Raw genomic sequence first — 72,089 nt, forward strand, 5'->3', positions numbered from 1 at the left:
GATTGTTAGAAATAAAGATAAAAATGTAGAAGGAGAACAATGCCAAACTCAGGTTCTCATGGAGCTATGCTGTCCACAAACATGGCAACTGTTCTCTCTCAGACTGAAGAAGACAGGCGGGTTTAAGCTCTGTGGATGCTGCTTAGCTCTCTGGGAGAAGCAAATCTCTTTGGTGATTTAAGTCCACAGAGCACACCTTAGTTTTACATCTTCATATAAACACTTAAGCTTGTTCTTATATACGAAATTGAGCAAATGCCCACATAAAGTGAGGGCAGAACAGCTACGTCTAGTATCAGCCAATAGAGGGGATGGAATCTCTATTCACTGCTCCATTGGTTCAGCTGCTACTAGCTCTTCCATTGTTATATTTTAATGCATATGCATCTGTTTGTGTATGTGTAAACAGATGTTTACAGATGAACTAGACACCAGACGTACTGAGCTGCAACAATAGGAACTTATGTTTTTGTTTGAAACATGCCGAGAAAGAACCCTCCAACTGCCTGGTCTGCAGATGAATCCAAGATCCTAAGGCTAATCCTACCGTTTATTTTTCTGCTGATATTCTACCACCCGCTAGTACTTGTTTGCCTGGTAACATTATTTTCTCTTTATTGTGTTTTGAGTACAGATCCCATTAAACTAAGAGGTGCACTGGTTGCCTTGTGCTGCCTCTGTTTTCATGGCCATGGTCATTACTTTTGATTCTGAAGTGTGATTTGTGCAAAATGTCTCGTAGCAACATAACCCATCTGCTTAGCAACAAGGACAGGATGGAGAGGACAGACGATGAGAAGAAACTTTTATTGTGTTTGGGGCTTTCAAAGTAAAAATCAAAACAGTGATAAAATATACTGAATTTTCCCTATGCACAGAATAAAAAACAAATTTGCATCCAATATCCTACTTTGTCATATACTCTCTCTCTCTCTCTTCCTATCTATAGGTTCTAAATATTGCGGCTTTTAGAAACAGCAAGAGAGATTTGAAAAGGTATTTTGCATGACTGCATCCATAGTTGTAACAAATTTAATAATGTTGGGAATTACAGGTGCAATCTAGTATTATTATGCTGGGTAACAGCTCCATGTGTGTTATTCTGCTTTCTAAAAGCCTGTCCCGCTGTTAGTGCATTTTGTCCTTTAAAATAAGACATTCAGCCATGCACAGAATAAAGAAACTCATTTGGGATTATTATCGATAAGACGACATTTAGGCTGTGTTTTTCTTTGCCGGGTAAATATGACCTACATTCAATGCTTTCAATAAATAGGGCTATAATGGATTTTTAATTTGTGGTGAATTATTTTGTAGCATCAGAGAAACACACAGGGGACTGGCTTTGTTTGCTGTTTTAGTGTCGTTTATTTAGTTTTTTGCTTTTGAAAAAAAAACTTTGAACATAAAAAAAACACATTTATTTGAAAAGAGGGGAAAATAACAGGATTATTTTTTGGAAAGGTGGCACTTGGGCAATTAATCTTTATAACCAGGCCCTATTCACAGAACAAAAGCATATGTGGTAGGGTCTGCTCTAATGAATAAATGTTAGAGGAATTACAAAGCAGTCAAAGCCAACTAGTAAATGTAGTGTGACACATGCAAGCATAATACACAAAAATGATCAAAAATTACTATTGTACCTGGGGTGTCATTTGAAGCTAAGCCCCATGTCATAGTAATGCAGTGATTATTGAAGCATAGCTATTATTTTTCAGGTCGGATCATTGCTTTTAGATAGATCTCTGTGCTAAGTGCTTGGTTAATACTCCCATGGTAGTGCAGGCCTGCTGCCTAGAAGGGAGAAAGATGAATATCAGCTCAATGGATTAGTCAACTTGACTTTTCTCCAGAACTTCTGTCCACTGGGCTGGAGGTATGTGCTGGTTTAGCTAATTTATATTGGATGCATATTGTATTTTAGTTACATCTCAATAGTCACATGGACTGGCAGATACAAGTATGAAATAAATTTTCAGTAAGACTCCTAACCTTGAAAGTATGTATGTGCCACAGTATGCCTTTATTTGAAGTGCTGTAGAGAGAGCTCATTCAAAAGTAAAGGTTTTAGACTTTAAAAAAAACAACTTTGTTCAGATGGGGGATTATATCAAGGAATTGTTGTCTGGAGGGAAACATATGGAAGAAGTAGGACAGCAGTGTTCAAAACTGAAAGGAACTATTGTAAGGACAACAAACCATTTTATAAGGAAAGTAAATAAAATTTCAAGGAGACATTTTGATGTGTCTTCCTTTTGGACAACTTATGAACAAATCCAAGGTCCAGACTCTCCTAAAGAGTTTGAATCACATTGGGAAAGTACCAGTTTAACCATTTTAGATAAATTAGCTCCTAAACAAAAACAATGTCTTACTAAGAAACGTTCTTGTAAATCTAAACAATGGTTTGATGATGACCTCTTTGTCTTAAAACGCAAAGTAAGGAAATTGGAACAAGTTTGGTTAAAATAAGGAAATCAAAATGACCAAGTTATTTTTGGAGGAAAGAGATCTATTCCTATAAACAACAAATTAAAGCAAAGCATATGGCATTTTATTCTTCAAAAATCAGTATAACTAGCACTAATACTAAAGAACTCTTTAAAATTGTTACCAACATTTTTGAAATTAATTCCCTCTCACAATCAGCTCAAGTAAGTCCCCCCCAATTCTGCAGAGCTAGTAAGTTATTTTAGTAAAAAAATTGATAATCTACGATCATCTTGCTCATTAGTTATAAGCAAGAAACATAGTAACATAGTAGATGACAGCAGATAAAGACCCGAATGGTCCATCCAGTCTGCCCAACCTGATTCAATTTAAATTTTTTTCTTCTTAGCTATTTCTGGGCAAGAATCCAAAGCTCTTCCCGGTATTGTGCTTGGGTTCCAACTATTGAAGTCTCTGTCAAATCTCACTCCGGCCCATCTATACCCTCCCAGCCATTGAAGTCCTCCCCAGCCCATCCTCAACCAAAAAGCCATATACAGACAAATACCATGCAAGTCTGCCCAGTACTTGTCTTAGTTCAATATTTACTATTATTTTCTGATTCTAGATCTTCTGTGTTCATCCCGCGCTTCTTTGAACTCCATCACTGTTTTCCTAAGAGATCTGTATCCTTGGTGGCTAATTTTAGGCCCATTTCATCAATCCCATTCTTTATAAAAATTATGGAAGGTTTAGTAAATATTCAACTTTTGAATTATCTGAAACATTTCTCCATTTTGCATAGATCAGAGGATTTAGACCATCATATAGTACAGAGACAGTTCTGGCATCACTAGTGGATAATTTATGTAGTCTTTTCAGTAAGGGCATTAGTGCTCTGATTTTGCAACTTGTGAACCGTGATAAAATATTGGAATGTCTGGATGCTATAGGCATACATGACCAAGTTTTGAAATGGTTTGAAGATTTTCTTAAATTTAGAACTTATCAAGTAAAGCTCAACAATGAGCTTTAAAACAGCTGGAGTAATCTCTGTGGAGCACCCCAGGGGTCTCCTCTGTCTCCATTGCTTTTAAATATTTATTTGGCCTTTATCCCAGTTCAAAATTAAATTACTTAATAATAATAATTTATTCTTGTATACCGCCAGACCACGAATGGTTCTAGGTGGTTTACTATTTTAATTCCTGTACATACTTCTTTCTCTCAAATCAAACTATGGTTGAGATTCTAAAGATAATTGAATTTTGGATGTCAGAATTTAAGCATAAATGGGAAATTCTCGGACTGGGAGAAGGTGACTAGCGGCGTGCCCCAGGGCTCAGTTCTTGGGCCCATCTTGTTCAATAGTTTTATAAATGACCTGGAAGAAGAAATGACAAGTAATATAATCAAGTTTGCAGACGACACAAAACTATGTCGGGGAGTTGGCTCTCAAAGGGACTGCGAGGAACTTCAGAAGGATCTGAACCAGCTGGAGAAGTGGGCGGAAAAGTGGCAGATGAAATTTAACATAGACAAATGTAAGGTGATGTTTTTCTGGGTAGGAAAAACAAGGAACACGAATATAGAATATTGGATGTTACATTGGGCAAATGCGAACAAGAAAGGGACTTGGGGGTACTGATAGACAGGACCCTGAAGCCTTCGGCTCAATGTGCGGCAGCGGCAAAAAAAGCAAACAGGATGTTGGGCATGATAAAGAAGGGGATCACGAGTAGATCGGAGGACGTCATAATGCTGCTTTACAGAGCAATGGTCAGACCACACTTGGAGTATTGTGTCCAACACTGGTCTCCATATCTTAAGAAAGATATAACCCTGCTGGAGAAGGTGCAGAGGCGAGCCACGAAACTAATCAAAGGTATGGAGAATTTGAGCTACAAAGAACGCCTCGGAAAACTGGGACTGTTCACCCTTGAAAAGAGGAGACTGTGAGGAGATATGATAGAGACTTTTAAAATATTAAAAGGATTTGACAAAATAGACCAAGTAGCCTAACAAGTAGGACTCACACAACTTACTGGTACAGAAGGTTCACACATAAAGCACAGGCAGTTCGGAAGACAGAAGATGAGCTTTCCAGTTTTCTGCACCGGCTGCAGTATGTATGACTACCTCCCCTCGGGGACTAGGGCATACATTTGCAGTCGGTGTAAGGAGCTGGATAGCCTCAAACAGCAAGTCCGGTTGCTAGAGGGAACTGTGGTGGAACTAGAAGAACTCCTCGCCATGAAAGAAGAAAACCAAATGCAGGAGAAGTTGCTGGTGGAATCCAGCGCCAGCGAAGTGATTGAGGAATTGGAGAGATTCATCGAAGAAGCCCACCAGCAGCTTGTGGAGATCCCAGGGCTTGAGATCAGTACCCGAACAACCCAGGAGGATAGACTAGGCAATATGGAAGGAGGCGACAATCCAATTGACGGGAAGGTGGAAACAGAGGCCGAGGATGTCCACACACTCAGCAGAGATGATAGACCATCTGGGGATGTATCACAGAAGGAGGAAGATAGGACTTATGCCTTGGATACGGACTTAAGACCCCCAAGGAACCCCCAATTAAGGAGGATAGGGATCATAGTTGAAGATTTCATCATACGAAATGTGGACAGCCACACCGCAGGAGGAAGAGAGGATAGACTGGTTACCTGCCTGCCTGGTGCAAGAGTGAAGGACGTGGCCAGCAGGATCACCAGGATCATAGACGAAGCAGGAGGAGAGGACACTGCTGTGCTTATCCACGTGGGAACAAATGATGTCAGTGAACAGAAATACAACAGGGAGGAAATGAAGGACCAACTCCGCTCACTCGGAAAGAAACTAAAGGTCAGGGAGGTGAAAGTGGCTTTTTCTGAGATCCTCCCGGTACCGAGAGTGGACGAAATGAGACAGAATGAACTGAGAGCAGTCAACGCCTGGATGAGGCGATGGTGCATAGAAGAGGGTTTCGACTTCGTGCGCAACTGGACAACTTTCTGGGGAAGAAGCAGGTACTATAGAAAGGATGGACTTCACCTCACCAAACAAGGAACGAGAGTCTTGGCTGAGAACATGAAGAAGACCATTGAGAAGGCTTTAAACTAAAGATCAAGGGAGAGCTGACAGTCGACAACCAGTTGATGGCCCGGACATCAGGAGAACCTGAGGAAACTACAAGCAACTGTACAGGTAAAAAGGCAGAACACGTTGAAACCACAAGAGGCAATGAAAAAGAGCAAATGGATACAAAAAGGGATGTGAAGAATAAGAAGTCCAGGAAAGTAGCAGAAAGGAAACTCAAATGTATGTACACGAATGCCAGAAGCTTAAGAAACAAAATGGGAGAACTGGAAGAACTAGCAAGAAGCAAAAAAAACTGGATATCATAGGAATAACTGAAACATGGTGGAATGAAGAAAATGAATGGGACACAGCATTGCAAGGATATAAACTATACAGAAGAGATAGAATTGGGCAAAAAGGGGGAGGTATTGCCCTGTATGTCCAGGAAGAAATAGAGTCTATTAGAGAAGGGGAGAAGGAAGAAAAAGATAAACTAGAGTCCCTCTGGATAAAGATTCCTAGACAAAAAGAGGCAGACATAAAAATTGGCCTCTATTATCGATCCCCGGGACAAATAGAGGAAACAGACAAAGAAATGATGGAGGAGATTAACCGTGGATGTAAATCAGGAAACGTAACGATCATGGGGGACTTCAATTTTCCGGGGATAAACTGGAACCTGGGAACGTCAATCTGCGGCAAAGAGATAAAGTTCCTGGAGATGATAGGAGACTGCTTCCTTGAACAAATGGTGGGGGAACCGCGATCCTGGACTTGGTCATAAATGGCATAACTGGAAGGACAGCTGATGTAGAAGTTACGGCCCCGCTGGGGACAAGTGATCACAATATGATCAATTTTAACATTGGCATCGGAAAGGGGAAACCAATCAAGACTCAAGCCACAACCTTTAACTTCAAAAAAGGGAACTATGACAGCATGAGAACCATGGTTAGTAAACGGCTCAAGAAGGAAAAAGCCGAAATCAAACGGTTGATCAAGCATGGTCCCTACTGAAAAACACCATCACAGAAGCACAGAATCTTTACATACCGCAGATATCCAAAGGAAGGCGGAATAAGAACAAAGGAGAACCAGCTTGGCTATCTAAAGAAGTGAAGGATGCAGTTAGGGAAAAGAGGAACTCGTTTAAAAAATGGAAAAGGGAAAAAACAACGGAGGCTTGGAACTGTCACAAAATCGACCAGAAAAAGTGTCATAAAGCGGTAAGAGAAGCCAAAAAGATCTATGAGGAAAAGATAGCGCAAGAAGCCAAAAACTTCAAGCCCTTTTTTAGATATATAAAAGGGAAGAAACCAGCAAGAGAGGCAGTAGGCCCTCTTGACGACCAAGGCAGAAAAGGGTACATTAAAGAAGACAAACAGATTGCTGACAGGCTAAATTCATTCTTGCCTCTGTCTTCACCAATGAGGACACTACAACAATGCCAGAAATAGGGAGGGTATTCAACGGAGACATAGAGGAAAACCTCGCCACAGTAAATGTGGATTTGGACAAGATATACTATCAGATTGACAAACTAAAATGTGACAAATCCCCTGGACCGGATGGAATTCACCCGAGAGTATTAAAGGAGCTTAAGGTTGAAATTGGAGAACTATTAGAAACCTTAGCTAACATGTCAATTAGAACCGGGCAAATACCAGATGACTGGAAGATAGCGAATGTCATCCCAATCTTCAAAAAAAGGATCAAGAGGAGAACCGGGTAACTACAGACTTACGTCGGTTCCTGGGAAGATGGTTGAATCACTAATTAAAGATAGCATTGTGTAACACTTGGAAAATCAAGATCTAATGAGAGCTAGTCAACACGGCTTCAGGAAGGGGAAGTCATGTTTGACGAATTTACTTCAATTTTTTGAGAAGGTGAACAAACAAATTGATAGCGGAGAACCGGTGGATATAATTTACTTGGACTTCCAGAAAGCGTTTGACAAGGTCCCATACGCAAGGCTTATGAGGAAACTACTAAGTCATGGAATATAAGGAGACATACTCAGATGGATCGGCAAATGGCTAGAGAACAGAATGCAGAAGGTAAGCGTAAATGGGAAATTCTCGGATTGGGCGAAGGTGACTAGCGGCGTGCCCCAGGGCTCAGTTCTTGGGCCCATTTTGTTCAATATTTTTATAAATGACCTGGAAGAGGAAACAACAAGCAATATAATCAAGTTTGCAGATGACACAAAACTATGTCGGGCAGTTGGCTATCAAAGGGACTGCGAGGATCTTCAGAAGGATCTGAACCAGCTGGAGAAATGGGCGGAAAAGTGGCAGATGAATTTTAACATAGACAAATGCAAGGTGATGCATCTGGGTAGGAAAAACAAGGAACATGAATATAGAATGTTAGGTATAACATTAGGTAAATGCGAACAAGAAAGAGACTTAGGGTTACTGATAGACAAGACACTGAAGCCGTCGGCTCAATGCGCGGCAGCGGCAAAGAAAGCAAACAGGATGTTGGGAATGATAAAGAATGACATCACGAGTAGATCGGCGGACATCATAATGCCGCTTTATAGAGCAATGGTCAGACCACACTTGGAGTATTGTGTCCAACACTGGTCTCCATACCTTAAGAAAGATATAACCCTGCTGGAGAAGGTGCAGAGGCGAGCCACGAAACTAATCAAAGGTATGGAGAATTTGAGCTACAAAGAACGCCTCGGAAAACTGGGACTGTTCACCCTTGAAAAGAGGAGACTGTGAGGAGATATGATAGAGACTTTTAAAATATTAAAAGGATTTGACAAAATAGACCAAGAAACAGCATTATTCACTTTTTCAGATGTGACACAGACAAGAGGTCATAGACTGAAACTGAGGGGTAGCAGGTCCAGGACAAATGTCAGGAAGTTCTGTTTCGCACAGAGAGTGGTGGACGCTTGGAATGCTCTCCCGGAGGAGTTTGTGATGGAGGCTACCGTTCTGGGATTCAAACGCAAGTTGGATGCACACCTTCTTGCAAATCACATCGAGGGATACGGGAAATCAGGGTCTCCAACAGGGAGCACCTAGCTTGGCCTCCGCGTGTGCGGGTCACCGGACTAGATGGACCTAGGGTCTGATCCGGTGAAGGCGTTTCTTATGTTCTTACTTTCAGAGGATTGTGCTCATGAAGAGCTAGCTAAATTGAAGGTGGACAAAGCAATGGGGTCAAATGGTATACATCCAAGGGTACTGAAGAAACTTGGGGAAGTTCTGTCGGCTCCGCTGGCTGACCTTTCAATGCTTCTCTATAATCGGGAGAGGTACCAGAGGACTGGAGAAGAGCGGATGTGGTTCCTCTCCACAAAACTGGAAGGAAGAAGTAGGGAACTACAGGCTGGTAAGTCTGACTTCGGTGGTAAGTAAATTAATGGAAATACTTTTAAAACAGAGAATAATGAAGTTTCTGGAATCCAGTGGATTACTGGACCCAAGGCAGGTCTTGTCAGATAAATCTAATCAATTTTTTTGACTGGGTAACTAGAAAATTGGAAAGAGGGAGTATGCTAGATATGGTGTATTTAGAATTTAGCAAAGCATTTGACAGTGTTCCACACAGGCATCTAATAAATAAACTGGGTACCCTCAGGTTGGGCCCCAAAGTGACAGACTGGGTCAGGAACTAGTTGAGTGAAAGGTGACAGAGGGTAGTAGTCAATGGAGATTGCTATAAGGAAAGGGATGTTACTAGTAGTGTACCTCATGATTTTACCTTAGGCACTACTAGTCGCCTCTGTAGATGTGATGCCCATGACATTTTTTGTACACACTTGAGTGCCTACATTTTTAAAAATATGTTTTTAATTGTTGCAGTCTGCACCAACTGAACCAATTAAAACAAGTTAGGTGACAGTAGTGCACCCACCACTGTCTAACTTACAGTGCCAATTGCTCCAAGGAACATTCAGGTATGTGCTATAGTGTCTACAGATTCAGACTGTGTTCTATGTCATGGAATCCCTTATTTTTTAAGTTTCTTAGTAGAAAAGAATACTATTTTACATTAAGAATTTAGGCCCAGATTCTATAAACAGCACCTGAAGTTAGGCGCCTAGATTGGCGTCCCTAGCCAATCTAGGCACCTAACTTAAGTTTTTAATTAGGCTGAATAGGCTTACTTGTTCCGATCCTTCAACAGATTTGAGTTCCAGTATGCAAGGATCTGCTGACCTCTGGAAATTAATTTGGTTGACACCCTAGGTCTGTTCTACTCCCCGAGATCCACTGACTTCTTTGCCCCCTTTTATTCAACCATAAGGAATTGGTCAATTAATTTGTGTCCAAGATACCTATTGGATATAATCCAAGACTGGTTAGAATCTCTTTAGAAGCTCATTACCGATTAATAACTCTTCTTCCATATACCAAGTCACAATGATAGGGTGTTTTACTGTCATCTTACCCAGTCAGAGAGTAAGCCCACACATGATCCAAATTTTCAATGGTTTATTTCCCATAGAGCATCGAATCAACATCACAGGCCTTTAATTGGAGAACCCAAGGAGACTCCTAACCTCTTAAAGAGATCATACATCATTAATGTGACCTCAGATACTTTGTCTATTAATCCCTCACATCTAAATACTTCCTGGATTTATACTAGAGAATGACACGGTGGCGGTTACCCGCGGCTAGCCGCGTTTAGCCATGGGTAACCCGCCGAAACAGGGAAAGAAAAATAGCAGTTGCTGCAGGGACAGGGACAAGGCCATTCACCGCCCTGTGGAGCGGTGAATGGTCTTGTCTCCGCAGTGAGGCATCAAGGATCGCGTGGTCCCCGCAGCCCCTGCCTGCCCGATCAATCTTAACCAGCTCCCTCCCTTCACCTCACCTTAGTTTGCAGGCTTTCTTTTTCGGCGACCTACACGCTATCAAAGAGCCGCACATGTGCGGCTGCTCAGTGTTCAATCTTCTGCTCTGACGCAACCGGAAACAGGAAGTTGCAGCAGAGCAGAAGATTGAACATTGAGCAGCCACACAGTGGATGGAAGGAATTGAATGAGAAGATGTGGAAAGCAGAAACCAGACAACCAAGGTAGAAAAAAAAAAATTCTATTTATTTATTTTTTGCTTTAGGATAAAGTAGTATATTAGTTGTGTTGATAAAAATTTATAAACAAAGCCCTGCCAGCTGAACATCTCTTTCTCTAGTTCAGCAGCAGGAACTTTGATTTATAAGAAAGGAATAAGCTAAATATTACAGTACTAAGGCTTATATGGATGCTGCGGGGATGGTGACGGGGCGATGAATGGGATAGCGGTGGCGGTGACGGGGCGGTGAAAGGGATGGCGGTGGCGGTGACGGGGCGGTGACATGGACAGATTTTTTTCCCCGTGTCATTCTCTAATTTATACCTCACGTGTATATTTCTGGCCCTTTGTTTGTTTGTTTTTTAATAAATTTTTATTTTGAAATAAGAGCTGGCCGTTTGGTTTAAATTTGCCAAGCAAGTATTGGTGACTGCTCAAGGGATCTTTTCAAGTCTCTGAGTTCTTGTATGTCATACTACTGGAAATGGTGTGAGCTAAACTCATAGGTCCTGTCCTGGGGCACCAGAGAACACAGGCCTATGGACAGGGGCCTGTCACTGGCTAGGTTCAGAGACTGTGGGGGTATCTTGGGCTTCATGTCCATTGGAGATGGGCTTCCTAGGTTCTGTTTTGGTTCCCTTCTTAGGAGGAGGCCACCGTTTCCCCTTGAGCATCCCTCAGGTGGTATTTTTAGTAGTTGCTCAGCCAGGTATTTCCTGAGCAGTTGACATATTATCAGCTGGCACACCTTTAAGGCTGTTTTGAGGGCCTCTTCTAAGGAAATTTCATTCCCAATGTCCAAAAGCTTGTCTTTGTTGGGGTTTGCCTGTTGGGATGGTGCTGGATTCTTCCTCCTTTCTAAATCTCTCTGTGGCTTCGGTTGGCTCCTACCTGACTCCTTCCCTCCCCAAGCCTTATTCTGTAGGTGATCCCAGGTACTGATGTTTTTTTCTAGTATCATTGTATTCTGCTCTGAACTGACCTCCAGCACACACTTTTTAGGTGTCTCCTCGTTCTTTCTCAACTCCTTCTGGTATGTCAACCCTCCTTTCTGGGTTTCATATACATTTCTTGGCATATTTTAACAAAACAGAACATAAGAATAGCTTTATTGGGTCACACCAATGGTCCATCAAGCCCAGTAGCCTGTTTTCACGGTGGCCAATCCAGGTCACTAGTGCCTGGCCAAAACCCAAGGTGTAGCAATATTCCATACTACCAATACAGGGCAAGCAGTGGCTTCCCCATGTCTTTCTCAATAACAGACTATGGACTTTTCCTCCAGGAACGTGTCCAAACCTTTCTTAAAACCAGTTACGCTATCCGCTCTTACAACATCCTCTGGCAAAGCATTCCAGAACATAAGTATTCTCTGAGTGAAAAAAATTTACTCCAATTGGTTTTAAAAGTATTTCCCTGTAACTTCATCGAGTGTCCCCTAGTCTTTGTAAATTTTGACGGAGTGAAAAATCGATCCACTAGTACCCGTTCTACTCCACTAAGGATTTTGTAGACTTCAATCATATCTCCCTTCAGCTGTCTCTTTTCCAAGTTGAAGAGCCCTAACCTTTTTAGTCTTTCCTCATACGAGAGGAGTTTCATCCCCTTTACCATCTTGGTCACTCTTCTTTGAACCTTTTCTAGCGCCACTATATCTTTCTTGAGATAAGGAGAACAGAATTGAACATAATACGCCAGATGAGGTCACACCATGGAGCGATACAGGGACATTATAACATTCTTAGTTATGTTAACCATCCCTTTTTAAATAAGTCCTAGCATCCTATTTATTTTTTTGGTTGCCGCTACACATTGTCTACGATGACACACAGATCCTTTTCGTGTGCACTAATCCCCAAGGTGGTCCCTAGCATCCGGTAACTGTGATTCAGGTTATTCTTCCCAATGTGCATCACTTTACATTTGTCTACATTAAATTTCATGTGCCATTCAGTCTTCCAATTTCCTAAGGTCCATCTGCAATTTTTCACAACCCGCATGCGTTTTAACAACTTTGAACAGTTTAGTGTCATTTGCAAATTTTATCATCTCACTCGTCGTTCCAATTTCCAGAGCATTTATAAATAAGTTAAATAGCACCGGTCATAGTACAAACCCCTGCAGCACTCCACTGTTTACTCTTCTCCACTGAGAAAAATGATCGGTTTCTATCCTATAACCAATTCCTAATCCACAAATGAACTTTGCCACCTATCCCAAGACACTTTAATTTTATCAGGAGCCTCTCATGAGGAACTTTATCAAATGCTTTCTGAAAATCTAGATATACTATATCAACCAGCTCACCTTTATCCACATGTTTATTCACACCTTCAAAGAATCAAGCAAATTTGTGAGGACCTGGTTCTCCCTCTTTACCAATCAGGGCCATTTTTATTTGACTCAGCAAAGTTTTGAGGAAGATATTTCTGAATTTGGGGTTTTCTGTGTCCACAGGTTGAGATTATCAGTAAAAATAAACTTGTTTCAGCTCATGTGCATAAACTTTGGGACACTGCTATTCCATGCATTGCATATTGTATGCAGCCTGTAAAGCTTCATATTCGTTTTTATAGGGCCCCTAATGTTTAATCAGGACCTGTTTGAACTGTGTAAGATTGGTCTTTACATATTCTAGAATTTCCTACAGGAAGGACTGGCAGGCATCTGGAAAAATCCAGGGTAACAACTCAATTATATCTTGATCCCTTGTTACCCCTAAATATTTCAATGCATCGTGCATATAATGGATATTTTCTTCCCTTCCACAAAACATTCTACCATAGAGGGCAATGTTTTGATACACTTTGCTAAGTCTGACTGTCACGTGGCTCTAAAAGAAGTTCTGCCCTGAGGTCCTTGCTTGCTGGGATACCCAGAACTTTTGTCAGTTCTGAATGCTGTCCTCAGGACACATGCATTAACCAGTGACAACAGTAAGATGAGAGCTGGAATCAAATACCACTCTGTTGACTTGTCAATTATTATAGTACCAACCAGGACTAGGAAGTAGATTTATTTTTATGGACTAAGGAATTTTTTTTACAGCATATAGTAAATGCTGGCATTAGAAACTGTATGCAACAGTGTAATAATGAATTAATAGAGTCTTTCCCACTAAGTGCAGAAGTTTTAAAACAAAATATCTCAATGATAGAATGGTCTGTTATTAAAATCTGTTAAAATGTACAGCCCGGTAATAAAACTTTAACACTCTATGCCTTGCTTTAAAACTATATATATATATTACAAGTTTGTCAGTGGTTAATTAATTATATGTCTATGGAAACTCGCTACCTGTGATTAAGTTAGTATAGAACAGTCTTGTCATCAGTGCTTTAGTCTTTAAAAGCGCACTCTCAGCTTGAGGACAGTCCTTTCTGGCTTAATCTGCTCAGAAAAAGAAAGTTTGTCTCTAAGTCTTACTTTCTGGGAATACTGTCAAAGCAAATTGTTTATAAAATATGTTCCCTGTGTACTGTAAACAAAGATAATGTACTCTGGGAAGAGCTCCAATGTACTAGTAAAATTAACACAGCCTGAGCTCTAACAGAAAAGTTAAGTAATATAAAAAAAAACAAAGTATTAAACATAGGGTTTATCTTATTTGTTAATTGATCATTTATCTTCTCTAAAATCTTAGTGAAACCTCCATCTGTAAGTGATTTATAAGCTGATAAGCGGGTCACATGTTCAGAGATGCTTACAGTGCTCCTGATTTCCTAGGAACCCCAGTGCTAGGGGAATAAGCATATAACTACTGTCATGGTATGTATTGTGGCAGGGAGTAAAGGAAGTAGGTAGTCTTACCTTAGTCCTCAAACACTGCACCAGCCAAGCAGTTCTGGAGTGGCCAGGTATGATTGCATATCACAAAATAAAAATTCTTAAGTGCAAAAATAAGTGTGAACTTCCTTCTTTTATTCATGATAACACAATAAAGCAAAGGTTTCCTCAGCTGTCCTCATCTGCACCCATCATAGTTCAAAATCACAAACTTCATATAACAAAGTAATTAATCTCTTCAGTTTATCATTGCAAGCAGTTTCGTATATCTTTCCCTTTGAGTTTCACAACAGTTAATGGCATACAATCCCCAAATTCTGGATTCAAACACTGGGTTCCTTGTCAGTATCTGCTTAAATAGGTTGTGTGGATGGAACAGTTCATTAGGGCTCTCCTGCTCAGTCTCTTTAAGTTTCAGGTTTGGCTTTGGTTTGGACTGATTTGTGTGTGGCATATAGTTTCTTTCACTCTCTTAAATTAACTTGTCACTATGAGAAACTACAGGGCATTCCTATGCTCTGCCAAGCTTTCCTTCACAGCAGTGTGCACTGATCTTAATTACACTCATCTTATTCACTGAACCTTAATAATATCCTATGGACTCAGTGAGAAAGCGGCAATCCTCCCATAGATTGTATCCCTCTAATAAGGTTTGAATCATGCTTAGGTCTTAGCACTGCTATTACTAGCACAAGGAAAATAAAGGAAAGGTTAAGGATTCCCTCCCCCACTCTGTGGTTTTCACTCATATAACAAAAGTATCACTGGCAATGTGCTAGCCTTACTTCCTCATTGGCTTAACACTACCTAACACAGCATTTGTACCAAGATTCAATCACACCTCATGTATTTACTTCTGGCTCCCACTGCATTTCTCCATTATCTTCAGAGTTTATAGAAACACATTCATCATAACTCATACTTTCATCTAACCAAGGCTCTGTTTCACTTTCCTCAGATACTGATAACATGTCTACTTCTTGTCTATCTGATATTTGGTCCATACCCTGGTGAGACTCATCTACTTTGCTGGGTTTTAGAAGTTCCTTAGCCTTGTTTCCTCTGTCAGCCTTTCTCCCTTCAGTGGCTGCAAGTGCTAAGGGTGTTGCTGCTTAGGTGCAATGGAGCACTCAGGCTTCATTTCCTTGTGGGACTGAAGCTCCCTCTCCCTGGCTTCAAATTCTTCACCTGTTTAATTACATCCACAGGTGAACCTGAGGTTTTCATTGGCTGCTGCTTAGGCTGCCTACTTGTGTGCATTAGAGCTTTCTCCTATGTTTTCAGTAGTCCTGTTTTCTCTACCCTACCCCCTCTTTTGTCTCTGTCTAGACTAGGAAATGTGGAACATGGAAATGGATTTCCACTTACAGGATTCTCAAACAAGGGCAAATAAGCTTTTGGGCTAGGAATATTTTTAATTCCTGAAGCCTTTTGCTTTTCCTGAATCATATTCTGTCTGGGGTTCTTCTCTGTGACAGGGCAGACTGAAACCTGGGCAATTTAGGGGTTTCTGCCTTTCTCTTTCACAGTATGTAGGACTATGATCTATACTTCCTCCAAATCCAAGTTCTACCTTGCACAGCCCAATCCTAACAAACAATAACCTAAGCTGTGTATTAGAAAAACCGTGTCAAGCTTTGTGAATGTAGAGATGATGCAGTATACAAACCTAAGGTTTAGTTTAGTTTAGTTTAGAAAAATAGATTTTATTGACAGTACAATTTAGCATACACACATGAGCAGATGAGAATTATAAGAAAGTTATGTAGCAGGGAAGAAATGAAATTTCTTTTTGCTTATCTACAAAGTAGATCAGACATACACAACAATCCTCACTAAGCTTCAAATGTAGGCTATTGTTATTATCCCTAAGCAATAACAGAGATAGTTTACTGCTTAGCAGTGAGGTCTCCTAGAGAGGTATGTGTACAACAGGATGCAGACGATTCCAGATGAACATGAGAATGTCCTTCAGGTCTGATGTCACAGCAGCCAGCCAGTCTGTCTTGTCTGAAGTGCTGATGTAGTACTTAATACATGGTTCTGGAAGTTTGAGAATGTCTCAGAAGGGTGAGATCATCCTTTGTAGACCACCTGACTATTAATCAGCAGTTCCTGCCACGATGCCAGGCATGTGATGGTTGCACAAGACCTAATGCACATTACATCAACCCAATTCATTTCAGTTCCAGCCGGTCACATGGTGATCAGGAGTGAAGGCTACAATATGTCCTTGACAACACTGTAAGAGGCAGAAGCAGATACATGATGTGCCATAGCCATGCCTGTGTGATAGGCCAATGGAAGCTGGCACCAACTCTATTATAGTACACACAAAAAACTCTCACAGCATGGCCCAGAAAATGATTCCCATGAGCTCTTGTAGTACTCTCGCAAGACTACCACTAAGATTTATCTTTCCATATAAGATCATATTGCACAGAAAACTAAGCAAAATGAACATTTTTTTGCCTGCACTTACTCAATTAGCAGACTGAATATCTCTAACCAGCAAAATCCCAGTGGTGCCCTGACCCTGCCTCCACACCACCCTGGCACTAACCTGATAGTATCTCTGAGAATCCAGCATGACCAGTGAAGCACTATCTCTATTTATTTGACAGTGCTTGATATACCACAAATGGAAACAGTAAAGGCAACTATGCGGTTAACATGACAACAATTATATAAATACAAGAAAGGAAGAAAGAAAAAAAGGAAAAGTAGTAGAAAGTTCAAGATGGAGGGATAGTAAAGGGGAATCAAGTAAGGGAGGGGGGAAGGTCTCAGAGAATAGGAATGTTGAGTATAGCCTTGAATGTGCAAAGGGAGTTAGAAGACCTCAGAAAAGAAGGAAGAGAGTTCTACCATTTTGGACCAAGGTAACTGAACACTGATTCTCAAGAGATTGTAAGATATAAGAAGGAAGGGAGCTGGAGGCATAAGAGATTCTCATTAGAGGAGTGAAGGGTGTGAACCGCTGAGATTTTAACCTCAGTTTTATATTTGCAGTATATCAAATAAATTGAATTTGAACTTGAGTAAGGGATCAGTAACTTGCTAAATTAGGCTGGGGCAGACAGTAAGTGACCAGGTTGGAAGGTAAAAACAAAGATCTTATACTTGACATGAGAAGAGTCTGGTAGCCAGTGTTTGGAAGCAAAAAGAGTGACTCTATCAAACCAATATTCACAATGTAAAAGTTTAACTGTGGTAGATTGCTTAATAGAGTAGAGAGGGAGATCAGCATAAAGAGAGTTTCAGTAGTCAATGTGTGTGATTACCAGAGCCAGTAGAAGCAAATGGACGGATTGCAGAGAAAGGAAAGCGCAGACCAACCGGATTCAATAAAGAGTGAAAAAAGAGGATCTATAAACTTGTGTGCTCGAATTTTCAACTAATGCACAACTTTGCACATGCAAGCTATAGAATAAGGTTAGTTGCGTTTGTAACTTAGGCCCTCTTTTATCAAGCTGAATAACGCGGGTCAGAGTGGTAAATGCAACAAAGCACATCGGGACTGGGTTGGTTTTTTTTGCATTTGCCGCAAATCACTCACTCTTGCAGCTTGATTAAAGAGGGCCTTAATTCAATAACTGGCTGTTATTTAGCACCTGTCATTTATAAAATTTTCCCTTTATGGTCTTGTTACATTGTATGTGCTTGAAAATGTCTTTACAAAACTAATTTGTAGGTGGGCATTCATATGGGTGGAGTTTGAGCAGAACACAATTATACTATATTTATGTGTGTGCATCAACAATCTAGCATATGTATTTACACCAGCTTTTTAGGTGTAAGTGCTTGTGCCTAAAAACATGACAGCAAATAGAGACCTGAACAGTCCATACAGTCTGCCCAATAGTTATACACATTATAAATTCATGATTAAATTAAACTGCTTTTTCCTTTGATATTTCTAGGCCATAAACTAAAATGTCCGCCTAGTACTACTGTTCTTGGATCCAACTACAGGAGTTACTGTTGAAGCTCACTCCAGCCTATCCAAACCATCCTGCCATTTGCAGGATACAGCACCATTCATTTTCTAATTAGAGATCCTCTGAGTTCATCCCACGCTTTTTTAAAATTCCGTCACTGCTTTCCTTTCCCCACCACCCTCGGGAGGGCATTGTAGACATCAACCACCATCTTCATGAAAAATAATTTCCTAACATTACTTCTGAGTCTACCACCCCACAACCTTAATTTATGCCCTCTAGTTTTACCATTTTCCCTTCTCTGGAAAAGATTTGGTTCTATATTAATACCATTCAAATATTTAAACGTCTGTATCTTATCTCCCCCCCCTCCTGCCCCGCCCCTCCTCTACAGTAGACGCTTAGCTATGTTGATTATCTCAAGTTATGTTTAATCTGAGCAGTCAGCTAATCAAAAACTTGATTTTCATTAAGTTCAGCTTGATGCTTAAAATATCTTTTCTTCCATGCTCAGCAAATACAGGTATGTTCCTCTGGTTCCTTTTCACCTCCACGATTGTCATTGAACGTGATAAAGAAGGTTAGGAAACTATGCTTCAGTCAAACAGCAAGACACGGCTTTGTTTGACTTCAGTAGTTATTTAGTAGTCTGACCTTTAGAATAAAGCTTTGACTTGAGTATAATACAGCTCCCTATAGAACAATATCACTGGAGCAGCAGAGGATTTTCTTTTTCATTTAATCAAATTAAACCCTATTAAAACAATGTCATGCTACAACAGAGTAACAATAGAACATTGGGCACAGACTCAGAAAAGGTGAGAAAAAGTAACAGAAACAACATGTCTTTTGTAACTATAAGAAAACAGCATAAGGATTAATTGACGAAAGACTTTCCAGCTCTCATTTATAGCAAGCTTACACCAATTATAAAACTACAGGGCAGAGCAAGCAACAAAGTCAGTATGTGTATATTTATATAGCAGAAGCTTAAATAAGAACAGATCATAATATACAAATATTGTACTTACAAATCTGCTAAATTATGGATGAGTTCCTGTATTCAGTGTGTTGTACTGGACACCCAACCAGTTGGGTTTTCAGGCTATAGAGACATTGAAACATAGAAAAATGATGGCAAATAAAGACCAAATGGCCCATCCAGTCTGCCCATCCACACCATCCGCTATCTCCTCCTCTCCCTAAGAGATCTCACATGTCTGTCCCATGCTATCTTGAATTCAGATACAGTCTTCATTTCCACCACTTCCATTGGGAGACTATTCCATGCAACTACCAACCTTTCTGTAAAGAAGTATTTTCTTACATTACTCCTGAGCCTATCACCTCTTAACTTCATCCTATGCCCCCTCAATCCAGAGTTTTCCTTCATTTGAAAAAGGCTCACCTCCTGTACATTAATGCCACAAAGATTTTTAAATGTCTTTATCATATCCCCTCTCTCCCATCTTTCCTCCAAGGTATACATATTAAGGTTCTAAGTCTGTCCCCATATGATTTATGACAAAGACCACTAACTAATTTTGTAGCAGCCCTCTAGGCCGACTCCTTCCTCTTTATATCTTTTTGAAGGTGGGGGGTCTCCAAAATTGCACACAATATTCCAAATGGGGCCTCACCAGAGACTTATACAATGGCATTATCACTTCCCTTTTCTTATTCCTCTTCTTATGCAAACAAGCATCCTCCTGGCTTTTCTACCTGTTTTGCTACCCTGAGATCATCAGACAAAATCACCCCCAAGTCTTGCTCTTCTTCCGTTCACAGAAGTACATCGCCTCCTATACTATACTGTTCTGGATTTTTACAGCCCAAGTGCACGACACTGCATTTTTTAGAATTAAATTGTAACACCAATTACCACACCGTTCTTCAAGCTTCGCCAGATTCCTCCGAAGTGTCTACCCTAATACAGATCTTGGTATCATCCGCAGAGAGACAAACTTTGCCAGACAGTTCCTCCGCAATATCACTCACAAAGATGTTAAATAGAGCCGGCCTAAGAACAGAACCCTGTGGCACTACACTAACAACATCCTTATCCTCCAAGAAAACTCCATTTACGACTACCCCTAAGGTGGACCCTAGCATCTGGTAACTGTGTTTTGGGTCATTCTTTCCAATGTGCATCATTGGTTTTAAGAAAGGTTTGGACAATTTCTTGGAGGAAAAGTCCATAGTCTGTTATTGAGAAAGACATAGGGGAAGCCACTGCTTGCCCTGAATTAGTAGCATGGAATGCTGCTATGCCTTGGGTTTTGGCCAGATACTAGGGACCTGGATTGGCCACCGAGAGAATGGGCTACTGGGCTTGATGGACCATTTGGTCTGGCTCAGTATGGCCATTCTTATGTATCCTTTGTCTCCTTCCACTTAACCAGCTTTTAATCCAGCTCGTCACTTTGGGGCCCATACCACATGCATTCAGTTTATTTAGCAGTCGCCTATGCGCAATGGCGTATCTAGCATATGAGACACCCGGGGCCCATCATTTTTTGACACCCCCCCCATCTATATGAAAAATATGATTTTTAGTAACAATCCACATATCGCACAACAAGAGTGTAGCTAGGAAAAGGCAGCATCTTAAACACTGCAGTGAGCACTAGAACACCAACACATACATTATAAAACTAAACAACCAGATCCCGCCAGTCAATTGATCCTGCAGTCAATGCCAACTGAAAACTATGTTCTTTTCATACACATAGAACAGAGATACACCCTCACCCAATATGGAATAATCACAAACTAAAAATAGAAATATGTAGACAAAAGTTAAACTGAACTGCCAAGAAACCAGACTCTGCATACAATGCAACACCACAACACCACAAAAACAGTAATGCATATCCTCTAATACTGTGCAAAATATAAAGCCAGTAGGTGTAAATTTGAAAAAACTGATACATAACAATCACCATTTTACAAATTAACAAATAAAAATAAAACAAATAATGAGAAATAAGAAAATACCATTTTATTGGACTAATCCATTTTTCAATTAGCTTTCAGAAGCCAAATCTTTCTTCAGAACAGTACTGTTATGGTATCCTGTCCTGATCTGAGAAAAAGGGTTTAGTCCAAAAATTTGCCTTATTTCCATTTCCTATTTATAAAATTTTTTCAATACACTTACAATACTACTTGATTCTAAGTAAAGCAACAAAAAAATCTTTCTACCTTTTGTCATTTCAGCTTTAATCATCTTCTCTTTGCTCTCTATACAGCGTTTGTCCTCTCTCCCTTCCATGCAACATCTTCCCTCTCTTTACCCCTTCCACCCAGCTTGTGTCCTCTCTCTATCTCTCTACCCCTTCCTCCTCTCTTTGCCTCTTGCATCCACTGTCCACCCTCTCTCTGTTCCATATGGCATCTTCCTTCTTTCTGTGTTCCTTCAACAAACTGTATATCCTGTGCCCTTTCTCTACTTTGTACATGATTCATTTTGGCTTCACCCCCTCCCCTATGCTCTGGCTTCTCTCTCTTCTCCTTTCCTTCCTTCCTTTCTTCCCACTCCACCTCATGATCTGGCATCTCTATCTCCTTCCCTTCTTTCCCCCAATGCCCTGGCATCTCCCTCCTATCTCTCCCTCTGGCACATCCTCTCCTTTCTTTCCCTCTGGCCTGGCATTTTGTCTCCTTTAGTTTCCCTTCCTTGAGTGCAGCAGCAGCAGCATTTCTCTTCCCATCGGTGGAGTTGCAAGCTTCCCTCCATCGCTGACCTCTTGCTGCTCTTCCTTGCTTTGGGCCTTCCTCGTTGCCGGGTCCTGCCTTCACGGAAACAGAAAGTAGGCAGGACCTGGCAGCCAGGAAGGCCTGAAGCAAGGAAGAGCAGCAAGACAAGTTTTAACTTCCCTCCGTCGCTGACCTGTCTCCCTTAGCTTCCCTCCATCACTGACCTTAGCCCTAGCAAACTCATGCTCCGGGGCTCGAACGTGTGCGTGCCGACTTCTCTTCTCCTCCCCCCCCCGGAACGTAACTTCCGGTTTCAGAGGGAAGAGAAGGGAAGCTGGCACGCACACCTTAAAGCCCCGAAGCATGAGTTCGCTATGGGCTAAGGTGGGAAATCGCCAAACCGGTGAGAGGTGGGGGTTGTTTTTTTTAAAAAATGTTTAGCAGCGGCAGGATTTGCGATAGATGGCAGCCGGGCAATCATCTAAATTAGCCGGGTGCAGCGCCTGGCTAAAAGGCCCAAGGGCAGTGGTAGGCAAACTCATTAGTCAAAAGAGCCAAAATCAGCAGTACAACGATTAAGATTTTTTATGAGAGCCATATCCCGTGCCCGCTTGCGCTACAACGGCTACGTCAACCTGACACCCCGCACGTCCGCACGTAGTCAAAATCGATTCATGGCAGAGCCTAGAGAATGACAGGGGGAAAAAATTTGTCTCTGTCCCCTCCCAGTCAGCTCGGTCCCCATCCCCGCAAACCTGATTCTATCCACACAAGCCTTGAATTGTTTTATATTGAACTTATTATATTAAATATAAAAAGAAACAATATTCTGTACAATTGTCAATTTATAAATCAGCGTCTTCTCCCCACTCTCTCTTCCCAATTTCCCTTCAGCGTCCATGCCCACTTTCTTTCTGTATGTTTGACTTTCTCTCTCTCTCTCTCTCTCTCTCTCTCTGTGCCCCATTTCTTTCTTTCTTTGTTTCACCCTGCCCCCTTTCTTTCTTTCTGGCTCCCTGTCCCCCCTTTCTTTCTTCCTTTCTCCCTCCCCTCCCCCATGCCGCCGCCATTGGGAAAATGCTGCCATCACCGCTGGGGAATAGGCTGCCACTGCTGACATCGGGAACAGGCTGGTGCCAAGTTCACCCTACTTCTCTTCCCCGTGGGGCTGACCAACTCTCGCCGCCCGACGTCAATTCTAACATTGGAGAGGAGGTTCCAGGCCAGCCAGGCAGCGATTGGCTGGCCCAGAACGTCCTCTCCGACATCAGAATTGACGTCGGGCAGTGAGAGTTGGTCGGCCCCGCGGGGAAAAGCAGGGAGAACTCGGCGCCGGCCTGTTCCCGATGGCGGCGGTAGCACTCAAGTGGCTAAAGATCCGCATGTGGCTCGCGAGCTGCAGTTTTCCGGCCTAGGGATAAAACTGGAGGGTGGCCAGCTGTGCACTCCCTTGGGGCCGCCCCCCCTTGGTACACCACTGCCTATGCGGCACCGTGTCAAAAACTTTGCTAAAGTCCAAGTACACATCTAGTACCCATCCCATATTGAACTATTTGGTCACCCAGTCAAAGAAATCAATCAGATTTGTCTGACAAGACCTGCCTCTTATAAAACCATGCTGCCTCGGGTCCTGCAGTCCATTCGATTCTAGAAATTTCACTATCCTCTACTTAAGAAGTATTTCCATTAGTTTACTCACTACTGAGGTCGGACTAACTACCTATAATTCCCAACCTTATCTTGCTCTTGTATAAAGGGACTACATCTGCTCTTCTCCAGTCCTCCAAGACCACAATGGACTATAATGAAGCATTATAAAGATGAGACAATGGAGCCGCCTTAACCTCTCTGAGTTCCTTGAGTACCCTCAAATGTATCGCGTCAGGCCCCATCACTTTATCTACTTTTAATTTAGCTAGTTCCTTACAAACACAGTCTTCTGAGAATCTTTCCCAGTCTACTACACATCCATTCCCATTTGCGATTGTTGTTTGTGGTCCTACCCTTGGTCTTTTATCTGTGAACACAGAACAACAATAATCGTTAAGCAGTTCAGCCTTATCCTGATTGGTTTCTGATCATTTGTCCCCTTCACCCTTGAGCCTCACTATGCCATTTTGACACTTCTTCCTATCACTTATATATCTAAAAAAACATTTTGTCTCCCAATTTTATCTTATTGGTTATCTTTTTTTTCCATTTGCATCTTTGCTTTTCTGAGAGCTTTTCCCACTTCTCATAGTTTTGCCACATATTTTTGGCTGTCTTCCTCTTTCTGCGATGTCTTGTAATTTATGAAGGCTCACTTTTTCAGCTATTGCATTTGAGAACCAAAGCAGTCTTCTTTTCCTTTTATGTACTTTCTTAACATGAAGATTTATTATCTTTAAGATAGCTTCTTTCAGTTTCGTCCACTGCTTTTCTACTTCATTCAGCTGTTCCTATCTACCTTTTTGAACCATTTCCAACAAGCAAACAAACAAACCCATACAAAACATATACAAAAGAAAATTGCATATAACAAGCCATTGGGATGTAGGAGGAGATACCATTTTTAATAGACTGGCCACACAGATATCCCAGCAAAGCAATGGAGCACTCTAGCACTGCAGCGAACTTCATATAAAAAGTCCCAGGTACACATTTCACCATAACCTCTTTATATTGTGTGTTGAGCCTTTCAAAATACATCCAAAACCTACTGGACCCAAATGTACACCATACCAATAGCCCTTATGCCTGCAGGTATCACCTATACAGTATGCACGTATAGTAGGATTTGAGTGGGTTGTGGATGGCTCACATACACCATCATAAGTTTAGTAGTTAGAGTGGGGGTGGGGCCAAATCTAGGCTCTATGGTTGACTACACCACCCACTAGGCTACTCCAGGAACCTGCTTGCTGCTCTATTAGGAATGGGTATAACATTTGAAGCTATCATACAGGCAGGTATGTAAACTAAACTAAATTAAACCTTAGGTTTGTATACCGCGCCATCTCCACAAGCGTAGAGCTCGGCACGGTTTACAGGGTTAGATTGAAAAGGAGCTACAATGAAGGGTTATAGGAAAGGAGCTAGGAAGATAAAGAGGGACAATGTACTGTTTCATTCACATCATTGGGATGTGAGAGGGTTCAGTGCCTACTGGGGGAGTATGGGGGAGTCATGCCTTCTTCCTTCCAGTGGTCATCTGGTCAGAGTGGCCACCATTTTAGCATTTATTGGTTGTTAAAATAGGTCTAGCCCTAAACATCCAAATTGTGCCCGGGACGTATTCTAAAATGTTTGATTTATTGCAGAAAAACATCCAGATCATAAGCCTGCCCTAGTCTTGCCTAGACCACTCCTCTAACATGACCCCATTGAGATTTAGATGCATCACAGATGAACAGCATAGAAATCTGTCTAGAAAATGAGGTTTCGAAGATAGAGAATTGGAAGGGGTTGGCAAGAATAACATCCATCTGCCCCTTTATGCCACTTTTTGGATGTTTTTCTATTTTGAAAATGAGCCCCATAATCATTTTAGTAGACATATCTGCAGCATATCAGATTGTATTCATCTGCATATAAGCATATTAATCTCACATACAATATCTCAAGATCAACTCCAGTGGCTCATTCAGGAAACTGTATGATGCTATCTTTTTGACTAAATACTGTAGGAAACACATTTGCAACAATCCTCTTTTTTTATCTTTTGAAATTCAAAGATGTATATAGGGGCCAGATCAAAATCCTAAGCCCTACTGGGTTGCCATGAATTATTTAATGTCTTTTTGCAGACTCTATAAATAGCACTGCTTCTTTCAAGTTTGACAACATGCTATTTCTAATCAAACCTCGCACACGGCTTTTTGATTTAAAAGCTTGTTTTTCTTTAAGCAACTGTTATTTCCAAATAAAAAGCCACATGGGTGTTGTCAGCCTCCTCCTTACAGTATGTAATTGTTACTTTATATTTCACGGAATGGTTGTTTCTATAATGCCATCCTAAAATGTTCTTTCAGAACTCAGTTTGGTATGGACATCTCACCGCGCCGTCATTCTCTTCATCAGAACACAGCGCCCATGTAGGCACAGGACTTTTCTCAAGCCTGCTACAGCTGCTTTCATATAATTATATTTTCTAATCTTTCTCTGCATAAAGAACTCAATTCACTGCCTCCTACAATGCATTAGCGTCCTCTTGAAATCCATTAGCAGTATCACAGGCTCTACAGAATCCTTCTCCCTTCACAACACTCTTTTATTTCACTATTGAGTTGTGGTGCCGAGAGAGTCAAAAGATGGGGGATATTTAAGAGCAGCATGCATCAGGAGAGTGGGACCAAGCCCATCCTGTCACTGCTCCTGTGACATTTTAAGCCTTTTGTTATTAAATGCTTTTTCAAGCCGTCTATAATATGGAAGCTGGTGGGGGGGGGGGGGGTTTCTTCAAATTAGAATGCTGTTGCAGCTACAAGAAAGACGTGCGGCTTGCATTCTGGCTCAAGCAGCACCTTGACATGCTGTTTGGAGGGTTGGGGTCAGCCGCAATGCAATCTGCATCACAAGCCCTAGAGGTGAAACCTAAGGACATAATTGGGTAGAGGGCAATTCTATATCAGTGTTCCTGTGTTTAGGCACCTATTCAATAAAAGCAAGAAGGTGTCTGCTTTCATTTCTAGAATATTAGCATAACAGTAAAATACCTATAATTTAGGAGTAAAACCTCCCTCCTGCTGGGGGTGTTTAGGAGGGGGGAATCACCGGCAGTGAAAGGGTGTGGGTATCCTTCCTTCCGGGGCTGTCAGGGGGATTGTCGGAGGGGGGGGGGGGTGTTGAGGATCACCAGTGGCAGTAAGGAGTGGGCAGCCCTGCTGCTGGGATTGTCGAGGGGGGGGGGAGGAGGTTATGTCAGGGGATGGGGATCACCGGCAGTGGGAAATAGTGGGCAACACCCCTGCCGGGAGGGTTGGAAGGGTTGTTGGAGATGTCAGGGGGTTACGGGAGTGGTGGCAGGGGACCCTGGTGGCAGCGGCAGCAGCAGTGGCCCTAGAGCTGGTATAAGTACTTGCGCATAAATTGCAGTGGCATAATTAGACCCAGTATTTTAGATGGAACCACAGTTAACTTGAATTGGCCCTTCCATACTCCTCCTCCCGGAGATATAAAAAAATAAATAAAGGTGTTTTTTTTACACCTGTCCAACATCTCTCCCTCCTCTGTGACATCCTGGCATCTGCCCTTCTGTCTCTCAAGCCTGTCCCTCCCTGATATACCTTACTACCGGTGCTGTGCCTCTGCAGAACCCACTAAAGAGGAAACAAGAAGTGACATCAGTGAGGGTGGGACATAGCAGCAAAAAAGCCTTCGGGGCTGGCATCTGCAGCTAAAATGAGTCGCTGAAGGACCAGTGATGCCTATAAGATATAGTGGGGAGGGATGGGCTTGAGAGATAGGAGGGCAGATGCTGGGATACTGTGGAGGAGAGAGGGGAAGAGGGCAGTGTGGTGCCACCACTGGATGGGTCTGAACCAAAAATGGGTAAGTCTGTGCCAACCCTGGCCCACCTGTAGCTACGCCATTGGCACATACCTTTGTTCTACCCACATTCTGCCCAAATGCTGCCCATGTGTAGGTCCGGATTCCAACTATGAGGGCATAGGCAGGTTGGAGGCTTGCCTAGCACATATGCACACAGATTATATAGAATGTTATCAGTTGCAAGGACAACTGACAGCAGTTAGGCATGAACATTTACACCAGACATTGAGCCAATATGTTCTTGCCTAACAGGCTAGTATCTGGAGACTTACACTAGTGTTCTTTAAAGGTAATTACACACTTAATTGCCAATATAGAATTCATGCTTAGTAGGCATCATTTCAGCACATCCCAGAATTACCTTAAGTCTGTGGGCTGGGGGGGCAGAAAAATATCTACTTTACCTAAATGTAACTTACCTTAAACTACAACTGAAAAGGCATGAATTAAATTCAAAATTCCCTTCCCTTCTCATCCTATTCCTGCTATTGTTTTTCCCTTCTCCTTCCACCTTCTCTTTTCCTCATGTCTTACTTTGCCCCTCCCGCCTCATCCTTTTTACTCCCTCCTCTTTCCCACCAATCTTCTCTACATCTCCCTCTGCTGGGGTTAAGTGGGTTGTGCAGTTACCTTGAGCATGGCCTAACTCCTTTCTGTTCACCCCACAGGCTAGCAGCAGAAGTGTTGAATCTAGCTCTACAAAAAATGTTTGCCTCATGATAAAAGTCTGGCCCTTCAAAGTTTATTTAAAATTTGATATATCACCTTTACATAGTTTCAAGGTAGTTTACAATTAAAATTAGCATGTAGTTATACAATAAAGTCAAACATTTAATAACAATAAACACAACAAATAGCTTACTGGAAACAGTTGGGTAAGCAGGGAGAACTATAATATTGATTAGAAAAGAAACAATTAGGACAAAAACAATAGGTAGGGTACAAAATTTAATTTTTTTTAATCAAAAAAATTAAAAATGTCATCTTTGAAATATTGTTATTATCATCCTGAAAAGGACGCTTAAATGTTGTAAGCATCTTTAAATAAAAATGCCTTGAGTTTTGATTTAAATTGACTCAATGATGTTTCTTCTCTTAGATTAATTGGGGCAGTATTCCACAGTGATGGGGTGGTTACTGAAAAAATGGAAGTACACATTGTATTAATTTAATTTAGTGGCGGTACAGATAATAAGTGCTGTGATGAGGATCTTAGTGATCTTAATAGGGTATAAGGAATAAGATGCTTGTTTATGAATTCTGGACTGTTCGAGGCACACATTTTGAAGGTTAAGAGAAGAATCTTGTAAGTTATCCTGAGCCAATTGGCAACCAGTGTGCTTTTAATAACAGAGGGGTTACATGGTCATATTTCTTTGAATCAGTTATAATCTTGATTATGATGTTTTGAATGATTTGTAATCTCATAGAAACATAGAAATATAGAAAGATGACGGCAGATAAGGGCTACAGCCCATCAAGTCTATCCACACTATTGACCCACCCTTTTAAGTCTACTGACCCCTTAAGTATAATTATAATTATACTGCCACTCTACTGACCCTTTCTTTCAAGTCTATACCCTAGTGGCCCTATTCCTTGGCATGACCCTCGTAGGGATCCCACATAGGTATCCCATTTATTCTTGAAGTCTGGGATGCTGCAGGCCTCGATCACCTGCACTGGAAGCTTGTTCCAATGCTCAATCACTCTTTCCGTGAAGAAGTACTTCCTGGTGTCTCCATGAAACTTCCCTCCCCTGAGTTTGAGCGGATGTCTTCTTGTGGTCGAGGGTCCTTTGAGAAGAAAGATATCATCTTCCACCTCTACCCGTCCCGTGATGTACTTAAATGTCTCAATCATGTCTCCCCTCTCCCTACGCTCCTCAGTTCCTTTTGAGTGATACCCTTATATAATGAATTGTAATAATCAAGACACGAGATAATCAAAGAATGAATTAGAATGTTGATTGAGGATGAATCTAGGATTTTTGATATAGAATGGATCAATCTTAACCTGAAGAAACATTTGCTGATGACTATGCTGATTTGTTCATGATATGAAAAATCAGAATCATGGATTATACCTAAAAGTTTTATTGAGGAAACAAGCTGTATGGGAATCGATTTGATCAGAAAGGGACATGAGAGTGAAATTCCATTCGTGGGAACAAATAGCATGGCCTTTGATTTATTTAGCCAATTTCGGATTTGTTCCATTTTTGTGTTAATTTCCTGTATGTCATTTAGATTTTTTGGATCAAGCGTTAATTAAATGTCGTTGGCATATGCAAATATTGAAAAGCTGACTGATTGGGCTAGTGTAAGCAGAGGAGCTAAGAAGTTGTTGAATAGCATTGGAGAAATTATTTGGAAACTGTTTGGAAGATGTTTTAGTTAAAGACTACCGAGGAAGAACGATCTGTAAGATATGATGTAAACCAATCCATGATTTACCTAGTTATACCTATGAATTGAAGTCATTGAAACAAAAAGTTATGATCAATCATGTCAAAAGCAGCTGATAGGTCTAATGATAATAGAATTACTGATTTACAATGATCCAAGTGGTATAGAATGCTAGTTGTTAAACCGATAAGAGAATATTCTGTAGAGTGATTTTGCCTAAAACCTTTTTGATGGGGATGTAAAGCATTAGTTTGTTCAATAAATTCAGAAATTTGATTATAGACTATTTTTTCTGTAAGTTTTGCTAAAAATTGAATATTAGCTATCGGATGATAGTTATGTCACCAGAACCTAATTTATGATCCTTGATAATCGGTACAATTGAGGATTGTTTCTAGTCTTTTGGTACAGAGCCAGTTCATGAATGAATGGTCTGAAAAATCTTTTTAGAATTTGTGGGGAAATTGTGTCTGTACATGAACCTTTAAGGCTACAGAAGGAATGGAAAAATTAGCGCAAGATAAGAAGGAAAGATTTGAGATTTCCACTTGATTAGAGGAAAAGTTATTACAAGGTTGTTGTGGTAGTGTTCCTCTTATTTTTTTGTTTTATCCACAAAAAAAGCAGTCAATTCTTGGGCAGAAGGAGTATTATTGGGCATACTGGGAAGATTATGTTTGTTTTTATTATAAGGAGAAAGAAACTTCACAATTGCATAAAGTGCAGAGGTATGATGTCTGATTCAATACATTTCTCTGATTTTGATCTTTTCCTTTAAATTGTTTTCCATTTATTGTTCTGCCTTTCTGTCATCTCAGAGTTCATTCTTACTATCTAATTTTCCATCAGCCTCTTTTATTGTATCTATCTACAGCATTCCATGACCATCACCCCAGCCCTTCCATTTTTCACCCTATGTTTCCCAGGTTTTTTATGCCTACTCTCCCCTCTCTCTCATCCCAGTATCTCCTCTATTTCTTTCTTCTCCCCTTTATCTAGCATCTCCTCTCTTTCTCTTTTCCCCTCTGTATAGCACCCCTTTTCCTCTTTCGTCCCAATATCTCCTCTCTTTCCCCTTCTATCCAACATCTTAACTCTCTATTTCCATTGCCTATCAGCATTTCCCCATCACCCTACTTTCCACCCCCATGTCCAACTTCTCCTCTTTTCCTCTCTATTTCTCTCTGTCAGCATCCTCTAGCACAAATGGGGAAGCTGGAAAAGGATCTGATTGAAGATATCCATAAGTTTGGAATGAATGGGAAGTGCTGTTGCTGGGAGATTTCAATTTGCCTGATGTGGATTAGAATATCCCATTGGCAGAATTGGAAAGAAGCAGAAAGATTGTGGATGTCTGCTCAGACAAATGGTGACGAGGGACCCATGTGTGATTCGGAATCTAGTGCTTACAAATGGAGGAAGCGTTTCCAATGTCCGGGAAGATGCCCATATAGGCAGTAGTGATCATCACACAATATTGTTTGATATAAGGGCAAAAGCAGAGTGCAGTCACACAAAACTTAAAGTACTGGATTTCAGACATGCTGAATTTGAGAAAATGGAGGAGTACCTGAAGAAAAAGGCACAGGAGAAGTGGAAGGGCAGTAGTCCAAGCTTAAAGCTGCTATAAACATGGCAACAGATCTTTATTCAAGGGAAGTAAACAAAAACAAGAGAAACAGGAAGCCTTGTATGATTCAAAAAAACAGACAGGCAGGCAACCTGCAAGATCCAGAACAGCAAAGAAATGGAACAGACCAGCATATTAAAGATGTATAAAATGTATTCATTACAAACAGATTAAAAGTGTTTTATCCTTTTAATCTGTTAGTGGTAAATAAATTTTATACAACTTTATTATGTCAGTCTGCTCCATTTCTTTGCTAGCCTATATGGTTCTCCAGACAAGTGTCCAAAAAATAAGGGAAAAGAGGCTGTGTTCAAGAAATACAGAAGAATACAATAAGAGGATCAGAGAAAATATTAGTGGATTATAATCAAAAAAGCAAAGACGAAAATATGGTTAGCAAAAACACAGGCAGAAGAAAAAAAAAGAAAGGAGGCAAAGACCTTTTTCAGATATATTGGGGAAAGGAGAATGGCAAAGAATAGAATTATAAGACTGAAAGATGCTGAGAACAGCTACGTGAAAAGTGATATGAAAGTGGACAAAGCCATGGGGCTGAATTGGGTACATCCCAAAATACTGAGGGAGCTCAGAGTAATCTTGGTGGGACCTTTTAAGGATTTATTTAATAGATCTTTACAGATGGGAGATGCTTTGTGGGACTGGAGACTAGCAGATGTGGTCCCTCTTCATAAAAGTGGTGACAGGGAAGAAATGTGAAACTAAAAGCTGCTAAGTCTCATGTCAGTAGTAGGAAAGATAATGAAGTCAGTTAAAGAAAAAGAAAGTTAACTTTCTAGAATCCAATGGGTTGCAGGATCTGAGTCACCATGGTTTTATCAAAGGAAAATCCTGACAAGTGAATCTGATTGATTTCTTTGACTGGGTGACAAAAGAACTGGATAAAGGACATGCGCTAGATGTAATCTATTTGGATTTCATCAAAGCCTTTGATATGGTTCCTTACAGAAGACTCCTGAATAAGCTTAGAAGGCTGAACTTAGTATCCAAAATGGTGAACTAGATTGGATACTAGTTGACTGACTGGCAACACAGTGTAGTTGTAAATTGAATTTGCTTGGAGGAAAGAAAGGTGTCCATTAACAAACTGCAACTAAACACCTCTAAATCAGAACTCCTTTGGATCTGCAAAGAGCTCTGCACCTACACCCGACCCTCTCTCCTCTGGGAATCAACTACTATAAATACAAAAGGTCAAACAGCATAGGGTTACTTCTTAACCGTAACCTAATACTTTCCAACCATATCTCTCAAGTGGTCTCTTCCTCATTCTATTATCTTCGACAACTCCAGAAAATATGAAACTACTTCTCCGAACCTGAATTTACCCAAATTTTCTATGCCTTTGTCCTCTCCTGCATGGACTACTGCAATGCACTATTCAATGGACTGACAGCTAAAAATCTTTAGCAGCTCCAATGTGTACAAAATTCAGTAATTAGACTTCTAAAGAACTTTCACACCCATGACTCTGTATTCCAAGCACTATCATCAGCTCACTGGCTACCCATAGCCAAACACTCCATCTTTAAAGGCTTAGTACTAGCATACAAGTTCTTTCACAACATGACACCCTACTACCTTACGTCCTGAACAGACCTCTCTGCCCCCAGGAGGAAACACATCTACAATTACCCCTCCGATTCCAAAGTGTCAGATGCAGATCGTACTCCTATTTCTTATCAGGTACTAGAATCAATTGCCTCTACTTACCAGATCCCTAGAAGGGCTTTTAAGCTTTAGGAAAGCAATAAAAAGTACCACTTCACCTAATTCTCTTAACCTTGTATCCTTATGGTAAAGTACCTAGACTCCAATTTCTCTCTGTGAATGTTAGGATGAGCAAACAACTCCATCTAGTTAGATGGCAACTCCATCTAACTAGCTTTGTTATGGAGCAAAGCCAGTGCTGGGCAGACTTCTACAATTCTGTTCTGATTATGGCTGAACAGATTTGGATGGGTTGTAGTGATCTTCGATGATAGCTTCAGTAGTTGGTGAATAAGGCCAGTATCAGGCAGGCTTCGAAGGTTTATTTATTTATTTGGATTTATTAACTGCCTATATGAAGAGATTTATCCAAGGTTGTGTACTGAAAATGACAAGGACAAATCAAGATCAAGTAAACTGTCACGAGTCTATCTTGTTGGGTAGACTAGATAGACCATACAAGTCTATCATTTACTATGTTACTGTATCAAATGACTCCCTACCCCCCCCCCCCCCATGTGTAGCATCTCCTTTCTCTGATCACTGAGGAGTGTGTGGTGCAGTGGTTGGATTTACAGCCTCAGTACCCTGGGGTTGTGGGTTCAAACCCCGCGCTGCTCCTTGTGACCCTGGGCAAGTCACTTAATCCTCCATAGCCCCAGGTACATTACATAGATTGTGAGCCCACCGGGACAGAGAGGGAAAATGCTTGAGTACCTGATTGTAAAAACCGCTTAGATAACCTTGATAGGCGGTATATAAAATCCTAATAAACTTGAATCAAAACTTGAATCAATCATATTTACCTCCAATATTGAGCATCTCCCCTTTGTCTTCTAAGTCTCCCAAACTCACCTGTGTCTTTCTACCCTCCTCATGTCCCGTATTTCCTCTCAACCTACAACCTCCCACCCCCATCTCTAGCATCCCCCTTCTGTGTCACTATCCCCCATGTCTCTTTTTCCTCCTTACCAGTATCTCCCCCTCTCTTTCCTTCCTCTAAAAGAGCATCTTCCCTGTCCTGCTCTAGCACCCTCTTCACTTATCCCAATCCAGAATATTCCATCTGTCACACTATCCCCATATCCACCATCTCCCCTTCTCCCCAAGTAAGCATGTTTTCTTTCCATCCTTTCCCAATTCAGCATCTCCTTTCTCTCCCCCCTCCCAATTTTTGTCCAGCATCTCCTCTCTCTCCACCCTTCCACATCTTAATCCATCATCTCTCTTTGATAACCTTACTGCCCAGCTCTTTTCTAGCATCCCACCCACTCAAGCAAGCATATCTATTTTCTTTCTCCCCTCCCCAATCCAACATCTTCATCTTCCTCCACTGGCCCCCAAATTAACTTCCCTGGCTCCAATCTAGCATACACCTCTCTTCTCCCTACTGCCTCCTTTGCTATGGCTGCTGCCTGCAAGTACAGTAGCAGCAATATAAAACAGAGTGAAGCCACAGGGCCTATCATCTTGCACATGCTATTGAACACCCTGCCAGTTCAATTTCCATCCCTGAAAAACAGGAATTAACTTCAGAGGGGTAGGGTTACCAGATGTCCAGGAAAACCTGGACATGTCCTACTTTTAGAGGACTGTTCTGACTCCCAGACAGACTTTCTAAAATCCGGTAGCATCTGGAGGGCCTCTGAGCATGCATGGATGACATCACACACATCCACGCATGCTCCAGGCCCTCCGGCCATGGTTGGAGCTCGTTGGGGAAGAGAGGAGGCTGTACGGGGGCAGGGCTGGAGGTGGAATAGGGCAGGGGTCATGTGTCCAGGGTTTTGCAGAAGAAAATATGGTAACCCTAGGTAGAGGTATACTGGGACTAGCAGAGTATTCAACAGCACTCATGAAATGAAAGGTCCCCCAGCTTCATTCTGCTTTATCTTGCCACTACTGCATATTGCAGGAAGCAGAAGTGATGAAGGAGCATATCCATTGGAACTGGTATGGCAAAGGGGAGGTCAGCTATGTTGGAGATGAAATCTGCCATCCAATAACAATGCTTGTGGTGTAGCTGTTGTGCTGGTGATGGATTATGGTGTGCTAGTGGTGGGTCTTTGTGGTAGATAGTTCTGTGAACCTGTAATTTCTGTGCAGTCTGGCTTGCTGGAGAGAAAAGCATCCACAGATCCAAGTTCTAATTATTTGATTTGTCCTAGGAGAAACACCTTCATAATTTTAAGTTCAGTATAAAGACCATTTACCAGCTATGTTTCCAGATGCTCAGATGCAGGTTGCAAGTTGGAGAGGAGAGGACATGCCATGTCAGCTCACATGAAGATCACTGCAGTCCTTGCCTTATTGACTTGAGACAGCTGTGAAAACCCTCTGGGACCACAGAGTACAGAAGTGAGAAAGTTTCTTCCCTATGTATTGCTCCAGTTCTGAGCACTTCTATTAGGCAACCCTGACAATATATTGTCTTCCCTGTGCTGCTGTGGCAAGCATAGAAAACCTTGACTAAATTTCAGTTTCTGTAGTTTTGGAAGTAGTAGATTGTACACACATTGCAAACAGAATACCTGCACAGAGCAAAGGTAGCTAGAGAATCTGCAAGGCCTTTTGCTCCGTCACAGTGGACAGCAGGAGACTCCACATAGGAGAATAAGACAATGAAAAGTACTTTCCCCTTGCCCCCAGATCACTGAAAGTCACAAGAACCAAACGCTTAATCTGGAAGGCTCCTCTTTGGCCTTAACCTTCTTGTGAACATCTTGCCATTTCTTCCTGAGAATTGCTATGTCTCTGTTCCTGTGAAACATGGTGTTTAGTTTTGCATATATCCTACTGTTCTCTTTGCTTATGGTAGGAAATGACTTTGCAGAGCCAGGATAATGCAGCACCTCCTTCACAACGGTGACAATTTCTCATAGTTCAAAGTTAACTTTCAGAGGAGTATTCCTATTTTGGAAGACATCATGTAGAGACATCATAGTACAGGAGTTAACTGTGTTGGGTCCGCTGGGAAACAGTGATCATAACGTAATCAAATTTGAGCTGATATCAAGAATGACGTTGCAAAAGAAATCTACTGTAGAGGCATTTAATTTTCAAAAGGGCGACTATAATAAAATGAGAAAAATGGTTAAAAAGAAGCTAAAAGGATTAGTTGCAAAGGTTAGGACTGTAAACCAGGTGTGGATGTTATTTAAAAATACCATCATGGAAGCCCGGAGCAGATGTATTCCACGTATCAGCAAAGGTGGAAAGAAGAGGAAACGAGAGCCGGCATGGTTAAAAGGTGAAGTGAAAGAGGCTATTGGAGCCAAAAGAATCATTTAAAGAGTGGAAAAAGGATCCGAATGAAGAAAATAAGAAGAGACACAAAGCACCAGCAAGTCAGATACAAAGCATTGATAAAGAAAGCTAAGAAAGAATATGAAGAGAAGATGATCAAAAATGGCAGACTATGGGACACTCGATGAAGTTACAGGGAAATACATTTAAAACCAATAGAAGGAAATATTTTTTCACTCAGAGAATAGTTAAGCTCTGGAACGCATTGCCAGAGGTTGTGGTAAGAGCAGATAGCATAGCTGGTTTTAAGAAGGGTTTGGACAATTTCCTGGAGGAAAAGTCCATAGTCTGTTATTGAGAAAGACATAGGGCTAGACACTGCTTGCCCTGGATCGGTAGCATTGAATATTGCTACTCTTTGGGTTTTGGCCATGGACTAGTGACCTGGATTGGCCACCATGAGAACAGGCTACTGGGTTTGATGGACCATAGGTCTGACCCAGTAAGGTTATTTTTATGTTCTTATGTTAAATATGTACAGCAGTTTCTCTTATTACAATCTTGCACTTCAATACACCGTATTCATGTCACACAATACATTATGACCGTATCATTCTGTTAACACTATAAACCAGCAGATTTGTCATTCTTATATTTATTTTGCAGGATGTTAAAAGTTTCATATACGAGGGGGTGCTGAAAAGTTCTCAGCCCAGCCAAGACGCAAATGACATGGATATGGTTCAATCTATGGTCTGAAACAATGTCAAAACATAGAATATCGTTTCTGCAAATTGGCACTTAACAAAATAAGATAACACTCTTTTCAGCTACAGTGCAAAATAACACTCAGAATTTAGGAAGTTGGTGGGTTGGGCTGAGAACTTTTCAGCACTCCGTCATACGTCTGCTTTATCTGAAAGAACAAAAATAGCAAAAGATTTGTCTCTTCTCCAAACCTCTCCGGTAGAGAAACTAGTTCTTAGCTTTGGTTAAGCAGCTATATGTGTCAGGGGGGTCTGTGTGAATGCATATTGGCTGTATGCATGAAAGTGTTGTAATGGCTGTACATTATCAATAGTGCCGTGGGTACTCATATATTCACTATTTGCAGAAAACTAAGGACCATAGCAGTGATAATATACATTATTGCAATTAACAATTCGGTAAACTAGCAGCAGCATTAAAAAATTTTTTTAAAAAAAATAACCCGAGGCAAGGTTACAATACAAGTGTGAAATAAATATTTGAAATAAAATGGCTTTGATAAATTTACCAGCATTACCCTTCTACTCTGGCTTGTAATTAGACAATGTGTAATAGAAACATTGTCATACAGTGTGCACTTGTGAGGAATGTGCCTTTGGAGATAGCAGCTGTGCATTTTTTGCTGCAGGTCATTAACTGATAGTGAAATGGTAGTGTCTTGAGTATTAGGGCTGCTTTTTGTTTCCCTTGCCACCCGCGTGCCAGTAGAAGCTTTATGTAGCATGGTGTATAAAGCAGATGGTTGGGTGGGGGTTCTAGCAGATACTAATTGCCTTCCCCTGAGTTGAAACATAATGTACAGAGCTAGCGCACCACTCACCCCAAATGGGCATCCATTTATGGTTCTGACATATTATAATTAATTGCATTCGTATTTTAGTGAAGCTAGTAGGCATGATGTTACTATTAATATTTTGATTTTAGAGGAACTACTTTCCCTGCGTTAAGAAAGTCATTCAGCTATTTATAGTTCGCTCTCCTTCTCCCTAAGCCAATATATAAATACATAAAGCACACATTATATTTGAATGGGAGTGTGTGGTGCAGCTACAGCCTTGGCACCCTGAGGTTGTAGGTTAAAATTCCACACTGCTCCTTGTGACCCTGAGCAAGTCACTTAATCCCCATAGCCCCAGATACATTTGATAGACTGGGAGCCCACCGGGACAGTTAGGGGAAAATGCTTGAGTACCTGAATAATTTGTAATCCACATAGAATTGTTGGATGTGCAGAATATAAATCATTTAAAAAGTAAAAAAAGAATGTCAAGGACCTCAGAATAGACTCATGAAATAATCTGCATTCTTATTCAGACTTCCTTTAAATATATAGGTAAAATCTCCTTTTAGACTTTTTTTCCTCTTTTATTAAAGAAGATTATTTTACTAAAGGGTATTCAATTATTCTGTATTATTGTAGGAAGAAACTGCAGCATCAAGTTTATACGTATCAATGCACCATGTTAGTGTAATGATTTATCCACTGATGAAGCTCCAGTGAAACAGGTCCCTGTTGGGATTATCACCTTCAAGCACTGTTTTAGTGTGGGAGTGCCTGTTACCCTTACCTTTATTTGTGAATTATGGTTTTGCACAGTGGTTTGATGGGCTATGATGGTATTTTTAACCTTTTAATGACATCCATCCACTTAAGACTGCCATTTGCAGTTAGTTTATTGATAAATTGGGCAATATATATAATAAATTAATAATAAATTTATTTTTATATACCGCCAAAGCCATGATAGTTTGAGGCAGTTTACAACAAGAGGCGCTGGACAATCAGCGAAGGAGTTACAATTCAAAGTCATCGAAGTAGTTACAATACAAAGTCGAAGAAGTTACAATGCAAAGTCATCGAAGAAGTTACAATGCAAAGTCATCGGAAATAAGGTACAGGTTGGGAGAAGTGATACACTATAGATTGCAATCGGTTAAACAAATTCGATTTTATTGATTTTCTAAAATTGAGGTAAGATGAGGACTGGTTGATGATGTTTGCCAGCCAGTCGTTCCATTTACCTGCCTGGGAGGCGAGAGTTCTGTCCAGGAATCTTTTGTAGCGGCAGTCCTTTAACAATGGCAAGGAGAACAAATGAATTCTGCATGTGGACCTAATGGAACTGTCCAGATTAAATTGAGAGACCAGATATATAGGGGCCAGGCCAAAAATTGATTTGTAGCAAAGGCAAAAAAAATTTAAATAAAACTCGTGTTTCCAAGGGCAGACAGTGAAGTTTTTGATAGTAGGGACTGATGTGTTCCCATTTTCTCAACCCCAAAATCAGTCGAACCGCTGAATTTTGAATGATTCGGAGTCTTTGTAGGGTTTATTTGAAGGTACTGTGACACACTTATCCCTTGCTCTAACCAGCAGAGGGATTAGGCGTGTTGAGTTCTGGCTTGTCGGCGTGGCCTCCTCAGGTTGGAGGAAGGCTTTTCAGGTTATAACAGACCTAGGCGCCTGCCTAGTCTGCCAGGCCACACTGAGAGTAGCTTGTAAAGAGAAGACCACACAGGTAAGTCTTGTTACAAAAGAATGTTCTTGTACTTTATTGAACCCGGGGGTCTGAATACCATCAGCCACCCGCATGTCATGGCAAAAATATAAAACACAAAATAGCTTGCAGTTGTCAGAATGGCTTGCTACAAATGCCACATACAGTTCAATACCCTGGACTTTTCAGTCTAACTACAGTCCTCTTCACCAGGGGTAAAGGTAAATGAAAAATATCAGGAAAATAAACTTTCAAACTTTGCAAACACCTTGTGAACACAGCCAGAGTAATTACAGTTCCCAAACCTAGCAATGAATTTCTCAAACGTTTCAGCTTACCTAGCTGAGACATGGATAGGTTTTGCAGAGCAGGCTTCACAGCTCGTTACTATCTGCTGGGCTTCCTGGCCGAGGGAACACAGCATGGCATTAGATAAGCTGTGAACGTTACTTAGGTTTTCACACGGAGCTTTCACACCCCTATAGATAAAGTTCCTTGAACAAACAATGCCCTCCGGGCAGTCGCACAGTGTAACAGGGAGATTTTCCTGCTCTCCCTCTAATTACTGTCAGCTGGGCTTGGGTTACGGAGCCAGCACAAGCACAGCCTTGCTTCATTCCCTTTAGCAACTAACCTCCATGTCAGTGGGGAAATAGCCAGCTTCCAGCAGTGGCTCAGAGACATCCATAGCCTCTGCCTGCTCAGCAGCAGCTGGGGTTGAGCTGAGGTAGGCCTCGGCCATCTCTACGTCCTCACTGTTGTGGGTTGGAGGAGAGAGACTTCTCCCCTCATCTGCATCCAAGCACTGCTGCTTCTCCTGCCACTGCCTGAGCTCGTTAGCCCCCAGCTCCGTCCCTGCTCTCCCTGCTCTGATCCCAAGCTCTGTTCTTATGTGAGTTAAAGCCCCACCCCTCTCTCCTAGGAGCAGCTGTTTTAGGCAGGAAATCCCTAGGGAAATAATTCAGGTTTCTCCTAGGCTGGTAATGAGCATACCTTCCAGCATTGGGACTCCACTTCTCAATAAGAGTCCTATCAGTCTTTCTAGAGTACCTGTCCTGAGATGGCGCTCTCTGCTGGATGTACCTATGTTCCTGTCTCTCCTGCCCTACCTCACTGTCTGAGGGATAGTCAGCCAAAACCAAACCTTTACTTTTAACCTGGTCAGCCCTTCTGACCAGGGACCGTGTTTTACTTTTATCCCTTACAGGGACAAAGCTGGCCACAGGTTTGTCACAGTACCCAAATAAATGATATTGCAGTAGTCACGTGTGGTATCTGAGGTTTTTTCCACCATCATTTTGGATGTAGATAAATGGACTATATCCAAAATAGTTAATGGAAAATATCCAATATCCAAAAAACCAATGAGGTAAACCAATACGGATATGACAATGGTGTATTGATAATGCTTGTGGTTCTATGTCTACCGCTAAGCTTACTGGGGACAGACCTCAAACGCCCAAGTGTTTAGTAATGCTGTAAGCAGAAACACTTCAATGGGGCTTTGAACAACATCATTGGTCTTGTGTCACCAGTGTTTTTTTCTTTTTAATTTTATATGTGATTTACACCTACTATTATGTGCTTTTAATATCTGTTATGTGATCGATAGTTGGCAGTATTAAAGATGTTCTTTTCTTATCTACTCCTTTTTCATATATTATAGCCTATTACATTCAGAATTCAACTGAATAGCTTAAATAGCATGTATCTTTGTTCCCAAAGGAACCTCAGCCTATCCATTTCACTGTTAAAAACGGCTTCCTCAGGGGTAGTGTTATATTTCAATGCGAAGTCCAAAGTATTTTTATCAATCAATTCATAAATGCACTAAAAAGGAAAATACAAACACCGATAAGTGATCGGACTAAGTCAGTGCACCAAATTTGTGCCTACCTTTTTCTCCATATCTGTTTCTAAAAAAGCATTTCTAAAAAACATTTTGGCCAGGTACTAGTGACCTGGATTGGCCACCGTGAGAACGGGCTACTGGGCTTGATGGACCCACTAAGGCTATTCTTATATTCTTATGTTCCATCCAGGACAACTTGGGAAAAATTCTTTGAACCTTTTCTAGTGCCACTATATCTTTCTTGAGATAAGGCAAACCAGAATTGAACGCAATTGAGGTCTCACCATGGCGTGATACAGGGGCATTATAACATTCTCAGTCTTGTTAACTATCCCTTTTTTAATAATTTCTAGCATCCTGTTTGTTTTATTGGCCGCCGCCGCACATTGGACAGAAGGTTTCATCGTATTGTCTATGATGATACCCAGATTCTTTTCTTAGGCGCTAATTCCCAAGGTGGACCCTAGCATCCGGTAACTGTGATTCAGGTTATTCTTCCCAATCTGCATCACTTTTCATTTGTCCACATTAAATTTCATCTGCCATTTGGATGCTGTCTTCCAATTTCCTAAGGTCCGCCTGCAATTTTCAAAATCCGCATGTGTCTTAACAACTTTGAACAGTTTAGTGTCATCTGAAAATTTAATCACCTCACTCGTCGTTCCAATTCCAGATCATTTATAAATAAGTTAAATAGTACCGGTCCCAGTACAGGCCCCTGCAGCACTCCGCTGTTTACTCTCCTCCATTGAGAAAAATGACCATTTAACCCTACCCTCTGTTTTCTATACGATAACCAATTCCTAATCCTATCCTAAGACACTTTAATTTTCTCAGGAGCCTCTCGTGAGAAACTTTATCAAAAGCTTTCTGAAAATCTAGATATACTATATCAACCGGTTAACCTTTATCTCCCTTCAGCGTTTTCTCCCCACTGTCTTCCACATTTCCCTTCAGTGTCTGTTCCTCCCCACCCCTTTCAGTGTCTGTTCCATTCCACCACCACCCTTCCTCTCACCACCCCCTCTCAGCAACCTTCGCGCGGTCCGAGCATCTCCCTCCCTCCCCCTTACCTTCCTGGCACGTTAGTGTAATTTGTGCAGGCCGCTGGAGCCTGCCTGAAGTCGCGTGCATCTGCGGGCAGAAGCTTCTCCTCTGACACAACTTCTGGTTGCATCAGATGAGAAGCTTCTGCCCTCAGACAAATGCGAATTCAGGCAGGCTCCGGCGGCCTGCACAAATTACACTAACATGCCAGGAAGGTAAGGGGATGGAGGGAGATAGATGCGGCCGGTAGGTAGGAAGGAGGGAGGGGGCCATATGCGTTCCCTCCCTTAACTGTGGAAACAAGGCCATTCACTGCCCCATGGGGCGGTGGATGACCTTGTCCTTGTACCCACAGTGGGCACTTTTATTCCCCCCATCGTGTCGGCGGGTTACCCACAGCTACCCGCAGCTAGCCACGGGTAACAACCACCGTGTCATTCTCTAATTCACATGGCAGAAACTCTTACTTATTAAGGAAGCACCTGTGGCTTACTGTTTAAAGGCACTGCTTCCATCTTCTGCAGGTCATGGGTTCAAATCACTAGTATGGCCAGGTAGTTCAGCACATAGTCCTATTTTTTTTTTTTGTGACAATCTGCCATCTAGGTGCATATTAATGATGTCGCAGTGATGTCAAGATTGTGCATCAGACAAGTCCACTTGCTCTGAACCACAGCCATTGTGAGTAGGGTTTCTCTTCGTCTTTGCTAAACCTCTCTAGAGCGGGAGCCAAAAGGCCTTGAGCATGCATAGATGCTCAAGGCCCAGCCCAGCAGTAAGAGGCAAGATCTTCAGGCACCGCCACTGCACATCCTATGGGTTGTTGCTGCATGCCAGTGCCAGATCGGGGTAAGGGTTTGGGTTTGGGCAGGCGATGCCGGTTCTCGGGGGGTGTTCGCGGGTGGGGGGAGGTTGGTGGGTGATGCCGGTTCTTGGGGGGTAGGAAGCGTGCCAGTGTCCTTGGGGTTGAGGGGGTCTTTTTGAGATGTGGTGTGGTGGGGTGGAAGCTTGCAGCGCCGGTGGCCTCGGGTGGGAGGGAGGGGTAAACCAATCAAGCGAGTCTCCCTTATATCCTATGAGGAAACTCGCTTTGATAGATGAGCACTTTGATTTACCAGCATGCTTCTGCAACAAATTATGCTCACAAACCATTATTAAACATCTTTTGACCTTAATATCAAACTGGAGTCCTCTTTAGCCCCAAAAATAGAAGCCCTTTCATTTATATGTGGACACCTCTGGCACGCCTAAGTGAAGCCTAAGTCGTGTCCACCTAACTCGCGCCCAACTAACGCTCAAAAGTAGGCCTGGTTTTGCAAAGTTCTCTTTACACCAAAAAATAGAAGATTTAATATGCTATATATATATATATATATATATATATATTTTTTTTTTTTCCCATATGCTTTGATTGAGGAACATAGAGACCAAAAGAGGAACTGGACAAGTGTTGAAGGTACATGTTTGATATTTATCCTAGAGAAATGAATGCTTATGAATCAAAAGGATATAAGCTTGGCTTTTGAATTCACATATGATTTACTATCTAAGTGTGTGTGGTGCAGTAGTTAGGCTACAGCCTCAGTACCCAGCGGTTATGGGTCCAAACTCTTCACTGCTCCTTGTGACTCTAAGCAAATCACTTAATCCTCTTGAGCCCACTAGGATTGAAGGGAAATATGATAAAGTAGCCAAATATAAAATTGGGCTGCCTTCTGCATGCCATTTTACTGCATACAATTTTAATGTAAAAAAAACAGCATAAAGTCGCTGTTCTAATGATGTCATAGCGCTAAAATGAGATAACGTTATAGACATTCTGAAGACGTCTATGCGATGCCTAAAAGGCGATTCTATAAAGGATGCCTAACTATATAGGTGCGCCTAAATTTGCTGAGTGCCGCTGAGTGCAATTCTCTATAGTGTGTCTATGCATTATAGAATTGTGCTCATCTGGACGTCTAAACCATGCCAAAGTTAGACGTCCTTTAAAGAATATAGGCCTGAATGTCCCAAAAAGAAATTTCAGAAGGATCCTTAGTTATAGTGAATTGGATTATCAAATAGCGTGTATTTAGCCAATCAAAAAATCACACAGTTGCTTGTCAGTGCTGTCCAGAGGCAAAATACATCATCTATATATCTAACCCATAACTTGATGAAAGAAGAAAATGGATTGTTGAGTATCCACTGTTTCTCAAGAGCCAGCATGAACAAATTGGCACGCAATGGTACCATGATGGCATCTATCACTGCACCAGAAATCTGTTTAAAGAAATGATCTCCAAATTTAAAGAAATTATTTTTCAGTGCCAAAGTTGCCAATTTAATGATAAAAGACATAGGTATTCTTCTACCCGAGACATCTTCATCCCAAAAAACACTAAGAACTACAAGTGCCTCTTCTTGAGGAATTACTTAACATCTAAAGTCTCTAGATATGTAATGCCCATTACATTGTCAAAAGAGGCCAACTTCTGTAGAAAATGTGTAGAGTCTCTCACATATGCAGCCACCTTTGGTCATAAAAAAACAATCTTCAAAGACCGATAAGGACTCTAACAGTGAACCTTTGCTTGAAACTTCCTGGAGGATTGACCAAGGCCTTATGGATTTTCAGTAACAGATAAATTATAGGCACTTTTGGAAATTTCACATTTAAAAATGAATGTTCTCAAATTGTAAGAAAACCCTGATCTAATTCCTCTTGCATGGTAGTTGCAATTTGAAACTTAAGACCTTTAGTGGGGTCTTCAAATAATGTCATCATTTTAGCTTCATAATCTGTCCTATTTAGAAGGAAAATTGCACTGCCCTTATCGACACGGCGTATCATAATATCTTTATTCATCTTCAGTTTTATCAGAGCCAAAGTTCATCTTTAGTGCAGTTAAACCTACAGTAACTAATCTTTTGCTGGAATTTTTGCAAATCTTTCAGTACTAATTGTTTGTAGGTACCTAATGCTCTACTCATGGGGGTTGGAGGAACCCATTTAGATTTATTCTTCACTATTGAAATTGGTACACTAGATTGTTTGCAAGACTTCTAAGAAAAGTATTCCTTGATATGCAGTGTTCTGAAGAATCTTTCTATGTCTACTCTTACTTGAAAAGGTTATAAACATTTCGTGGGTATGAAAGATAAACCTCTATGCAAAACCTGGATTTCTAGTGAAGTGGATATATAGGATGACAGATTAATAACTATGTCACCGGGTTCTGAGACCTGGTGACCGGTTGTCCTTGTCTTCCTGTATTTGTTCCTCTGCTTTGCCCTCTGTGAGATCTTGCCTTCCCTCGTTTGGCTAAAAAATTTCCTGAGCTTGAACCAGAGGACTCAGAGGGACCTGAAGAATCTACGAGTATACTGACATCTTGTCTCATTCTATTAGCCTTGTTCACAAAATATTCAGGATTCAACCAAGGGTAAACAACAGACTTCTTATAGTCATCCTTATCTCACTTATATTTCTTGATTTTATTCTTCTTAAAATCTGTTCTAAAAGATTCTATCTTTTTCTGTATGTGCAAACAAGGAAGAAGGTACCAAGCCTAGAGGTAAAACAGAACAAAGAAGGATGGAGATGTCAAAACCAATCTTCAGTTACATGTACTTTATTGAGAATTTTCAAAGTCCAAAAAAGTCCTAAGAATACAAATTAAATGTGGTCCCAACTCGGATCCAAGTTTCGGCGACTGCATCACCTTCCTCAGGGGACAACAAAGGACTTGTAATGCTCCGCAACATTAGCAGAGCATTACAAGTCCTTTGTTGTACCAGAATATATAGGAAGATATGTTTATCATGTTAAAAAAGTTTATAAAGTTTAACAGCTTGTAATATTTCAATGACTGCCTACAATAAATTTGAGCATTGCCTGCTATCAAATTTTCAGTGTTATAAGGAGGTTTTTATGCCTTTGAAGTTACCTACCCTCTCTTGTTAGAGGAGGGTTTCCTCCTTGACGGAGTTCTGAGGATTTTCCTTCTGTAGCACACTGAAGTATGCCTTTTGTTGTTTTCGCATAAGTTCACAGCTTTGTGGTATTTTATTTTGAAATTCTAGCTGCGAGGGCATTTTTGTAGAGTGTGAGATAGAGACTATGGGAGACTTTTACAGATTGTGAGACCTATTCCTGCATTTTGCTGGAGTTTCTGAAGTCACGGGCTTGTACAAACTGGTTTCAGTTCAGATGCTGAGATGCTAATGTGTAGCAAAAAAATAAACAAAGGTTGGTATATTCAAAAGTGAATGGTTTTTCTGAAATACCTTAGCCCCACCACTCCACCGCTGTGTTTACTTCAAAAACGCGGGAGATTTACGTGGCAACTCATCATAGGTATTAAGTTTATCTAAATGCTGTGGCAATTTTTCAATATTATTATTATTTTTGTAAACTAAAATAATGTATTTTTAATATAGTATATATACTTAGCTTATAACCACACAGCTGGACCTGGGAGTCTGACCCGACATGTTTCGCACAAACAGTGCTGTTTCAAGGGTCTCCCGAGGCTGCCGTTGTCATCCGACTCACAAGTACAACTTCTGTAAATCTCCCGCGTTTTTGAAGTAAACACAGCGGTGGAGTGGTGGGGCTGAGGTATTTCAGAAAAACCATTCACTTTTGAATATACCAACCTTTGTTTATTTTTTTGCTACCATTGAAGAAGGGTTGGTTTTAGAAATAATAACTAATATACTGGTATTGGACTAAAGCTAGAGATGCTAATGTGTGGCATGTGAGTGATTTCTTGTTGTGAAGAGTTTCTCAAGGACACAAAACAGTGCTGTAAAGATAATGAGCTATTTAATAGTGTGGAAAGGAAATGCAAGTGAGCAGGACACTCCATCCGGGAACCTAAAAACTGATAAAGAGATGCCAGGCTAATGCACCGAGGCACTGATACTGATGTACCCGTGTGAAGAATGGAAACTTCAAGAAGAAAGTTCCAGAAGCTATGCCTGTCCAGGGCCCCCCAGGGAAGAATGGAGGTGTGGACTAGGGGTGGGCTAGATAGATTGCATATTTGCCCCAATAGAGTGGTACATTTTCAGCCAGGGTATGGTCTTGGAAGACAAAGAAACTTTCAGTATAAAACCCCCATGCTTTAGTAGAACTTCTTTAGAAAAGCTGCGCCATACTTACAGAAATATGCTGGCACTCTGTTTGTATGAGTTTTTTCTTATCTCCGTTGTATATGTCCAAACTGATTTATTTCTGATTTGCCAAATACTTATTAGTAACATAGTAGATGACGGCAGATAAAGACCAAATGGTCCATCCAGTCTTCCCAACCTAATTCAATTTAAATTTTTTTCTTCTTAGTTATTTCTGGGCAAGAATCCAAAGCTCTTCCCGGTATTGTGCTTGGGTTCCAACTATCAAAGTCTCCGTAAAATCTCACTCCAGCCCATCTATACCCTCCCATTGAAGTCCTCCCCAGCCATTGAAGTCCTCCCCAGCCCATCCTCAACCAAAAGGCCATATACAGACACATACCATGCAAGTCTGCCCAGTGCTGGCCTTAGTTCAATATTTACTATTATTTTCTAATTCTAGATCTTCTGTGTTCATTCCACGCTTCTTTGAACTCCGTCACCGTTTTCCTCTCCACCACCTCTCTCGGGAGCACATTCCAGGCATCCACCACCCTGTCCATAAAGTAGAATTTCCTAACATTGCTCTTGAATCTACCACCCCTCAACTTCAAATTATGTCCTTTGGTTTTACCATTTTCCTTTCTCTGGAAAATAATTTTTGTACATTAATACCTTTCAAGTATCTGGACATCTGAATTATAGCTCCCCTGTCCCTCCTTCTTCTAGGGCTTCTAGTCTCTCCTCATACTTCTTCTGGTGCAAACCTCCTATCATTTTCGTCGCCTTCCTCTGGACTGTTTCAAGTCTTCTTACATCCTTCGCCGTATACGATCTCCAAAACTGAATACAATACTCCAAGTGGGGCCTCACCAATGACCTATAAAGGGGTATCAACACTTTCTTCCTTCTACTGGCTACGCCTCTCTTTATACAGCCCAGCATCCTTCTAGCAACAGCCACCACCTTGTCACACTGTTTTTTCACCTTTAAATCTTCAGACACTATCACCCCAAGATCCCTCTCCCCGTCCATGTATATCAGCCTCTCACCTCCCAGCATTGATCCCCAAATATATTACTCTGCATTTCTTTGCATTGAATTTTAGTTGCCAGATATTAGACCATTCCTCTAACTTTTACAGATACTTTTTCATATTTTCCACTCCTTCAGTGTCTACTCTGTTACAAATCTTGGTATCATCTGCAAAAAGGCAAACTTTTCCTTCTAACCCTTCAGCAATGTCATTTACAAACATATTGAACAGGATCAGCCCCAGCACCGAACCCTGAGGGACTCCGCTACTCACCTTTCCTTCCTCCGAGTGACTTCCATTAACCACCACCCTCTGGCATCTGTCCAACAGCAAGTTCACCACTTTGGGTCCTAACTTCAGCCCTTCAAGTTTGTTCAAGAGCCTCCTAGGAGGAACCGTATCAAAGGCTTTGCTGAAATCTAAGTAAATTACTTCTAGCATATGTCACCCAATCAAAAAATTCAATCAGGTTTGTTTGGCATGATTAACCTTTTGTAAAGCCATGTTGCCTCGGATCCTGTAACCCATTAGATTCTAGGAAGTTCACTATCCTTTCTTTCAGCAACAGTTCCATTATTTTTCAAACAACCAAAGTGAGGTTTACCAGCCTGCAGTTTCCCGCTTCATCTCTGTAACCACTTTTGTGAATAGGGATCACATCCGCTCTCCTCCAGTCCCTATGAACCACTCCCGTCTCCAGAGATTGTTGAATAAATCTTTAATAGGGCTCGCTAGAAACTCTCTGAGCTCTCTCAGTATCCTGGGATGGATCCCGTCCATTCCCATCGCTTTGTCCACCTTCAGTTTTTCAAGTTGTTCATAAACACTTTCCTCCGTGAACAGCGCAGAATCTACTCCATTTTTTCGCGTTACTTTGCCAGACAGTCTCGGTCCTTCTCCAGGATTCTCTTCCGTGAACACAGAACAGAAGTATTTGTTTAGCACGTTTGTTTTTTCCTCATCACTCTCCACATATCAGTTCCCAGCATCTTTTAGAGTAGCAATTCCATTTTTCATCTTCCTCCTTTCACTAATATATCTGAAAAAAACCTTTTTCTCCCTTTTTAACATTTTTAGCCATTTTTTCTATTGCCTGTGCTTTCGCCAGATGTATTTCTCTCTTGGCTTCTTTTAGTTTCACCCAGTAGTCCTTTCCGCACTCCTCTTCTTGTTTTTTTATATTTCACGATTGCCAGCTTTTTTGCCTTTATTTTCTCCGCCACTAGTTTGGAGAACCATATCGGTTTCCTTTTCTCTTGTTTTTATTTATTTTCTTCACATAAAGGTCCATAGTCAGTTTTATTGCCCTTTTCAGCTTAGACCACTGTTTTTCCACTTCTCTTATGTCCTCCCATCCTAACAGCTCTTTCTTCAGGTACTCTCTCATTTTTTAAAAGTCTGTACGTTTGAAATCTAGGACTTTAAGTATCGTGCGGCTGTTTTTCACTTTAGCCGTTATATCAAACCAAACCGTTTGATGATCACTACTTTCCAGGTGCGCACCCACTCGAACATTAGAGATACCCTCTCCATTTGTGAGGACCAGATCCAATATCGTTTTTTCTCTCATGGATTCCATCACCATTTGTCTGAGCAGAGCCTCTTGAAAGGCATCCACAAACTCTCTACTTCTTTCCGATTCTGCAGTCAGAACATTCCAGTCCACATCCGGCAGGTTGAAATCTTCCAACAGTAGCACCTCCTCTTTCCTTCCAAACTTTTGGATATCCACAATCAGATACTTATCAATTTACTGCAACTGAGTCAGAGGTCTGTAGACTACACCCAAGTAGATAGAAGTTTCATCTTCTCTTTTCAGAGCGATCCATATCACTTTTTCCTTTCCCCAGGTCCCTTGCATTTCAGTCACTTGGATATCACAGTCACATAGAGAGCTACTCCTCCCCTTTTTGACCATCTCTGTCCTTCCTAAAAAGATTATATCCTGGTATGTTTGCATCCCATCCATGGGATTCACTGAACCATGTCTCTGTGATAGCGACAATATCCAGATCTGCCTCTAACATTAGGGCTTGCAAATCATGAACTTTGTTGCTTAGACTGTGAGCATGTGTGGTCATCGCTTTCCAGCTGTTTTTCAGCGGTAATCTCCTTTTTCGTATAGTTTTTTGTTTTGTTTCACTTTCCGTTGCAATGCTAAGAAATGAGTTGCTGATATTGTTTACGTTGCAATCTTTACTACCATCACATCTTGTCTTTTGTCTATTCCTAGAATAAAAAGTTATTTGCTTTGGAATATGCAATGTAAGCCTTGGGGGGGGGGGGTGTTCCTTCACGATGGATCCCCAAGTAATTTAATGAACCCCACTATTTATCCTTCTCCATTCAGAATATTGGTCATTTAAACCTACTCTCTGTTTTCTATCTTTCAACCAGTTCTTAACCCATAATATGACATTACTTCCTATCCCATGACTTTCTAATTGCCACAGAAGTCTTTCATGGCCAAATCAGTGATCTATTCACAGAGTACACATATCATTCAAATCTTCTAAGCTGTATGCTCAAGTATATGGAAGGTTGCAGACCAAGCAGTTCTAAGTGTGCATCATATTGGAAAGAGGTCCATGGATACACCAAATTGTCTCTAGATTTTTCAGACATAGAGGCTGATGTACTACCCAATATGCTTTGTTCTAAACTGGATCTATGCAGAAAGACACAGAAAAAAAGCAAGCATGGCCAAACACAGGACATGCTAAAGCATTCTGCAATCTGTAATCCTGTAATCTTAAAAAAAAATTGTGGGTGCATTTCAGGGGATGTAGGATGGACATGGATGAGCTAATTAACTAGTGCATGCACAATACTACCATGCTAACTGGTTAGCACCTCAGTAACATGGGAGCCCTTGATGCCAAAGAAATAGGAGATGGTAAATGTTCCTGCATTGTTTTATAAAATGGCTAGTGCTGGGTAATAGCAGTATTTGCATTGGTTCTCTACTATATATTTATATATACTGCTGGGGTATTGTGTTGTAGTTTATGCACTAATGCTAACATTAAAACACAGCCATTAGTATAACAAATTGGAAAAAATCCCTTTTTGACAGCCTTACTAGAAATGGGCTTAGTGCACATGAAATGCCTATGTAAGGACAAGCTAAGCCCATTTTAACACTCCTTAGAAAAAGGTCCCCTAAAGAATTGGTATCAATAGTAGGTGTTTTCTTTGAACTTAAAAATATGTGTCCTTTTATAAATTTACCCTCTAATAATTAATGTGGTATATGGGGGCATAGCAAGAAGCCCATTTTGGGGGGTTCCCAAAAATAGACTTAGGGGAGGTCCTGAAATTCTTCCTCCCTGGCCACCAGGCCAAGCCCCACCAGCCAAATACATCTCCTGCCTGTATCTGCACTCAATTCACTCATTGTCAGTAGCGTAGCCAGACTGCCAATTTGGGCAGGCCTGAGCCCAAAGCGGGTGGGCATCACTCTTTTCTCTCCCTTCCTACATCCCGTGCAGTAGACTCTCTCTTCCTTCCTTCTTCCCCCCTCCAGCCCATGCAGCAAACTCTCCCTCCCTCTTTTCCCACCCTTCAGCCGTACAGCAGATTCTTTATCTCCCTCCCTTCCCACTTCCCCCAGCCTGCATACTTTTTTTCAGGTCGTTGGCAGTAGTTCCTATACGCTGCCAGTAGCTGACCCAGAAGCCTTCCCTCTGATGTGTTTGCATTTTGCCAGTCAGGTTTTCAGGATATCCATCAGATTGAAGGCTAGATTTAGTAAAAGAAAAAAATATCACAAAATAAAGAACGCATTGTGGGACTTTTGTCTGACAAAGCTCAATTTACGAACTAAACAAATGTTGTACTGCACTTTACAGGTGTTCTTGCTTTTCTTTGCAAATATGTTCCTTTCCTAAAGTTGCAAGAATTAAACTCTTAAACATACTTATGATACCAGATAAACACTAGGATGAACACCTGGAGAAAAAGTCCATAGTCTGTTATTGAGACAAACATGGGAGAATCCACTTGCCCTTGATTGGTAGCATGGAATGTTGCTACTCTTTGGGTTATGGCCAGGTATTAGTAACCTGGATTGGTCACTGTGAGGACGGGCTATTGGGTTAGATGGACAATTGGTCTGACCCATTAAGGCTATTCTGTCCACTTTGCTTCTTTTTTGCAGTGCTATAGACCCTGTTGATTTTGCCTCTGTGCTTATCCTGTGCTTTTTTCATAGTCTTTCTGCTTGCAAAGCCTCTCTTATGAGACAATTCCATTTATCCACTTCTCTATCCATAAATATTTTTTTTCTAGTGATGTCTACTGTTGCCCAAAATATAAATCCAGTCCTGCATTTCTGCTAGCATTACTAAAAGCTGTGAGCATTGGGCAGGAAATGTTCTGCACTCTGCTCTTTTCAGAAAATTTCATTTGAGCCCAGATTTTTCCGGTGAATACATGGCATACCATTATTTCAGGGATGTCGCTTTTTACACCCGACCACCCTGCTGTGACAAGAGGTATTCCATTTCATTCATACATGCCTTCTTGCTCTGTTGTTGCCTGGAACTAGAAAATAGGCACACCACACCAGCTTGTGTTTTGCATTCTCAGAATGTGCCACGCAGTAATTCTGCTGTCTGAAAACTCTGTAACGTCAATAATTGATGCACTTGAGAAGCGGTAATTAAATTAGTTAATTATGCTGGTAAAATTACATGCAATTATGTGACTGCAGGGTATGTTTAGTAAATTAGGCTTTCCCATGCTCACTACATATTGTCGTGCCAATTCTGCTCCTTGATCATTAGGTAGCTTTTGATACTTCTTAATTGATTTAATACCTGGATCTTCATTAGCCCTTGATTGCCATACATTGTATGCCTGATGTTTTCTCTCTCGCTCTCTTTCTCCCTCACTGATATTTATGAAATATCACAGGTCAAGCTATTCCTTAAAAATTTTAAAGTATGACGTGCCTAGAAAAAGTTGATGTATGAATATTGTAGATCACGTTGACTCATACACTTATTCCCCCCAATTCAGTTTATGGCATCTTAAGTTCTGTATGAACATCTGTGCGCATAGTCGATGAGGGTGCACGGCTTAATTGATTAATTGGCCTAATTGGTTCTAATAATTGGCAATTAACACCTCATAATGAATGCTGATTGTCACTAATTAAAAGTTATTTACACAGCTTGGAAAGCGCAATTCTATAAAAAGTATGTGCCAGTTGCAGTGCGCAAATTTGAAAAGGGGGCGTGGCCGGGGTGACTCATAGGCTGATTGTGAGCGTTCCTAAAAGTTATGTGCATTGTTACAGAATACAATTGATCCATGTACAACTTAGGTGCAGGCATTTATGCCTAGATTCAGCTGGCCAAAATGGGTGCGCCTAAGTTATTCAATGCACAGAGGCACTCTTTGTGATTCTATAAAAGATACATGCAATTTGTAGAACCAAGCAAAGTGCTTTTCTGGGCATTATATATACAATCAGGCCCATTGTGGGGAGGGCCCAGGGCCAAATACTGTTGGCCAGCTCAAGCTCTCTTTCCTTTGCTTTGTTTGTAGGCTCTGTGAGACTGCCAGTCATATAAACTTCACCAGCCTCACGTAGAAAAAGTGTGGAAAGCATATGAAGCATGGCTCATGATATTACTATTATCTATGACTATTTATCATTTTTATAGTGCTGAAAGGTATATGCAGCACTGTACATTTAACATGTAATAGACGGTCCCTTCTCAGAAGAGCTTACAATCTAATTAGGACAGACAGGCAGAAGAAATGGGACAGATAAGGGGTTGGGAAGTTTCTTGCAGTGAGAATGATGGGATGTACGTAGGTATTTTACAGTGAGTGGGAATTTGGAGTTGAAAGCAGCCTCGAAAAAGTGGGATTTTAGCTTGGATTTGAATACTGCTTGAGGTGGAGCTTGATGTATTGACACAGGCAGTCTGTTCCAGGCATACAGTGCAGCAAGATAGAAGGGACAGAGTTTGGAGTTAGCAGTGAAGGAGAAGGACACTTATAAGAGGGACTTACCTGATGAACGGAATTCACGGGAGGGAGAGAAATGAGGAGAGATACTGAGGGGCTGCAGCATGAATGAACTTGTAAGCAGGTAAGAGGAGTTTGAACTGATTCAGAAATGGATGGGGAGCCAATGAAGTGACTTGAGGAGATGGGTAATGTGAGTATGGCAGCTCTGATGGATGTAAGTTGTACAGCAGAATTTTGAATGGATTGAAGGGGAGAGAGATGGTTGAGTGGAAGACCTGAGAGAAGCAGGTTGTAGTAATCTAAGCAAGAGGTAATGAGAATGTGGATAAGGGTTTTGATAGTGTACTCAAAAAGGAGAGGTCAGATTTTGGTAATATTATAGTGGAAGAAGTAACAAGCTTTATTGGTTTGTTGGTTCTGAATAGAGAAGGTGTCAAAGATGACCCCAAGTTTACGAGCTGATAAGACAGGGAGGAGGAGAGTGTTGTCTACAGAGAGAATGGGGGAAGAGGGGAAGTAGATTTAGTTGGAAAGATAAGAAGCTTGATCTTAGCCATATTTAGTTTTAGATGGCGGTGAAACTTCGGACAGGCAGGCTGAGACTTGGGCCTGGATTCTTGTAGACCAGGGGTGCCCAAATGTTCAATCGTGATCGACCAGTAGATCGCAAAGGCAACGCGAGTCGATCGTGTTGCCTTTGCAATCTTTGTCTTCCTGCCTCCCCGAGCCAGGCCAGGCATGTACAAGCGACAGACCCACAAGACTTCACCTCCGATGTCAATTCTGACGTAGGAGAGGAAATTCTGGGCCAGACAATTGCCAGGCTTGGCTCGGGGAAGCAAGGAGAAATCAGCGTGGTGGCTTTGGGAGGGGGGGAAGGGAAAGAATCGGGGAAAATGGAGAAATCAGCGAGATGGCTTGGGGGGGACAGGGAGAGAGAGAAAGAAAGACAGGCAGGCAGAGGGAGAGGAAAAGCAGAAATAAAGAGGAGGCAGGGGTGAGAGAAAGAAAGAAAAACAGGCAGGCAGGGGGAGTGAGAAAGAAAGAGAGACAGAAAGAAAAGGGGAGGGGCAGAAAGAAAGAAATATTGGATTTACAGAAGAAGGAAGTGAAACCAGAGACTCATGAAATCACCAGACAAAAAGGTAGGAAAAATGATTTTATTTTCAATTTAGTGATCAAAATGTGTCTGTTTTGAGAATTTATATCTGCTGTCTATATTTTGCACTATGGCCCCTTTTACTAAATCGCGATAGTGGTTTTTAGCACAGGGAGTCTATGAGCGTCAGGAGCTGTGAGGGGCATTCAGCGCAGCTCCCTGCGCTAAAAGCTGCTATCGCAGTTTAGTAAAAGGGGAGGGGGTATATTTGTCTATTTTGTATAGTTGTTACTGAGGTGACATTGCATATTTTAAAGTCATATGCCTTGACCTCTGAAAAAACTCCAAATACAAATGATAATTCACATTTTCTCTGCGTAGTGTGCTTTGTGTTTTTTTAAAATTTTATTGTTGGTAGATCATTTTGACTTGGTCATTTTAAAAGTAGCTCACAAGCCTAAAAATTGTGGGCACCCCTGCTGTAGACATATCTGGATATAATAAGACAAACTGGTTTCAATGAAAACAAGTCTATAAAGTGTGACCCAATGTGACTTGTAAAAAAGCTCAGAGATATGAAACTCTGAAGGGAAGGCTGTTAAACCTCCCTGAAAAAGAGTTCACCTTCCAGTCATAGCAACTTAGCAAGTCCGTGGTCACACTTGAAGACTCAAAAAAATTGTTATCTTTGAAAAAGTCAAAATTCTTAAAGTCTTTCCATTATATGAGGTAAATATCTTCTCTTAGTTAACATAAAAACTGCCACCACTATAGTCACTTAGCTCTGAATACTGCTTTAGGGGGTCCCAATGCGGCCCCGTTTCGATCTCTGCTTCAGAAGTCCTGATGTGGATAGTTTCCAGAGAGTAACAGGTGTAAGCATGAGAATTAATCTGCAATTCTTCATTAGTTGATTATTTTTACATGTCGTGATGTTCAGTTACGTCTAAAAATGAGAAAAAGTGTTTTAGATGTTCCGTGTGAATGACGCTTCTTATTCACACAGTAACAACAAGGTTATACAATTACTAGGCAAAAGGAAGGGTGGAGAAGCTCTTAAACCATACATACCACAGCTGAATCTAAGTTTTAATTTTGAAAACCGATGTCTGACAAAAATTCCAACTGCAATCAAGATGCTGCCGGCTAGCTACTGTTTTGTTTTATACTTTATACTGTTTTTGTTTTATACTTTATCACCCTGAACTAATCATAAGTAGACATATCTGGTGCTGAAGAGAAAGATCTAGGAGTTAGCATAGAGCTGATACTGGAAACCATGGGAGGAGATCAGTGCACCAAAGGAGTGGGTATAGATAGAGAAAGGGAGAGATTCCAAGAGAGACCCTTGGGTTACACCGATTGATAGTTGGATAGCAGTGAAGGAAGATCCACTATTGCATACACTGAAAGTGTGATGGGAGAGATAGGAAGAAAACCAGGAAAGAACAGAATCCTGGAATCCCAGTGAGGACAGCATATTGAGGAGTAGGTGGTGATCAACAGTGATTTTTCTGATTTTAGTTTTGTTTTCAAGTAATCCAGTGAAGAGCTTGGAGTTTTTTGTCACTTTGTATCAGGACCAATTTACAGAGCAGTAAAAAAATGTTGTGTATCTCATTCTTTGTAGACAAAAACTAGACAATATAGTTAATCGATCTGTTTATATTATATATTTTTTCCTACTTCTGCTTGTATTCATTCTTTGTTACAGAATAGTTAAAATTGACAGTTTTAGGGGATGTTATCTATATTCTTACTAAACCGTGTGTGTGTGTGCGTGCACATCTCTGTTGTGTATTTTGTGTGTGCATTGCATGTGTTGTGTCTGTGGGTGTAGCTTATGGGGGCAGTGAAGTTTTTAGAAGGTATTTTTAAATGGTTGGGGAAGTTTGCAGGATGGAGATGCAGTTTTCTAGGTAGTTTTAGGGGACTTGGGTACAGATTTTGTAGAATAGGCTATTTGTGGGAAGCTGAGGCAGTTGAAAGAGCTATTTTGAAAGGGGGTAGTTTGCAGTGTAGTGGGGTAATTCTGAGGTGGTATGTAGAGTTGGGGTATTTTGCAGTGTAGTGGTACAATTGTAGTGCTAGGGTAGTTTTGGGGGATGGAGGAAGTTATCAGAGGAGTATTTTTGGATGTGGGACAATTAGGGTGATGGGGGTTTTGGAGGTAGTTTTTATGGGTAGGGCATTTAGAGGGAGGTGGTAATTATTGCAGTCAGTCAGTTTGAGTGGTGGGTTTGAGGGAAGGTAAGTTTTGGGGATAGTGCAGCTAGTAGGGTACAGTAGTTTTAAGGAGCTTGTTCTTATAGATGGGGCATTTATAGAGTGGTGGGGCAGTTGCAGGGGGTAGCTTGGGAGTGGTACAGTTTTCAGGGTAGTGGGGCAGTTGGAGTATTTTTGGGTATGGGGCAGTTTGTGGGGAGTAAGTCAGTTATTGGAGTGCTGAGGCAGTTGCAGGATTTAGATTTTGGGTGTGTGGCAGTTTGCGAATGTCATGTAGACTGGGAGATCTTTATCTCTGAAATAAGTAGAAATTTTAGATCTTGCCAATGGCTTATTGCACTATTAAGTTGCTCATGCATCTTGCCAGCGCACCCAATTATTTTGGATGCTATATATAAAATCCAGGTATATGCAGAAAGAGGGCACATTCCTTTCCAGATAAGATCCATATGGATGCACAAGTTTACATATGCGCAGTAGTTTGTACATGTGCAATGCTTTATTCATGGGTGGTGGTTCCACTGTCGAGAAGGATCACACACTCTTCCTGAAACAGTGGAGGAGTGGCCTAGTAGTTAGAGCAACTGCCTCAGCACCCTGAAGTTGTGAGTTCAATTCCTTTGCATCTGCTTGTGACTCTGAGCAAGTCACCTAACACTTCATTGTCCCAAGCATAAAAAAAAGTACCTGTCTAAAACATGTAAACCACTTTGATTGTAACCACACAGAAAATGCAGTATATCACATCCCATTCCCTTTACATAGTGAACATTATTATTGGCGAACAAGAAAACACAAAATGCCATGTTTCTCCTGCTCATTTTTGTTTTGTCATGACACACAATGACATAGGATATGTGATGGGTATTTCCTATGTCAATACAAACGACAGCCCGTACCTAATCAGGTAATTTTAGTGTTGAACCTGACAGCTGAAGTGCTTTGAAAATATATCCATCTCTATCTAAGTATAGTTGGCTAGTTAGTTACATCGCAGGAAGAAATGCAGATTAACTAGAGGAGTCTACTTTGTTCTTTCTATTTTGGATTTCTGGAATGAAAGGTGAATTACCATAGATACTCAAATCTAAACTCACTCGAATATAAACCAAGGTAACCTTCCCCCCCCAGAGGAAAAATAGTTGACTCAAATATAAACCGGGGAAGGGGGGAGTTATATTCAAGTGCCTTGCACTCAGCACTCCTTTCCCCCTTCTCCCTTCCTTCCTTTTTTCCTACCCAGCCGCCAATGCCTACTCCAGGCCTGCCTGAAGGCCTGGCATGGGCATTAGTGGTCCAGCGGTGAGCCAGTACAGGAGCGATCTTCCTATGCTCCTGTCCCATGACAGCTGCGATCAAAAATGCCTGCTGCAAGTTCCTGCTGCAGCCTCAACACTGTGGCATTGTGGGTTCAAACCCACAATGCTCCTTTGTGACCCTTGGCAAGTTCTTTAATCTCCCCATTGCCCCAGTTACATTAGATAGATTGTGAGCCCGTCAAGACTGACAGGGAAAAATGCTTTAGTACCTGAATAAATTCATGCAAACCACTACTGTGAGCTAACAGATTAGTGTATGAACTCTTAACACCTATAAAATAAGAGATGGTAAGGGTTTATGGCGCTAATTTTTGTTAATGCTTCCTCCCACCTACTTCCTACTTCACAGATTCTACCTATCTTACTCGTTATCTCCTCTAGAAATCTCCAATGATCTTCCATTGTAGCTCTCCGTGTATAACTCTTTTGTAATCCGCCTTGAACCGCAAGGTAACGGCGGAATAGAAATCTGTAATACAATGTAATTAGCATACAGCCATTAAAAAGTGGTCTTAGCACTTGGAAAAGACCTGTGTATGGGCATTATGGCCCCTTTTTGCCACAGCTTAGTAAAGGATAGGGTTATCATCTCCCTTTAACAAAACCGCGCATGAGGTTTTTAGCGCCGGCCTGCGTGCTAAATGCTCTGCACTGTTCCAACACTCATAGGAACTCTTTGACTGTTGGAACAGCGCAGAGCATTGCACGGTTTTGTAAAAGGCGGAGCATATTTGTTCACACAAGAGGCCTTGTGAACCCCACCCATGGACCGACATGATGACATTTTATGCGCATGTGGGATGCCCTCCAGATGTGGTCCCCGAGCTCCTAAACCCAGACAAACTGCTGGGTTTGCAAAAAGACACCTGGACAGCCCTCTAAAAAGAAAACATGTCTGGGAATCCGGTCATATGGTAACCCTAGTAAAGGACCCTAAATCAAGTAATTCATGGTGGGTTAATGTCCAGTGGTTTTCAGGAGAAACACTTTTATTTCTTTGAAAACAGAAATGTTTACAGTTGTTTCTGAAGAGATAACGTACGAAATGCGACAATAAATCCATAACCAAAAAACACTTTTTCTGAGTTCTTCACATGCCATTGCTTGGAGAAGAGGCTTACGGATCACACAGAAAGAACAAGAAGATTTGGAACTAGATTTTCTCATATTTTTTTCTGCCAGCTTGCAGCTGGTATTCAGTTTATAGACACAGATGATCCCTTTATTTATTTTTATTTTTTTTACATCTCAGGAAGCACCACAAATAACTGCCTCATGCCTATTCTTTGTTCAAGCAGAAGCCAGAGAATTAATATCAGCTTTTAAAACATCTACATATGATGTGTAATGTGTGGCAATCTGAAACAATTTATATAAAATCTGGATTTACTGCACAATTTATAGCTATGAGGTAGGGCTTTGTCCTCATGTACACACACATTTTAAATGGCGAAGATTTTTATTTCTATGTATAAGGGATAGTTTTATTTTAGACTGTGTTAAAAGTAACCCAAAAGAATCCATATAAAGACATACCACATCTTCGCAGACTTTGTGACTCACTTCAAGTTCTGTTTTTTTCTTTTCTTTTCTTTTTTTTTTTTGCCATCAATAGATTCCAGCTTCTCATGTATTACACACAAAGAATTACTGTTTAATTCCACACATCCAATCAAGCCCACTCCTATTATAAGGAAAACAAATATGCTGTTTTATAGCCTTGATACTTTCCCAGAAACTGAAGTTTAGAATTTTTTCTTATTTCCAGATTTTCAAAATGTCAAGGTTTTTTTTTTTTAATGTCAATTGTACATTTATATGAACAGAATGAAAAAATGCTATGCAATCAAAAATTCAGGATATCTAGACCTTTATGCAACTGCATATAAAGGTGGAATATGAAATGTGAAATTTATCAACCTTTTATACTTCTATATTTCAAGCACTGGACTCCAGAAGTACTGTATTAATTATGCAGGTGCTAATTATTTATCAGTTAAGCATAGGGAGAGATTTATTTCGAAGAGAATTAAGTATCAACACAAAACAATTGACATTTAGAAAACTGGCAAATCTAGGGACTGATTTATATGGTTTTGCCACCGTAGTCACTGAACAGGTAAAAAGTCTTAGTAGAATAAGCCCATAGTTTGAAAAGAAAAGGCATTATAAAAAGCCCTGAAGTATATTTGTTTCTGTCTTCATGTTAGGTTCTCGCAAATATGATTCACTAGTGCTATAAACAAACACTAGTATTCAGTGGTTCATCACACTTTGCAGGTAGGAACTTGCAGGGATGGTGATTGAATGGAGTGTGGGCAGGGCATATAAGAATATAAGAACTGCCATATTAGGACAGACCAAAGGTCCATCAAGTCTAGTATTCTGTTTCCAATAGTGGCCAACTCAGGTTCCAAGTACCTAGCTAGATCCCAAGTAGTAAAACAGATTTTGGGAATGATTATATAAAGGGCATCTAAAGATAGGTGCCTCTTAGGTGTCTAACTTAATTGTCAAAACACCCTTAACAGCCTTAATAATTGGTTTAAAAAAATGTAATTGGGCGATAGATGCCTATCCAATTCTATAAAAGATAGGCACCTATCACAATGCGCTTAGTGGCGCCTACACCTATGTGGGCGTTTCTATAGGTAGAGCATGAGTTACGCACTGCTAAAAATGATTCTCCACAAACTTAGTTGCCTGAAATGTAGGCCTTTAAAACCCTCGCCTACATGTCAGGGGCCAAAGTTTTTACATAGGTGCTGCTAGCTGTGATTCTGTAAATGTCACCTAAGCATAATTGACATGCAGCCGGCACCTTTATTTTAGGTGCTGGCCGATTTAGGTGCCACTTAAAGAATCAGTCCCTTTATGCTGCTTATCCTAGGAATCAGCAGTGGTTTTCCCTAAGCCATGTCAATAATGGACTATAGACTTCTCTTTTAGGAAATTATCCAAACCTTTTTTAAACCCTGCAAAGCTAACTGATTTCACCATATTCTCTGGCAACGAATTCCAGAGTTTAATTGACAAATTATGTGAAGAAATATTTTCTCTGGTTTGTTTTAAATCTACTACTTAGTAGCTTCATTGCATTACCCCCCCCTCCTTCCCCCCAGTCCTAGTATTTTTGGGAAGAGTGAACAAGTGATTCACATCTCCCTTTCCACACCACTCAGTATTTTATAGACCTCTATCATATCACCTCTCAGCTGTCTCTTCTCCAAACTGAAAAGCTCTAGCTGCTTCAGCCTTTCCTTCAAGGGAAGTTGCCCCATTCCTTTAATCATTTTCGTCACCCTTCTCTGTACCTTTTCTAATTCCGCTATATCTTTTTTGAGAATTGCACACAGTATTCGAAATGCAGCCATATCATAGAGAGATACAAGGGCATTATACCATTTTCATCTTTGTTTTCCATTCCTTTCCTGATCATTCCTAAAATTTTATTTGCTTTCTTAGCCATCACTGCACATTGAGCTGAAGGTTTCAACATATCCTCAATGATGACACCTAGATCCTTTTCTTGGGCAGTGACTCGTAACATGGAACCCTGCAACATATAGCTATAGTGTGGGTTCATTTTTTCCACATGTATCACTTTGCAGTTGCTCACATTAAACATCATCTTCCATTTTAATGCCAAATCTCCCAGGGTCACAAGTTCTTCTTGCAATTTTCACAATCCTCTTATGATATAACAACTTTGATCAACTATTTACCCTTTTCCATTGAGAATATTGACCATTTTAACCTACTCTCTGTTTTCTGTCTTTCAGCCTGTTCTTAATTCATAAATAGGATTCTACCTCCCATGACTTTTTCTTCAGAAGTCTTTCATGAGGTACTTTGTCAAATGCCTTTTGAAGATCGAAATACATAATATAAACTGTCTCATCTTTATCCACACGTTCATTCATCCCTTCAAAGAAGTGCAGTAGATTGGTGAGGCAAATTTCCCTTGACTAAATCCATGTTGGCGTTGTCTCATTAATCTGTGCTTATGCATATGTTCTGTAATATTGTTCTTTATAATAGTCCTTACCAATTTGCATGGTACCAACTCACTGGTACCAACTCACTGATAATTTTCCAGATCACCTTTGGCACCCTTTTTAAAAATCAGCATCACATTGGCCACCCTCCAGTTTTCTGGTACTATGCTAGATTTTAAAGAAAAATATAAAGAAAAAATGCATTGAGCTGGTCCAATAAAAAAGATATCACCTTATTTCCTTTGTTTTTTGTTTTATTTCTTTGTTACCAAAGAAAAATTACAAATTACTAACAATAGCTTTGGAAATTCATTTTTCAATACTATCAGCACTCTGGGATATATACCATCTGGACCAGATGATTTGCTACTGTTCAATTTGTGAAATTGACCCATTACATCTTACAGTATTACAGCGATTTGTTTGTTTCCCACTGCACAGGAGAAGAGCCAGGGAACAGCTCTCCTAACGAGCACTTTGTCTGCTCAGGCGTGAGGCCTTCTCTCGGCCATTTGCGATGCACAACCGCACCACCTACTAAACTGCGCTGGACGGAGGTCAACAGCAACGCTTGCACTCCTTATACACACCAGTCACCCCACCCCCTTGTGCAGGGCCGGTTGCAGGTTTTGGGATGAATTGTTACCATTGCCACCGCCACCACAGAACTCCTCCACCTGCTTGAAGGTAGGACGGAGAGGGGGTGGGTCTGCAGGGCTCTAGAATACGCATGGAGCAGGCTCGGCGCATGAAGGCACTAATGTTTGTTAGGTGGAAGCCCAGCTGTGGAGAAGACCAGACGGTTGGCGGGCTGGATTAAAAGACTAAACGAACTGGATAGGGCCCATGGGATGGAAATTGCCAACCAGTGTTTAGGCATGAATGGCTATAACCTCCGTGGAGTGGTGGGTGTGCCTCTGCCTGCCTTGTTGGGCAAACTAGATAAATATCATCCACAACAAAATAGTATGACATCTCAATCTTCCCTATAACCTGAACCAGAAGATGCACAGAAAGATTAAAAAGCAATTGCAGTTAGGGCAAGATTAATCCTTTGATGGGACCTAGGCACACAAGTACACTGGGCCCCCTGGGCCCACTCCACCCACATCTCCATTTATTTATGTTAATATAAATGGCACCAAGCAATTTTTAAATTTGCTTTATGTTATTGAATTAAATAGCTTATATTTTCTTTCACCGGGCTTTTCTTGAAAGCCTAGGATAAATGCACAATTCAAGCATTTCTACATTTTGAAGGAAAATCATTAAGGTTTTTATGGCATCTTTGCCTTCTTTCTGCCCCTCTTAAAAAAAAAAATTATAACTAATGCAGTTTTTCACAAGTCATTAGATTACACAAAACTAATAGACAACATGCACCAAAACATTCTTTCTGAAAATGTTTCTAAGCCGTAAAACCAGCCTCTGATGCTATTTTTTTTATTATTATTATTATATCACTGGAATTTATTAATTGTCAAAATCAGAATGCTGTAGTTTCACTTAACATCAAATGAAACATTTTACAGACTCTTAAGAGCAAAAGTTGCCCAGAACAGATTTATAATAAAACAAATCTGTGCAGGATTTTCTTTATACGATTCCCATGGAATGGGTTGGTGCAGTTTGATTCTGATATAATGGACAAACATATTAGCACACTAGAAAGTGACCTTGAACTATGTCTAGGGTGGTAAGACTATATTTTCCAAAGAAATGTGCAGCCAAAATCTGGACTTAAAACCCTAAAAAGCCAGATTGTGACAAATTTCTACATGGAGACTGCATGTGAGCATACAGTATAGCATGCTATGCAAGCAACACTGCAGAAATAACAAATACCTATATAAGAAATATATACTATTCCAAAAAGCTAGCACACTCCAATATAAAATGCTTTTCTAATACCATAGTTGTCTGATCATTATGTTTTTATAAGGTTACGTCTGGACTTTTCTTTCTGCTTTTCCCTTGTCAGTTTTTTCAGACTCTTTTCCATTTTCTGTTTCTTCTCTTTCCTTGTCATCTTCCTTTCCTCCTCTCTTTACAAATCACCCTCTGTCTTTCATTCATCTCCCAGTCTTCTATTCCTCTCTCACCTACTTTCAAGTTTCTCATTACCACCTATTATAATCTTTCTCCACCAGCCCCCATCTTCCTTATCCTTCCTCTTGTCTAGCCTGGTTTATTCCCTGTCATTCATTCTCTCCCCTGCCTCTTTTTTTCTTTCTTTTACCCTCAAACATCTTGTTCATTCCTTTTTTTTATTTTACATTTTCCATTTCCACTTCCTTCAAAGGCTCATTCCTTTCAACTATCTCACTCCTTCTATAGTTGTCTGCCACTTCCTACTACCTCTCAACTCTTCCCTACAGCCATTCTAAGTTTTGCATACCATCTGCACAATTTTATTCACATCATACCAAATAGCACATCTAATACGCCTCTATTCATACCCTTTCCAATGTCTTCCATTAAAACCAGTCCCCACTCTGCCCTCACCTATTCCTTAATTTTCCAGTTTCCCATGCTACTCAGTCACCAACTAAGCCCTCAGTCCCTACATTCTATCTAATCAAAATTTTTACACCCTGCTCTTCTGCTCTCCCATTCAGTTTCTGCATCCCTAACTAACTCTTGAGTCCCTGCTCTTCTACCACCACCTCATGCCAATATTGATCTCTTTTCTCCTAGGCCCTTTCCCCAGAACTCAACCATCTAACTCCTTCCCCAGCATCTACTCTATAGAAACATAGAATATGACGGCAGAAAAGGGCCAACCCTCCCCTCTAAGTTCTTCTTTAAAGTGAGCCCATGTGTTGATCCCATTTGTTCTTAAAGTCAGTCACGTTACTGGCCTCAACTACCTGGTGGAAGATCATTCCAACGGTCAACCACCCTTTTGATGAAGAAGTACTTCCTAGTGTCACTATGGAATTTCCCGCCCCTGATTTTTAGTGGATGCCCTCTTGTCACCGTAGGGCCTGTAAGGAAGAAGATGTCTTCTTCCACCTGTTCCCTCTAAGCTGCGCTGGCATGCGCTGGCGCACAAAATATTACAACGCAGCGCACAAGTTCCTCGTCACAGCGCACACAGTGTAGAGCACAGTTCTTCAACCGCCGGTCCGCAGAAAATTCCTGCCGGTCCGCGCAGGGCCGGCAAGATGGACGTTGTTAAATTTCCTGCCCTGGTGGTTTTCGCGGAAATCTTCTGTTCCTCCCAGCCTCGGGCGATCAAGACAGGCTGCCGACGTCGGGCATTCCCTCTGAGTCTCGCCTATGCGGAAACAGGAAGTTGAAACAAAATAGGCGGGACTCAGAGAGGAAAGATCCCGACGTCTGCAGCCTGTCTTGATCGCTGCCCCTGCCGAGTCGCCGAAGAGGGCTGCGGGGAAGCTGCAAGTAGAAGGGAGATGGTCAGCGTGCGCGGTGGGGGGCAGCGTGTGGATTGGGGCCATCAGCAGCGTCTGTGCTGAAAGCCTGCCCACGTGCAGAATGCGGCGGATAGGGGCCTCCGGCTCGTCTTGGGCGGCAGGGCCTGCAGTGCAAAGCTGTTTTTGCCGGCTTGGGGGGGGGGGGGGTGTCACGAATGTGCAGGGAGCCTTCAACAGTGGCTGTCTCCTCTCCTAGCAGCTCTATACTTACCAGGGCAGTGATTCACTTTGGCAACTTCCCCTTTCCTCAGAGGCGGCAACGGACCCAAGGCTGCCTAAGGAAATCACTTCTGCAGGCAAGTACTGAGAGCTGCTGGAAGGACAGGAAGCCACTGTTGGAGGCTGGAAAGCTGATGGATAAAGGGAGAGCTGCTACTGCACCTGGAGGGAGGTAGAAAGAGAGATGCTGCTGGGAGGGGAAGAGGGAAAGGGATGGGAAGAGAGCTACTGTTGGATAGGGGGGAGGAGGGAAGGGAGAAGGAAGAAAGGAAGGAAACAGCTGGCAGGGAGATTAGAGGAGGGAAAGGGGAGAGACAGGAATGAGAAAGTAGAGAGAGATTGATGCTGGAAAGGGGGTCAGCAGAGAAATGAGAGAGGGATAAAGATGCTAGATCTGGTGTAGGAGAGATAAAAATGAAGAAAGCAGTGAAGCTGGAATGAATGATGTAAAAAGGAGAGAGGAAGCACAGGCTGGATGGAAAGGGGAGAGGGGCATAGAAAGAAGTCAGATACATATGGAAGGGGGAGAGGCCAGACAGTGGATGGAACGGGCAGACGCTGGAAGGAAGAGTGGAAAGAAGATGAAAGCAGAGACCACAAAAGGTAGAAAAAAATCATTTTATTTCTATTTTGTCATTACAATATGTCAGATTTGAAATATATATCCTGCTAGAGACATAACTGGGGACTGCAAAGCCTAATACTATTCCTGTCATGTGTTGACTGCAGTATTCTGTTAGCATGATATTTCTGTGTAGCGTTCTGTAATAATTTGGCTTGTTCAGTTTTCTTGATAGTAGAGGGGATATATGTGAAGGGGAGGGGAGACAGGGGTTTTGTTGGTCCTTGCTCTGAATATTTATATTTATAAAATGACAATTGTACAGAATATTGTTTCTTTTTATACTTTAATAAAATACGTTGAATATAAAATCATAACTGAGGCTTGTGCAGATGGGATCAGATGGTTTGTGGGGACCGAGCTTGCGGAGACTGGGTGAAAATGTGTTTTTATTTCGGTCTTAGTAGTTTGCCGGTCCACAAAATAATTATTTTATTTATGCCGGTCCACGGGTGTAAAAAGGTTGAAGAACACTGGACTAGAGTATGTCCCCATGAACCTACAAATCTTAAATTCAGTTCCATAACTGGCCTGGAACTTAAGCTGGCCTGATGCCTTGACAACATATTTATTTGGCTCATAACTTGCTGGCGCCCGATATTTTTAGCTCACAGTGAAAAAAGTTTGCTCACAACACCCGCCCGCTTAGAGGGAACACTGAAATTGGCCAGTGATGTATTTGAACGTCTCTATCATGTCACCCCTCTCTCTGCGTTCCTCGAGAGAGTAAAGGTGCAACTTACCTAGTCGTTCTTCATAAGGGACATCCTTGAGCCCTGAGATCATCTTGGTGGCCAATCATTGAACCGATTCCATTCTTAGCACATCCTTCTGAGAGTGTGGCCTCCAAAATTGTACACAGTATTCCAGATGTGGTCTCCCGGGGTGTTCCTGGCGGTGTCGTTCATCCCGACATGGATGAGAAGCATAGGATAGTAGTCTTGGGGCTTGATTAGTCTCCCTAGGCTTGTGGTCACATCCCTGATTCTGGCTCCTGGCAGACAACAAGCTTCTCTTGATAGTAGATCCGGTCTGCATATTGGTCCCTCTCTGCCTCACCCACATTCCCAGCATTTTTCCATTCCTCTTCCTCATCATCCATTTCCTTAACCTCTCTTCCAGCACCAGCCCTACATCTTTCTGCAGCATCCATCTCTCTTTTCACCTCTCCCAGCATATAGCCCTACCTCTTACTCTCTCATCTGTATGGAATATTGCTACTCCTTGGGTTTTGGCCAGGTACTAGTGACCTGGATTGGCCACCATGAGAACGGGCTACTAGGCTTGATGGACCATTGGTCTGACCCAGTAAGGCTATTCTTATGTTCTTATTCTTCCCATAAGCAAAACAAAAATTTGACAAAACTTTGAATCCCCTCTCAGAACAAGCATGGCAATAACCAAAAGATTAATAATAGGACAAATCAGAACAGGCCGAAAAAGTGAAATAATTAATAAATACTTTTAAAGCCCCAGACAGGAAACTTATGGGTAACCAGCACCAGGTTAATAACCTAAATAATTCCTGCCCCATACATTATCTAGTCCAATGCAAAAGTTACAATCAAAAATGCCAGTGAAACAAACGTTCAGTGTGAGTACTGAAAGGGGAAAGAAGGAAAAATGGCGTATCAAAAACCCATCCCCTGATTATCAATTCAATTCAAAAGTTCAAAATATCAAATTTTCAAAATAAATGATAGTGTCCAAATAATATCCACCAAAAATTTTTTTATCTGAGTCATAGAGGGTTTCTGTCACATCTTCCCAAGCAATATGAACAACTGGGTAAACTCAAAAAACAAAATTGTTCCTAAATGTCCATGACAAAAAACAACCTGATAAAGGAACAATGCTACTTCAAAAAACCTTTGAACCTTAAGTGGTGCTCAGATTCCAAGATGGAAAACAAGAGACCTCAATATGGGGACTTAACCCCTATAGAGACTCTGTGGTATCTATCATTGCACCGTGGAAGAGATTTATGTGAAGTACTTGTTGATGATGGACTGTTTAGTCTCTATCTTTATACACTTCAAAGTGAAATAAACTTTAAACTGAGTGAGCTTGAAAAAATGAACTTAGCTGTAAAAATACAGGAAGCGTTGGTACTGCAGCGTTGGACCCTGCAGTACCAACGCTTCCTGTATTTTTACAGCTAAGTTCATTTTTTCAAGCTCACTCAGTTTAAAGTTTATTTCACTTTGAAGTGTATAAAGATAGAGACTAAACAGTCCATCATCAACAAGTACTTCACATAAATCTCTTCCACGGTGCAATGATAGATACCACAGAGTCTCTATAGGGGTTAAGTCCCCATATTGAGGTCTCTTGTTTTCCATCTTGGAATCTGAGCACCACTTAAGGTTCAAAGGTTTTTTGAAGTAGCATTGTTCCTTTATCAGGACATCTTCCCAAGCATCCATTCCTTCTTTCCCTTTCCCAATATCTGGTTCACATTTATCTTTGCCTCTCCCTCCCCTTACACCACCAAAAAAGCAGCTGTAGCAATCACTCCCATCACTCTTCAACATTTGACCTATTTGTTTAAACTGTATTACCATCAGTACAAGCACTTTCAGCATTACACGCAGGTAGTCCAGAACTTCCTGTTATTGTAACTGGAAGTTCCTGTAGCGTCTATGAATACTGCTGAAACTGCTCGTGTTCACAGTGCTGTACCTTATACAGATGGGCCAAATGCCATAAAGAGAAGTGCAGCTACATCAATCCATGGCTATGCAGACCCAAACTTGATAGTTGAACTGGGGGTGGTAAAGCCATTTTAGGAGGGTCTGTTTGTCACTATGGTGCCATTATTGGAACAACGCATCGGGCCCCACTGAACTCCTCAGGCCCAGGGCACGTGCCTACTGGGCCTATCCTTTAATCCGGCTCTGATTGCAGTAACACTGAACCCTGTGGTAAACCACAGGGCACAGGAACCACCTCTGATTTCTATCCCTCCCAAATAATACACTGGGTTCTAGCTGACATAAAAGACAATGGCCAAGAATAAGTATGCTCTATTATTTACTAATGTAGAGGGGTATTTTCGATAGGACTTCTGAGTCAGACTTTGGATGTTTCTCACAAGACGTTCACAGTCAGAGATGGAGAAATGGCCATTTTTGAAACCTACCATTTTTTAACAGAACATAACATAATAGTAAATTTCTAGACTGCATAGCCATAAGTTCAATGCAGTTAACAAAAGATTATGCTATGAGAAAATACAGGAATAATATGATATACAGAAATGTAATTGATCAAGAATTTGGAACAAAGAAAAGTCTTCAAGAGTTTTCTGAAATACTCATAAGATGTAGATCTATTCAATAATGGACATAAATCTACCTGTGGCTGATCTTGGTGCTGTGTTGGATGTGAAAGTGAGAATATAGTTTCCTACAAAATTAGCAATCGTGGTGAATCCGTGAAGAAAGTTTCTGTTCTCGAAAAAAGAAGTGGAGACTTTCTAAGGCATTGAATTCCCCATAGGAGCACTGTTAAGTATGAAGGGTTGGTCTTTTGGGAGGGAGAGTGTGCATGAATAGCAGAAGGGGTGGGCAGGTGATGAGAAAAAGGAGATTATGTACTTACCCTGGTATGCTCTTTTCCAGGTGAGACATTCTAGACAAGTGGGTTGTGTCCCAATGGCTGCGTGCCATATCCAGAAGGAATCCAATCTGGATTTTTTTTCTGTGATTTTGCTCTGCTTCAGTGTGCTCTCTAGTTCCACATGCAGTTAGTACCCAAGCATTGAGAGCTACCTTACAAACATGAAGTAGAGAAAACCATGGCAATGAAGCCCATAAACAAATGTTCTGCTCAAGAATTAACATGAGACTGTAAACAGGTAGCAAACGAGCTTAGAAATGACCTCTGCATAAAACAGTAACATATATACAGATTCTTTCCAGCCCAAGGACTGACTGACAGCCAAGAATCAACCTGGAGAAGCAGAAACAGAAAGTAGGTAGGCACAGGAAAGACAGGGCAGGAGTCTAGAATGTCTCACCTATCTACTGGTAAAGAGCTTACCAGGGTAAGTACATAATCTCCTTTTCCAGTGTAATAGGTGAGACATTCTAGACAAGTGGGACCTACCAAAGCAGTCCCTAAATGCTAGAGCGGCTAATTGTGCCAGCCCGCAAAATTGAGGACCCACTCTGTACAACTTGGCAAATGTATGCAAGGAGAACCATGATGCTGCCCTGCAGATCTCCTCAAGGGAGACTATACTAGCTTCGGCCCAAGAAGAAGTCCTAGTAGAATGTGCCTTAATGGAGACTGTGTCCCAGAAAGAATATAGGCTGACAAAATGGCCCTATGGATTCATCTGGATATTGTGGCCTTGACAGAATGA

This window comes from Geotrypetes seraphini, chromosome 2 (genome assembly GCF_902459505.1).
Source record: "Geotrypetes seraphini chromosome 2, aGeoSer1.1, whole genome shotgun sequence".
NCBI classification, from domain to species: domain Eukaryota; kingdom Metazoa; phylum Chordata; class Amphibia; order Gymnophiona; family Dermophiidae; genus Geotrypetes; species Geotrypetes seraphini.